Source organism: Cupressus sempervirens, chromosome 10 (assembly GCF_028749045.1).
Source record: "Cupressus sempervirens isolate cs-2001-9-10 chromosome 10, ASM2874904v1, whole genome shotgun sequence".
NCBI lineage: Eukaryota > Viridiplantae > Streptophyta > Pinopsida > Cupressales > Cupressaceae > Cupressus > Cupressus sempervirens.
This window is the reverse complement of record NC_143127.1, coordinates 506072759-506144847: the sequence shown is the minus strand read 5'-3', so window position 1 is coordinate 506144847 and position 72089 is coordinate 506072759. Positions and strand designations below refer to the sequence as shown.

The 72089-nt window shown below is 33.5% G+C and overlaps 1 pseudogene; it reads left to right on the top strand.

The window, feature by feature from the left end:
• The first annotated feature begins 39558 nt into the window (after positions 1–39558).
• LOC149534885 (sm-like protein LSM7 pseudogene) lies at positions 39559–53590 on the top strand (annotated as a pseudogene).
• Positions 53591–72089: the final 18499 nt, after the last annotated feature.

The window sequence follows — 72089 nt, the reverse complement described above, 5'->3', positions numbered from 1 at the left end:
ATAGTTTGCTCGATTGTGGCTATGGCCATGAAGGCTTCCATGGTTGTATGGCAATGGTATTTTTGCTGAATAATACAGGGTGATGAATGCTTTTGGAGGCTGGGTTTTTCCCTCAATGAGGATTTCCCAGGGTATATCTTGTGTCACATTTTATGGGTATGTTGTCTATTCTCTTGCATGTGAATTTCAATTTCGTATTTATTTCAGATCTATTATGGGTTATGTGGAAACAGTGGTTATATTCTTTGTTGCCAAGTTTCCTTACAAGTGGTATCAAAGCTATGGTTTTATTATTGTAACCCTAGATTGAATCCATGGGAATGCATGAGAGGATAAAAAAAAGAAAGGGCAAGATATATGAATGATTTATTGCAGATTTGAGGACTTTGGATTTGCTGTTATGATGGGATGTTAAAAGATTTGGGCATGTAAAATTGTTGGACAAAAATATTTTTTCAGATGTTTCGTTTAAATGAGAGTTTTGGGGGGTAGCTTGCAGAAATGACCTCCTGGGTAAAAAAAGAACTCACCACTGGATCCGAGTCGACATATTCATAAATTTTGATATATAATATGCCCTAACTTGGCCATGTTTAGAGGAAATGAAAGAGTTTTTTGGTTTCAGCCCATGATGGCCGTCAAATTTAATCCCGTCAGAATTTTTGTCACTGAAAAAATAAAAAATAAAAAATAAAAAATCGTACTGAAAATGGTAAAAAGATTGTCTTAGTAAAATGACCATAACTTTCTCTCAGAATATCGAATTTCAGAGTTCTTATAGGCGTTGGAAAGCTAATTTAGAGCACTACAAGATGGTGTAGGTTTCATTCTATGATTTTGAGATTTTATTAGGTTTTAAGAGCCCTAAAGTCAAATTTTATTTATTTTGAGCACGGATTAGGGCATAACTTGGGCATATGGAGTTGGATTTTGGACTTTGAGTAGTCAACGGAAAGCTCTTGGAGAGCTCTACACATTGGTTCAAATTTGGTGTAGGTTTGGCATGATTTATTTGTTGATATATTGATCTGAATAGTTTATAGGTATATTTTGACTATGGTAACATTGTGAGTTTATGGCATTGGAGATTTAAGTTTTGATGTCATTGTATACTCAGTTCATATTCAGATTGGTCTCATGATGATATGGTTATCAGTGTTTGGTTTGGATATGCATGATTACTTGTTGGATCTACAAGTTGTGCAGTGTTGTAAGTGGTCTATACTTACAAGTTGCATTTATAGCTTGGTTATGGATTGTCTTTGCCCATTGATCTTTCATTATTGATGCATATTCAGATTGGTGGCTTGGATTTGAGTTGTATATGCCCTAAGTCACATGATTTTATCTTCATGTAGAAGGGATGAGATGTTGTTACCAGGTACAATCATGGTGGAGGATTGTGGTTGACTATTTTATGCTAACAGGTTGGACATATTAAGAACCAAATGCTTAGTTCATGGATGTGATCATGGTGTCATGGATTTTGGCATGACATGATTGGATATACAGGTACATCTTTGGTGTTCATTAGCTTAGATTTTTTATTCAGTTATGGTGGTATATCTTCTTCGTTAAGGATCATGGTTATTTGGTTTCTTTTGAGGAGCTCATGATGTGCACTTCGAGTTCTTTGATGGTTTGATGCCTTGGTTGATTCTCATGGTTAGAGGATGGTATTTTCATCATTATGTCATGGATAGCTTGGATATATGGTTCAGTGGGAGCTTGTGACAGTGATGGGGTGACAGTGCAGGATTAGTTCTTGGTTTGATTTGGATCTTCATATAGTAGATGGATTTTATGATGCCATAAGTCACTTGGTGCCACGGTTGACTGGGAGTTGTTGGCATTGATATATTTATTGAGTGTTTGCAGATGTTGGAAGTTTTTCTTAGATCCTGTTGCTGTAGAAGCATCTTTGAAATTTGCATGGTGCACTTGTTATCTTCATGGTGTATGAAGATGGTTAGATCTTGAGGAATCATGGAGTTCTTGGTTATCTTCATGGTGTGTGGAGATGGTTCTTCATGGTATGTGGAGATGGTTTTCTTCATGGTGTGTGGAGATGGTTGCATCTTGAGGACTCACAGGGTTCTTGGCAAAGGTGTGGTTTATGCTTTTATTTGGCATGTTATCCTTGGTATGAGGATGGTTTCATTATTATGTCATGGTATACTCTTGATACGCGTTTAGAGTTGTGACATGTTATGGTATGTTCATATGGAGCATGTTATCTCTTTAGTTGAGATGGTAAGATCATGTTGTCATGTTTATGTTCCTGAGGCCATGGTTGGAATTTTGACATTGATCTTGGTTTAGTTTCTTGGTATTGAGTACACTGATCATAAGATGGATACATCATGATATTGCTATGTTGCATTTGGAGTTGGCATGGATTGATTGGTTACAGGTGCTCATGGATACTTAGAGATGGTGGTGACGCTGATTTTTCTTGGATTAGAGAAGTATTTGTTGGGACGGTTGATGGTTTCAGCAGGAAGTTCGAGGGGCAGTCACCTGATATGGACTTGAGAGGAGATTGTTCTTAGATGAGTCTTGGTTGGAGACTTGGGTATCTTGATGAGCATTCTCATTCCCCACTCTTAGTCTACTTGGCGGTTTGCTACTTGAGACGTATAGCCCATTGTTTCTCTCAGTTGCATTATATTTATGCTTGTCTTTCATGGATATGGATCTTGAGCTATGATACATGAGTTAGTTCTGGAGGGTTCATTTGAGAGATGGTTTAGCATTGGTTATCTCCATGTGCATATGTTATTATGTTGGTTGAGTTTGGGAGATGGTTTTATATTGGGCATATTCCTTGGATTAGGAATGGTTATTCCTTGGTTTAGGAATAGTTTATTGATTTTGATCTTATTGTGAGAGGCTTACATCCATGATTAGTTATAGGGTATGGTTTGGGTGTTGTTGAGGCTTCTTGTTGGGGTTTTATGGAGGAGATCATACTTGCACAGTTTACATCTAGAGGTGTGTGTAGAAGGACATGATACAGGTTATGATTTGCATGGTTTCTTTGGTCTTGGTTATTTTCTTGGATGTTCAATTTTGACTACATTGGATTTGAGATTGGTTGGAGATTGTGATCACTGGTTTGTGCTCCTATATGTCACGTGAGAGATGACATGGTTATTTCTTTATCTCTTTCCTTTGTTGGTTGTGGTGAATTTGAGAGACTATTGGAGACTTGTTATGAGAGTTATTCTTGCAGGATATTGGATTATGTATTGTGGATGTCCTTGATACTACATGGATTCACTTCTTTGAGATGTGTTGAGTGGATTGGTTATAGATTTGACATTATCTTTTGCAGTGGGAGCTTCTTGGTATATATGTGGCAGGTATTGCTCTTGAGGTTTGTGATTGCAGGTTATAGATTGGATATGTCGGTGATATAAGATACACTTGTTATACCTTTGAGGTATGGATAGTTGGATGGGTTTGGCACTTACTATGGGTGCTATTTCAGCTATGGATATTTTGACAACTATGGATACATGTGATTACCTTTGGATAAGGTTTTTGTGCTTGGAATTTCAGTTGGTACAAGATTTTATGATCTTCTAATGTGACAGGTTGGGTGGTTTTCTCTTTGGATGGCTTCTATGTATGTCCAGTGGGAGTGGCATAATAGGAGGTGAGATCATTCATGTTTGAGATGCTGGATACTTTGATTTTGTTGTGAGTACCAGGATGGAGCACTTGGTGTATTTTGATCCATGATGGTGGATGTGCTAGGAGGGATTGTTCCCTTGTTTATTTATGTGGCTACGGATTGACCCTATGCAATGTATACAACAAGTGGGAGATTGTTGAGATAATGGGTGTTGCACACATTGCATAATATTGTTATTTTATTATTTTATTTTATTATGTAATGTTGTACCTAGATGGACGTGCAACATGTAAAGATTCTCATAGAATATTCTTGATGAGTTGTATTGTAACATTGTGAAAAATATTTTATGTAATTATTTAATATTGGCGAAAAGAATTAAATGGCCAATATTAAATGTGGGGTCAGTGGGTTAGGTAGCACATGGTTTATGTAATACCACTTAGTGGTTTTGTGGGACTTGCTACTATATAAGCAGCCACAAGGGTAGTTGTTGTATAGAGAGAGAGAGAGTGACAAGGAGAAGAAAAAAGGCAAGAGTCGAGTGGGACAAGGCTTGACAGGTTAGCCAAGGGAGCATTTTTGAAGGTTGAAAGCATGGCATGGGATGTGTGGATTCATGCTTGTTCACATAGTTTGCTCGGTTGTGGCTATGGCCATGAAGGCTTCCATGGTTGTATGGCAATGGTATTTTTGCTGAATAATACAGGGTGATGGATGCTTTTGGAGGCTGGGTTTTTCCCTCAATGAGGGTTTCCCAGGGTATATCTTGTGTCATATTTTATGGGTATGTTGTCTATTCTCTTGCATGTGAATTTTAATTCCGTATTTATTTCAGATCTATTATGGGTTATGTGGAAACGGTGGTTATATTCTTTGTTGCCAAGTTTCCTTACAGAAAGACTTAACTATAATTTGCTAAGTGTGTCACAATTAAATAATTTAGGATGTAAGGTTGAGTTTGAAAACAAGATTGCTAAGATATATGATACTAATGGAAAACTTATTGGAAAAGGTGATCAAATTAGAGGTAATCTATTCTACCTCGATATAGAGGATGCTACTTGTTTAATTTTAAAATTTGATGATGTGTGGCTATGGAAAAAGAGGTTATGTCATGTTAATTTTGATAATTTGTTTAGTATCAGTAACATGAAAAGAGTCAAAGGTTTGCCTAAGTTGAAGAAGCTTGACAATATAATTTGCAAACAATGTCAGTTAGGTAAAATGACAAAGTCAAGTTTTAAGAGTAAGACTCATACCTCTAAAGGAATATTAGAGATTGTTCATACTGACTTGTGTGGACCAATTGAAGTGCAAAGCTACAAAGGAGATAAGTACATTATGTTTCTTGTTGATGATTATTCTAGAATGATGACTGTTATGTTTTTGAAACAAAAATCTGATGCTTTCCAAATGTTTAAGTGGTACTTAGCAAGAGTTGAGAAGGAAATAGGTAAAAGTCTAAAATGTTTGAGATCTAACAAAGGAGGATAATTTACATCAAATAAGTTTGAGATGTTTTGTAATGACAAAGGAATCAAAAGACAAACATCTGCTCCTAGAACCCCTCCACAAAATGGAATTGTTGAAAGGAGGAACTTATCTGTAATGAACTATGCTAGGACACTCATGATGGAGAAAAATGTTTCTTTGAAATACTAAAGAGAATTTGTAAGTACAGCTATCTATACCTTGAATCATGTACAAGTCAAGAAAGGTACTCATTCAACACCTTTTTAACTATGGTATGGATACTAATTTAATGTAAAATATTTTAAAGTATGTAGAAGAAAGTGTTATATTCTCAAAGATTTTAGAAATGGTAAACTAGATGCAAAAAGTGAAGAAGGTATATTTCTTTGTTATTCCAAGAGAAGTAAAGCTTATAAGTGCTTAAATACTAACACTAATAAAGTTGTGGAAAGTACAAATGTGAAATTTGATGAATATACAGAAGTATATGAGGCTAAACTTATGAAGGAACCAGAAGAATATAAATCATTTTTATACGTTTATGAAGGTATCCCTATTGATTAAGATATTGTAAATCAAGTTGCAAACCAACAACAAGTTTTAGTGACTATCAAGTCACATACTATAAATTTTGAGTTGTATTCAGGAACTAAGTTATAGAATGATATTGAGGAACGTTCTAATTCTGAGATTAATGTACATGAAAGAGTTGGTAAACTACCTAATAGAGATGCACATAGTGATTTAGAAGTTAAGAGACCATTTGAAGAAGCCAGAGCTAAAACAAGATTGTCTAAGTATGTCAAGAGACATCACCCTACTACACAAATCATTAGAGATAAAGATGCTAGACCAATGACAAGGAACAAGTTGAGAAATGATACATGTTTGTTGAGCATGCAAGAACCCTAAATAGTGAAACATTTCTTAGAGGATGTGGATTGGATTAAGCCATGAAAGAAGAGATTGAACAAATTAAGAAAAATAAGACATGGACTCTAGTTCCTAGACTAGAAGACAAAAAAGTGATTGGTACCAAGTGGGTATATAGAAACAAGTTAGATGAAAATGGTGAAGTCACAAGGAACAAGGAAAGCTTAGTCTATGAAGGATATGCACAAGAAGAAGGGACTGAATATGGAGAAACATTTTCCCCTGTTACACGATTGGAAGGAGTAAAAACTCTGCTTGCTTACTCTACATACAATGGTTTCAAAATTTATCAAATGGATGTTAAGTCTGCATTTTTAAATTATGTATTCATGAAAGAGGTTTATATAGAACAACTAGAAGGATTTTTTGATGCTGACAACAAAAACATTGTATGTCAAGCAAGCACCAAGAGTGTAGAATAAAAGGCTTCATAATTATCTTGTGAAGATTGGATTTGAGAGGACTAATGATAACAACAATCTATACTTGAAGAAAAAGAAAGGAAAAGGTATTTTGTTATCTAAAATTTTTGTTGATGATATTATATTTAGAGGTCAAGATACTTTATGTAATGCTTTTTAAAATCAAATGAAGAAAGAATTTTAGATGTCTATGTTTGGAGAGATCAAGTTCTTTGTGGGTTTGAAAGTACATTAGTTGAAATATGGTATTTACATCACTCAGTCAAAGTATGTAAAGGAGATATTGAAAACTTTTGGATGGGAGGATTCCAAGCTAGTGAGTAAACCTATGGTGATAGGAAATAAATTGTCACAGAATGATGATTTAGCTGAGGTGAATCAAACACTTTATAGGTCTATTATTGGCACATTACAATATGTAGTACACAATAGACCTGATATTGTATTATCTGTAGGGATAGTTGCAAGATTCTTTACTAATCCTAGGGTGAATCATTTGATGGTCATTAAGAGAATAATGAGATATCTGAAATGAATAGAGGACTATGGTCTATACTATAAGAAAAATGAAATATTTAAATTGAGAGCCTACACTAATGTTGATTGGGCTAGAAATATTGATGAAAGAAAGAGCACCAATGGAGGAGAATTTTTCTTAGGAAAAAGGTTGGTTACATAGACTAGCAAGAAACAAAATTGCATTTCTCAATCTACTATTGAAGCTTAATATGTTGTTGTTACAGTAAATTGTACAAATATTGTATGGATCAAATAGCTACTCAAAGGTATGAATGAGGAAATAACTAAACCTATAATACATTATTGTGATAATACAAGTGCTATAAATATATCAAAGAATCTTGTGATGCATTTAAAGACTAAGCACATTGAAATCAAGTATCATTACTTGAGATAATTAGTTTAGGATAAAGAGGTGAAGATGGAATATGTTAACACAAAAGAACAAATAGCTGATATCTTTAGAAAAACATTACCTAAGGATGCTCATGAGTATCTAAGAGGTAAACTAGGGGTGGTACCCCTATCAAAAGATATCTAAGAAGCATGAAGACTTCCCTACATCAAAAAAGTTGATTGACATATGTTACACATTGATGCAGTGGATCTTCCTTTAGGAGCTACCTAAAGTAATCAAAGAGCTAGAGCTACAAATTAGTCGCAAATAAGGTGATAGAGGGAGAAACTAAAAATACTCATATCTACATATGAATATGGCAAGTCATTGGCATTGTTGTAAAAGAGGGAGATGAAAACTAAGGGAGATAAGTGAGAAACCTTGATCTACCTAATTCTATTGAGGGAGAAATCCTAACTGCTAAGGGAGATAGAGTATTGAGGAAGAAAGACATAAAGAGGGAGAAATCTAGATAAAAGAAACATAGAACAACTATTCAAAGGGAGAAAGTGTACCTACTAATTAAATCTACCTAGTAAGACAGAGATAATGTTGAGGGATATATAAGAAGTAATCAAGAGGAAGTCATAAGAATGAGTTGATTGATTGTTTATTGATCAAAATAGAATTTTGTAACCTATTTAGAAGATGAAAGTTATTAATAGAGGGAGAGATTTCAATACAAGGAATTATTTTCTTTTTGGTATCATGTTGGTCATACTGATTAAATCCTGGTCAATTTGATTATCCATCAATTCCAAATAGGGAGATTCTTGAAAACATATTTATACAAGTATGATAAATGTGTTTCAATCATTGTTTTGTCATAGATGTCAAACTTGCTATTTGTTGGTAAGACAATTGCTTATATAATTTGAGTACTATCATTTGTTTGATTGATGAAAAGGATTTGATCATATGAGATAACAATAGAACCTAGAGGAAAGGTTAAATTATGATATGGAAAACAAGTATAAGGATCAGTTAAGACAGTGATATTATAGTACATTAATAATCTACTTAAGGTTGAAAAGGTTGGTTACACTGATTAAGTTCAAAAGAACAATTAAACAAAGTTTGTCTGCCAAGCTTACCATTCTGTACAATAGGTACCAAGCAAAGTCAATGTAAGCCAAGTAAAAAATCAGGTGTAGCTAAGAAAAGCCAATTTTAGTGTAAGTCGAGTGAAACAGTGTATGTTGAGTAAAGTTTAGCTGATGGCAAGCACCAATAAACTTTAGTTTGTGTCGAGTAGTTTAATAGAGGATGTCGAGAAATATAGTATGTGCCAAGCATTAAAAGCTAGTTAATGTCAAGTTTCATGATGAACCATTTTGAGGAAAATTCAAAGAAGATTGAAGGAGAAGTTTCTAGAAGGGAATAAAATGAAATAAAGGGTAGATTCATTGAATATTGCCTAAGTTGACCTAACCTTAAAATGGATGATGGGGGATAAATGGAAAATGATCTTAATTCTCTATTTCTAGAGATGGTTGTTCAGAAGAAAAGATTGTCATGTGTAAGAACCTAAGGAAGACAAGGAGTTTAGGGTATTGCTTCATTCAATGACCTATATTAGAACCAAGAGCATAAATTGGAATAGAGTAGAGAACACCTAACATATATGTTTCAAAGAATCACCCTCTAGATTAGATCATTAGAAGTGAAAACAAAAGAGTGACAACAATAAACAAAGTGAGTGAAGAATTATTTTTAATATCTCAAGTTAAACCTAAGACTGTTTATGACTCTTATAAAGATGATTTTTACATAAAAGCTATGAAATAGGAATTAGAGAAGATTGAGAAGAACAAGACTTTGGAATTGGCTCATAGGCCTAAAGATAATAATGTTATTGGAACTAGGTGGGTATTCAAAAATAAGATGAATGAGCAAGGAGAAGTGGTAAAAAAAAAAAAATCAACATTAGTATGGAAAGGTTATTCACAACAAGAAGGAATTGACTTTGAGGAAAAAATTTCCCCTATTGCTAGACTTGAAGTAGTAACTATATTTTTGGCATATACAACTAATAAGAAATTTAAGGTTTATCATATGGATGTTATGTCAAATTTTCTTAATTGTGAGATTAAGAAAGAATTTTACATTGAACAACTTGATGGATTTCCTCTAATAGAGATAGAGACATGCTTTGCAGATTAAAGAAAGCATTGTATGGATTGAAGCAAGCACCTAGAGCTTGGTATGAAAGACTAGGTAAAAATTTATAAAATTTAGGATTTAAGATAGGTAATGAAAATAGTAACATGTACTTAAGGAGGAATGAAGATGGTTTATTGATTATTGTTGTATTTCTTGATGACATAATTTTTGAGGAAATAACAAAGCTAGCAAGAATTTTTTAGAGGAAATGAAGAATAACTTTGAGATGAGTATGATTGGAGGGATGAAGTATTTCTTGTATTTGTATATAAATCATAGTAAGGATGGCATATTCAAAGCACAAACTAAATATCTTAAGGGTTTGTTAACAAATTTTGTTTTGGAGAATTGCAAACCAATTGGGACACCTATGGTTACATGATGCAAATCATAAAGTAAGGATGAATCTCCTAGTGCAAAATTAAAAAACTACATATCTATGATAGGAGGATTACAATATTTAACTCATACAAGACCTGATATATCTAATGCGGTTAGAATTGTGACAAGATTCTAAGAAGATCTAAAGAGACAAATTTGGTAGAAATAAAAAGAATTTTCAAATACTTGAAAGGTACACCTAATTATTATCGCTTATGGTATGAAAGATCACATGACCTTACCTTATGTGCATATACATATGTAGATTGGGTGGTAAATTTTGATGAAAAGAAAAAAACTAGTGGTGGAGCATTCTTTTTGGGAGGAAGATTGGTTTCATGGCTAAGAAACAAAATTACATATCATAATCCATAGCAGAAGAAGAGTATATAGCAATAGAAAATGATTATAATCAAATTATGTGGACAAACCAGATGTTACAAGTCATTGGAATTGAATTTTAAAAATATATTATCATTCATTCTGATAGCACAAGCATAATTAATATGTCAAAGAATCTAGTATTACATTCAAATACTAAACACATTACAATAAATTATCATTTCTTGAGGGAAAAGGTATTAGAAAAAAAGATCAAATTGGAGTATGTTAGCACAAAGGAGAAGATGGAAGATATTTTCACAAAATATTTGGCTAAGGATACTTTTGAGTAATTGTGACCTATGCTTGGGTTTGTTCCCCAAACCTCTTCAGAGTACTTGATGCAGGATTGCATTAGTCTAGTATATTTAAAGATTATATTACACCTAGATTGTGTGTTGGTGATGCTTCCTTGGGGGAGTGGTCACTTTTGGGTAGAGTTATTAAGAACTCTTATGCATCATGGTGAGCTTTTTCAGATTGTACAGGAGATTACTAAACTTTGAGAGTTGGCATAATGGAACCTTTGTCATTGATGTCAATGGGGGAGAGATCTATATGAAAATATTATTGATTAATAGGGGATATTAGAACATGAAAAACTCTTTTCAAAATTTCTATATCTACGAGGGAGAGATATGTTTATGAGGAAAGATATACATTCATGAGGAGCAACATGAATGGGGGAGTAAAGGAAGATGGGGAAGAATTAATATATTTTGTATTTTTGGAACTTTGATGTTTTTCATCATGCACTGCCATCAATTCCAAAGGGGGAGATTTTTGGAATGATTTGTTAGAAATAGATAATATTGAGAGGGGGGTGAATTAGTATTTTCAATCTTTTTACCCACAATTGAGTTTTATTAATTACTTTTCCACATGCATAAGAAAGAGAACCAATAGTGCTAAAAAAAAATTAACAACCATAGAAGAAAAGAACTCATAACACCATATTTTGTTAACTAGGTAAACCCTAGCCAAGGGAAAACCCTGGTGGGGATGGAACCCACAAGATGAATCACTATATAAAGAATCTAGTTAAAGATATTGACCCTATTAGGAGTCTATGAAGAATGTATAGTGTCTCAAGTCCCTGTTAGGAGACTAGGCCTTGTTAGAAGCCTTAGCCTTGTTAGGAGTTGCTTCAACCCTATTAAGAGTTGGTAAATCATATATAAATGTGTGCAAGAAGAGCCCACTGCCCTAACATGCAATTATATAATAAGTTCTTCAAGAGAATAAATATACATATAATACTAGATCACTTGTTGTACTTTGCAAATCTTATAATTATCAATTCTGCATACAAAGAGTGATTGTGCACAATCTACATCATATCTTACATAACTTTGCTTCGCATCATAAATCATAACATCGCATTCACTTTTCACTTATATTTCACAACATTTACATCACTTCACAATTACGAGTTACCTATGTATTTCACAACATCACATTGCACACTAACTTTGCAAATGAAGTTCTTTACTTATACCAAACATATTGGTAAATTCTTCCTTAGTTGGATCATCAAGAACTAATAATAAAACAATTATTCAAGTTGTTTAACACATTCTATTGGCATGCTCTATTCTACACTGTAGCATCACTGCATCACTATTTCATTCATAAATTGAACTCAGTTGGTTGTATAGACATGTGCACTAGTATACATCATCAGTATGACATCATGCATCATTGGTTAACTACACAAGAGAATATTCCAAGGGAATATTCTGATATCATCAAATCTATCATGCTATTGTAACACTATCTAATACTTAGACAATTTTCCTTCATGAATAATCATGATTAATCTACAAAATAAATATTTTTCCATAAATGAAAAACCATATAACTTACCTTTTCTGATTGATTGGTCATATTGCCAACAATCTCCCCCTTTGGCATTGATGGAAACATTTTAGGAAAATTGGCTAAGTCCCAAACATGTTGTCATACCAATCAAAATAAATAACCATAACACAGTAAAAACATTTTATTCATGTTTTGAAAGGATTACATCCCTTACAACTCTGATTACAAAGTTAGGTTGAAACAAAACTTACAACTATACTTAAAAATATAACTATCAATTACATTTTTCCTTATTCTCCCCCTTACAATTACAATTTTCCATATTTCTCCCCCTTTGACATCAATGACAAAGGTGCCCAAAAAAAAAAACTATCAAAAACTGGTAGCTACATCAAAACTTGGAAAAATAATCATTGAAGTTATTCTTCAACTACACAAGGTGTTTCTTCCAACTATCTTTCAATGCATCAGATAGATTGATTAGCACACATAAGACATATGTGACTAACTCTGTTGTGTTCAAATCTATAGCCACAAATTTGTCATATGAGGACTTTGCTACCAAGCATTCCTCCAGCTAATTCTCTAGCAATATTACCTATGGGGATAAGTGATCTCTCAAAAGAGTGAATCTCTTTAGAACTTTCTCTTTCTCTTCTTGAGTTTCCCTTATGCTATCATGAAGTGTTTGCATTGTATGCTCAATGGTATCTAACTTCTGATTCTATTTTAGAAAGTTGGCAGTGAGCATCTAAAGCTTAGTTTTCTTTTCTTTTATTTGATCATCAAAAATTTGAAGATGGATGTATGCCAAGTTGCACTTAGCATAAGCATGTTTTCCTTCTTCTATACTCTTTCTTAATTCCTTAATGCATACATTCAAAGTTTCTATATCATTCCTTATATTTGTACACATGGTATTAAGGAGTTTACCATCATGCTCTATTTGTGCTTGAATTGTAGCCACATTATTAAGTGTTGTGAACTCATCATCAAAAGTTTTACACAAAATTGTTATGTGATGTTGAATATCTACAGGTGTGTCAAAAGGGCTTACTATCTTTTCCATTCTATCTAGAATAGAAGTCAAAGTCTTTTCAATGAACTTGACTAATTTCTTCTTCTCAAGAAATTTACTCAAGGAAGATATAAGATTTTGTGCTTCATCTTCTTCATCTGACTGAACTGCTACTACTATGACCATTTTTGCTTGAGTAGGTGGTGTAGAGAGTGTTGTTGCTATAGTTGCTAAGGGCACACTTGAAGTAGCTACTTGTATGATAGATTCAATTTTCTTCGTAGAAGGTTCATCTTCTTCCTTTGGCTCTTGATCTTATTCTTCATCAAATGAGTTGCTATAATCCACAATATTGCCAACAATGCTAGCACCAAAATCTTTGAATGGATCCTCAGTTCTATCAACTATCACATTGGTGTTATCTACTTGCATAGATTCAGTACCAATGTTGATATGTGGTGAATCACTGGAAATTGGTGTTCCAGTTAGTTGCTCAAAATTGTGAGGTGGACAATATATAGTAGGATTTCTTCCTCTATCTACACACACTCCTTCTTAGGCATGGGGATTGCCTTCTCTGGTTGCACACTCTTTTTCTAACATAGGGCTTGCCTTTTCTAGATGCACACTCTTCTTTGGCATAGTAGACATGTATGTGACTATAGCCTTTTGTGTTTCTTCATTTACTTCTTCATAATTTCCTCCCATGAGGAGAATGGATCTCTTTTTATTCCTTAATAGTGGTGTTATTCCTTTCAAAATTTATGTTAATTCTTCCTCTTTATTTATAGTGCATAACTTTTTCACAATATTAATTCTTATTGTCTTGTCTTCCTCTATCACTCTGCTTTTTCTATTTCTCAATCTATTGTATAAGCCTTTAGGTATTTGACCTCTTATACTATCAAACCTTTTATCTTTAAGAATCATATTCCTAACTACAACATTCTCTAGTTGTCTTCTATCCATATTATTGTATAAATCATAGTATTTGTCTAATTGCACAAAATTATTGTCATTAATAATTTGCATGTTGAGATTCTCTACTTTGGGTCTTCATGCCTTTCATTTGGCTGAGTTCTTTGCTTCCTAATTAGCTAGCTCTATTGGTCTATCACTAGTTTCTTCTTTAGATTCAAAAGAACTAATTTGCAAGGTTCTTCTCTTCTTGCTTGGACCACTTGTAGTCCGCTTGACTCTCTTCTTAGGAGGGGTTTTGGTCTTTTCAAGCCTTGTAGACTTCCTAGGTGATTGGACTTCCTTAGTCTTCACAAGATTCTTTGGAGGTTGCTATTGTGTAACTACTACATATGGTATAGTAGGTGCTTGCACACTTGTCTAGGAAACTATGACCTCTTCAGTAGATCCAGCCACTACAATGGGTGTAGGGGTCAATAGCTATGATTAACCATTGGCTTTCATTTCCATGGCTATCCCTTTCACCTCATCAAATTCCTTTCTTGTCATTCCTTATTCCTTCAAAATAGAATCAATCACTTTTTCCGCCTTCTTCTTGGAGTCCTTTATTATCTGACTTGTCTTAACTTCTCTCATTTTTTCAATATATGTCTCCCATCTAGGACATTCAGATTCAACTTCTGAGTGTAGGATTATCTATGTGTATCCTTGAATTAATTCCTCACTCATCTTGTAACCCATAGGTTCAATAAAGTTAACTCAAGAAACTATAGCTTCCATACAAGTGAAATATGTTTCAACCATGAAACACAGTTCATCCTGTTGGTCTAATTTTTCACAATAAAGAAAAAATTTGAAAATTTAGTGAAAAATTATTTAGCGCATTGTTTCATGTAGATTAGGGTTTTTGTTCCTTGTATTTTCAAATGCTTAGGTTGCCCTAGTTTATGTCCTAGTCTCTATGTTGTTGGAATTCTATCAAATTCTCAAGGTTTGTCATCAGAGAAATCAATTAAAAAACCCTAAGTGTGAAAACCCTAATACCTTGTTTTGTTTTACCCTAGTTTTGAAAGCTTTCAAAATAATATTACAAAAATTATTTTAAGGCATGTCACTTTTACCATAAGGTTGGGCTTATGCAAGCATGAACTCATTAAAATCTTGTTTAAACCTTTTTTGGCCTTGCTTTGTTTACAATTTGCTCAATTATTTTATTGAGAAATATCCTATGTAATACAGATTTTGTGTGACCATTGATCTTGTTCAGATCAATGGGTATCGCATTCCCGCAATTTTGAGATGCAAGGTTTTTAAATAATATGAGCATGTGTTTTGATGACATGTGGCTCTTTCCTTTTTAAGGTCTCAATCTGCCGCAAAGATTGTGATTTGTCATAAATTGCCAAAACCTTTTGTAGACTTATTAGTACCTTTCATGTGCATTCTGGAATTCCCACAACGTGATTGGTTGATATATTAATAGTGGTATCACTTTATGACCAACATTCATTGACCATTGATCTTGTTTAGATCAAGGGCTAGTGCTTTCCCACATTAAGAAGATGCATGAGAATTAAATAAAGAAAGGAAGCACAAATTGGATATTTAGAAGGATCTAACATAATGACCCCACCTTTCCACAGGTTGACATTGAAGTATCTTTCGTGGTAGTTGTCAGATGAGTTGGGCTATGCAGTAGTATTTTATTCATCAGTTTGACTGACATGGTATTTTGAGACACATGATTCTATGACCATTAATCTATGAGAAATCAAAGGCTAACACATGCCCACATTTTCAACTTAAACGATAGATAAATAAAATAGGCAAGCAATATTTTGACACATAGCAAGGTGGGGTCAAGAATCTCTAGTGTGTTTTGTGGTGTGCTAGGTTGTAAAGCAATTGTTGATACATATTTCCAATTGTGCCAATGGAGAGGTGTATCTGCCAGATAGGATCGAAGTTTTATCAACCCTAGATTTTTTTAAGATCAAGGGCTTGTGCAAGCCTGCATTAAGAAACTACTCGAGAAATAAGAAATGTAGGTATATTTCTTTGTGCCATGTGTCACAGTGGGGCCAAGATTAGGGGAGAATGCTAATTCATGCCTTGCTATATGCCAGATGTACCTAGTTGGAAGTACTTATGCTATGGGAACAGAAATTCCAACAATTAATGTAGTAATTAGATTTTTCAGAGCACCAGGCTTAAAAAATTTATTATTAAATGCATATTATGACCATAAAGTGTAAATTTTTTTCATACCATTGATCTTGATCAAGATCAACGAAGGGTGCAAGCCTGCATTTTGAAAATGCTCGTTCAATAAGGAAAGCAAGAATGTGCCAGCTTGACACGTGGATAGAATGACATCAAGTACTCATTTGTACAGAAGATGATATGGGACCCACTTGCATGGAGGTTGTTAAGAGGCATAGACTCACATAAAGACTTCCTATTGGTCAGTATAGCTAACTGGGCCTTATTCAATTGTAAACTTGTGTGATCATTGATCTTGTCTTGATCAACAAATAATGCTTACTCGTAATTTTAAGATGCAAGAAGTTTAAGGAATGTGGGTAAGTAGTAATGTGACACATGGCCATGTTTTTGAAGCCATAAAGCTCATTGCTTTTTGAATTAAAGTCATCCGATCTAGTGAAATCTACGGATAAGAATTAAATTTGGATTCAATTTGGAGGTAACAGTTACTGAGAGTAAATATGGTGTAGAATCCATTCATGTGGTTTTAATGCATGAATAAAACTCATGATTTCACCATTAATGAACCACCAAAGCATAGAAAGAATATCAGAGAATACAAAATTTTTAGAGCCAGGGCACAAAAATTTTATCCAGTGATCCAGTGAGTTGTAATGAAAATCATACAGATCAAAAGTGCAAGTTTTAATGGGTAAGTACTCTGTGACTCCTCGAAATCAAGTGTCTATTGTTATATAATTTCTAGGGTTTATTCAAAATGCCTCCCCAAAAATAATTTGTGGGATGGATGAATTATTTGAAATGCCATGTGCATGATGACTTTTTGAAACAATTTTTTTTATTTGTACATGAAATAAATAAGGGGAGGTAGTTGATTCCTAAGCACCCTAGGGTAGCTATAGCAGAAGGTTTCTATGATAAAGCTAATTGGGTAAGAGATGCCCAGGTTTCCATGGGAGGTTTAGAGTTGTTCAAGAAATGATTTTTAGAATGAAAACTTGATACCCCTATGAGCAATGTCTGGGAGTTTGACATTGGGAAATTAATAGTCCCCACAATTTTTTTTGATAGTAATTTATTGATGGATTTGGCCAAGAAGTATGATCCAATTATAGGGTGGGTAAAGAACCATGCTGGAGTGAATCTTTTTAGGGTCTACCCTAAACTAATTAATGAGGTTTTCAACCTCAACCCTAACAATTTTGTGCATGAAATCATTAATATGGATGACCTTCAAGCAAGGTATGATGCACAAAGGATTTACTTAAGGACAAGGCCACTGTAGGAGCATGCTACTGTAATTGGTACTTTATCTGTTATTATTGCCAGCACCCCAGAGCCATTATTGAGAAGAGATTTTAACCTTAGGGCTCAAGCTTTATATTTTTCTCTCTACAAGATTTTGGGAATGGATGAAGTCAAGCAAATCCTAGGCTCAATTATCTTTATTATGGCTCAAACTCTTCAATTTGGGATGAGCACTATTCTAGATTTTTCTACTTTCCTTGCAAAGGAAATTTGCAATGGTTTGGTGGGGATAGCATGGGGAAAAGTGGACAAACCATTTTATTGGTATTCATTGCTTATGTATATATTCTTGTACAAGGGATGTACTTTCTTTTCTAAGGGTATGGAGTTGGAGATAACCAAGGATGGAGAGAGGCATCTGGTTCAATTATGGAGTGTGGATATAACATCAGAGGCTAGAGATGCTAGTTTTGTTAGGTTTGATAGATACTTTGCATCAAAGCTTAAATTTCTTTTGAGAGGGGATAGCCCTAGAATTCCACAAGCACTGCTAGAATTGGTCAGACCTAAGGACCATGCAAAAGGGCTACTGGTTAGTCATAATTGAGGGGGATATAATCCCATACAATTTTTCAACAATAATAAGAGTATATGGCTTCTTGGGAAAGCCTCATGTGTTACCATTCCATGTGCCACTGAAAAAAGGGATAGCAGAATTGTTATGGCAAATAGGCACTATTGATGAAAGAGATTTGTCAAAGAAGGGTACATTCTTTCTAGTTGTTACTATAGTGCATGATTTCATTTTTGCGAGGAAAGGGTGGAAACATCTCAACTTGTTCCTAGATAGATACAACATGGTAGAATCTCATGCCAAATTTATTGACCTTGAAGGATTCTATGACCTCTTAAGAGAGAGGACAAAATTTTCTCACATGGTGCACCAGGTATACTATCATGAGGATGTTATTAGAAATATTTTTTCTCTACAAGAGCAAGAATTAAGAAAAGAGAAATGGTTACTATTTAGTAAAACTTTAGAATTCATTAATGCTTTTGACTCCAACTTTGACCCATTGAAAGATAAAAAATATTGGGGAGCCAAGATGCAAGCATTAATGAATAATTTTGTTGTGATAATCTAAACCATGAATGAGAAGAAGGCCACATATGTTGAGACATACCCAAATAGGGCTGCAGAGGTGCAAAGGAGGATATATAGTAGACATATAGTGGCTCCTGGCCAGTATACCTTGCAGAGAAGGGCAGGTCATGTGATGATTCAAAGTGTGCAATAGGCTCCCCTTCATCAAAGACCAAGGCTAGAAGGTCCATCTATAGCCAGTGCTCCAAAAAGGTAAAGGTTAGAGCAAGGATCTTCTTCTTCTCAAGTAGAAAAGTACTCCCCAAGCCAGTCCCCAATCTAGATAGATGATGAAGCATCTTTAAGGGAACAGCTTAGACAAATTGGTGGGGAGGGGGATGTAATTGTTACTTCCACTAATTTAGAGATTGGAGAACCACAAGAGTCTCCTACACCTTCCTTGGATCTCATTATGGCTGATTACCAAGGTAAGGAAATAGATCGTATAGTTGCTCAAGCCTTTGAGAGGTTTATTAATGATGAAAGTTTTGTCAATTCTAGAGCCTTTGCACAATTTTTGTGGAGATTAAACATAGGCAATTTTGAGAAGACATGTGAAAAAATAAAGGTAGAGCAACCTGACAAATTGGACTCTATTATAAAAGAAGAGGTGAAATCTAAATTTTTGAATGATTTTTCTCATTTTATACCTAAAGCCAGAAGGCAAATAGTTAGACAATCAGGAGTCCTCATTTTTCTAGAATGGGATATAGTGAATGTCATGGTCTTTTATTCAATGAGGAAACAAAAGGATGTCCAATTCAAGACTGAAGAAGAGGTATTATAGGCTCATAGAGTAGTCAAGTTTAGTGATGACCACCAAGCCCTGGTTATTTTGTCTATTGAGAAAAGGGATAAGACCAGGATGCAAGAAATTTCTACTGCAGAGCATACTGGTGTACTAATAGTGTTCAAGGCTAGTGAGGTTGGCCGTAAGAAAATAATTGGAATAGCTTTAGAAATGCTAAAATTTGGCAGTGTGGTGTCTAGCCAGGAAGAAGATAGATTTTCTCAACTCAATGCTAGATTCGAAGAAGTTCTGAAAGCATATGAGGAAAGGGGTATGCAAATACAGTCACTAGAAAACAAAGTATCTCAAATGGAGAAATTAATTGGGAAAAGAAAAGTAGGAGAATCCAGTAGACCAAGGATTGCATACCCCCCACGGCCACCTGTTGAACCCTTCAAATCAACTTCAATTATTGAGATACCAAACACCCTAGAAAGGCCATAGTTCTACATTGTAGAGGATTTTGAAAAAGAGAAGAATAAGTTGTATGCACTGCATAGAACTAAATAATCAATTTGAAGAGAAATTAAGGTAGGGTGTAATGTATCTAGTGGATAGGATAGAATGGCCAACATTTTTTGATCAATTAGCAAGGATTGCAGCTATCAGGGATGAATTGAAGAGAGATGAAGTTGTATTACGAGCCCTTGTGCAGAAGTAGACAAAAAGAAATGAAAATATCACTACTATGTGTATATCTGTCATCCAATTGCCCTATCATCAAATAGAAAAGATCTTTGATTTGTTAAATAAATTGTAAGGTTTTTAAGATAAACAACATTATTTTCAAAGAAAATTAACCATTTATTTTTCCAAGTATTTTGCAAAAAAAAAAAGATTTATTCCCTTGTGCTTTAAAGACAATTGATAAAGTGAAGGAAAGGAAACAATGGAAGAGGGAGCTGGGTGAGATTTTTTGTGAAAGAATGAATAAAGTTATAAATGAAATGGGTCATCTATTATGGGTAATGACAAATGAAGAGCTGGTAAAGATATAGTTGTTCTATAATACCATTAGAAAGGATCTTGTGGATATAGAGGCAGTTGTAAATTCTTTAATAACTGTACAAAGAGAGGTCCTAAGTTTTGATTGGCTGGATGACACTGCCTATAATGAGTGGAAAGATAAATTTATTTCTATAGAGAAGATGGTAGAAGGTGATGAGGCAAAAGATGATGAGGAAGAAGAAGGTGCAAAAGTAAAAGTCACCCTTATAGTTAATGATAAAGACAAGGAGAACCCTTAGGTTGAAGTAAGTTTGCAAGTAATTGAAGATGACTAATTGCTTTCAAGCTCGATAGCCACTTACTCTGAGGAATCAAAATAATCAAAGAATCAGATCATAGTACCCTTGTCTTTCCAACTGGTGTAACAGAAAGGGACCAACAAAAGATTGTTTGATGTATCAATCTTTCTGTAATTCATAGTTTTTTCTTTTTATGATAGGTGTATTTAAGTATATTTTTGTAAAGGACACCTGTCAATCACATTTTCCCTTTGCTTGCTGCAATGCATGCCTATATAAATGAGTTTTCAAGGCAATGTGAGGGTCTAAATTCTGATGTATTTTTTGAAAATTATCAAGAAATAGTACAGTCAGTCTTTGTTTCATGTAGTATTTTTAGATACTCTCAAGTGTACTTTTCTCAAAAAATATGACATAACCAGTTGAATTTTTTGAGCCTCTGTTGAAATTCTTTTGGTTACTGTATTACTCATTTCAAATAGATAATACAAAGGGGTATTTACACCATTATTATGTGTCATCATTTTCTATCTCCATTTCATGAGCTTGTTTATTTTGAGGTCACTTAAATGAGTTTCGTGTGGCTAAATGCAGTCTAGATTGGTTGTGCATTGGTTCTATTGTTGATTTTAATTCAATGAATTATATAAATGCTTCACTAGATCAATAGAATTCATGAGTTTATAGAAAGGATATTTTATAAGAATGGGAATGGGTGATTGTTGTTGATAAATTCATTCACAAGTTATCTGAATTAGATCTCCCACCAATAGTAAGGTTTTGCCCAATGGATAAGGCATTGGTTGTACAAATCAAATGAAAGATGAGAGTAAATCTTGCTTCTACATGCCAAATCAATTTTAAATTCAAGATCATTTTCAGTCAAGGTTTTATTGTTGGTTAGCACTTGTTTATACATTATTTCTGAGCCATAGGTAGCTGCTATTACTAGGGATTCTTATAAAATCAAGGAGAATTGTGACCAAAATCTTCTTTAAAGGGATATATATGAATTAGATAGTATCAATAAAAGAATAAATTGCATATGTGATAGGGTAGAAGATGAAAATCAAAATGAAACTAAATTAAATTTCATACAACAGTATCCTAGTAAATTATCCCTTACATATACCCACCTTGGTTTAGCAGAACCTAAAGAGTAGAAAACCATTCTTGGTTTTGTTGAAGTTGGGCCCAAATGATTTGCACATATAATTGCTAATAGGAATTGGCTATTGCATAGGTTGTATGAGCATTACCATATTGGTATCGAGCATTTTGTTGTTCAGTAGTTTCAAACACAAACACATCCTTATATTTCTCCACTAGCACAAGAGGTATCCTATACCTTTGCTTCATTTTAGCTTGGAAAAATTTCATTATATTGTTAATATCACTATCTCTGACTGTTTTAGGTCTGGCTTTGTATGCATGGTTGATTATTTGCATTGTGAACTCAGTTCCATCCCAATTTATGATACTAGGAAACTTCTTAGTTGTATAGAAGAATATGTGAGTCAGTAGGGATTCAAACCTAAAGACTACACTCCTAGACTTCTTGATTCTTGATATTTTATCCAACACCTATGTTCAAATAATGTCGCATAGATTAACATCTTTTCCTTTTACTACTAAGTAAGCTGCATGAAGAAATCCTAGAGGTATTCAATCTATCCTAGATCCATGATTGAATTTGTATCCCAAAATTTTTCAAATCAATCTTACTCCATCATCCTGAATTTTGTTGACCTTCATGTTTTTGCCATCAAAACATGTGTTGAGATTTGTCTCAGCTATCTTGTGCACATTCTTAATGTTCACTAGATTGCATTCTTCACGTTTTAAACATGTGACCTTGTCAATTAGGTCATTATTAATACATGTGATAGAATCTCCCAACCATAGAAGATCATCATGTACTCTACTTAGAAATATCCTTGTCCATTCATGATTGTCGAAGTCCATGTAGAACATATGTTTAACTAGGTTAAGTTGCTCTAGGTGTCCATGTTCTAGTTTTAGTGAATAATCATTTTTGCATATTTTATCCAATTCCTTATGAATTTCTATATCACCTATACTTTCAATTTTGCAATGAATATAACCTCTCATATCCTTAAAATGAAGAACATTTTCCAAAACTTGCAAAAATGATCCAATAGGGTCATCAAGCAACAAAACAAATGGGTGTTTCTTGAAATTGTATCTAGGTCTATTGCTCACATTAAAACCTGCTTGTCTTTCCATTTCTAAAAAATTATGCTCAACAAATTTAGAAAATACCTTAACTTCATGTATTAGGTTTCCAATGAATTCACGTGTCTAAAAACCTCTTTAACTCTTTAAATCTTTCTTTGATCTTCCACTTAGATTTCACACAAACAAATGATGTTTTCAAATAAATTTGCATCCTTTAAATATTTTGCAATTTTTACTTCACATTAAATGCATATCTGCCACTATAGACTTCTCTTAATGTCTAGTGTATATTGTCAACTGTGCAATCTATAATATTCTCTCTAACATCAGTTAGCAATAACTGACACTCTATTCCACTGAGAGTGCTTAATTTTGGTAGGATGAGTCACAAACAATAAGTGACTTTACTATCTCTTCAGGTACATCTTCTTGAACTATATGAGAAATTTCTGTTTCCTTTGCCTTTACAAATGATTCATTTAACTCTTCTATCTACTCCTTTATTTCTTTCTTTAAATTGTCATCATTTCTTCTATTGTTCCTTTTGTAATTCTGATTCCTATTTAGGTTTCCTCTATCCATTCTATAAAACTTTTTTGTGTGTCCAAAGTTATTACATAATTGGCATATAGGTACATTCATTCTTTGTTCATTCTGTTGGTCATCAGGTACTCTATAATTCCTTGCAATGTGTCCAAGATTGTTGCATCTGTAACAAATAATTTATCTTCTTTCTCCACTTTCATTGTTGTGAGATCTTCTTCTATTTCTTGCATGGTTAGTGATCCTAAACATTCTACTATTTGCATTATTACTATCAAATTTAGGTTTCTTACAATCTACTGCACAATGTCCATATCCATGACAATTATGACAATAAAAATTTGAAATAGGTTTGAAAGACTTACCTTTGCAATCATCTTTAATGTGTTCAAGTTCATCACACTAGGCATGATATTCCTTTCTTTTATTGACTTCATCTTGATTAGATTCTTTAGCTTTCTCAGAGTGAGTAACATTCTCTTTGTCTTTAGATGTATCATCTATTTTTCTTATGTCCTTCTTGACTTTAGGAGTATTAGGTTCTTTTTTCTCAATAGATTTCTTGGAAAATTGTCCAAGAAAGAATCTAAGTCCAGTCTTGTCATAACTTGGTCTTTGTACAAATATTTGTTTTCAATCTTTTCACTACTACTATATAATTTCTTAAGTTGTTTTTTGGTTTGCACCAGCTCACCTTTCACAATAGTGTTGTATTTTCTAATTCTACATGCTCTAACTTGATAGATTCCAATTCAGATGTTACCTTGCTTAACTGGGATCTTAGATCTATACTTTTAGCTTTTATTTTAGAGTCATTCTTTACTCCATTTTTCTTAAGACTTAGCTTGAGTTCACCTATCTTTAACTCATGTTTTAGGATCTCATTTTCTTTCTTTAAATCTTCAATATCATCATCACCGATTTGCTCACTAGGTTTTTTTTGCTTCAGGTCATCCATCTTGTCTTTTAATTCACCAATGTAAGCTTTTGCATCTTTGTATCTATCTTTAAGGCCATCTCTTTCATCAGTAAGGAGATCAATATGTTCAAGTGCTTCTTCAATTGTTCCATATCCATAGGGATCTTATTCAAGCTATTAAGCCTCTTCTGAATAAGTAGGCTCTGATAGCAATTGTTAGAAATAGATAATACTGAGAGGGGGTGTGAATAAGCATTTTCAATCTTTTTACCCACAACTGAATTTTATTAACTACTTTTCCACATGCATAAGAAAGAGAACAAATAGTGCTAAAAAAATAAACAACCATACAAGAAGAGAACTCATAACACCACATTTTGTTAACTAGGGAAACCCTGGCCAAGGGAAAACTCCAGTGGAGATGGAACCCACAAGATGATTCACTATATAAAAAATCTGGTTAAGGATATTGACCCTATTAGGAGTCTATGAAGAATGTATAGTGTCTCAAGTCCTTGTTAGGAGACTAGGCCTTGTTAGAAGCCAACCCTATTAGGATTTAAAAGGAGGACAACTAAACCCACTCTTCAAATAGCCTTAGACTATCTTCACTAAAAAAATTTTAGTATACCATATTCAAGTTCTTGAACTAACTAAATGAAAAATAATTTGTCAATACAACTCCTTTGAAGCTCATAGTACATCAAAAACATCAATCTATGCTTTGATCATACATAATTCACATCTAAAGGTTGCATAACATAATAACCATCCACACTAGATACTCAAACATAAGAAAGTACCATGACTTTATACCAAGTCCTAAAAAAAGTATTGAGTTAGCCTTGAAGCTTTCTTGATTTACAATGAATAATATAGGACTAGAGTAAGATACTACATTACACATTATATTACAAATGATACTTCGCATAATGATATTAACAAAAGTTAGCTTCCTAGGAACAACATGTTAAATAGACTTAATGAACATCTAATTCCACTATGTTAACCATAGAATCTTAGATATTTTCTTCCATAACTTAATATCACTAAATAATCTTTATCCTTACACAAAAGATACAACACAAATACTAGAAATTTTTTATCAAAAACTCGCCCTGAGAGCAGTCTCCACATAATCCTTTGTAACTCATGAAAATATTCATAACTCTTTATATGAGCATAGACACAACATCTAAAATATTCATAACTCTTTATATGAACACAGACATGACATCTGAGCATATTCTTGAATACTCTTCTAAGTGCACATAACATAACTCTCTAACCATGAACCTTGCCAAATGAATCTTCCTTTGTAACTTTGGTTGAATTGCCCAAAAAATTGATATGTTGACATCAATTATTAAAAAAATTATGAATGCAACACATAAGAACTTAATAATCTCTCTAACATACTAAAAAAATTCCCCCCATACAACAACATCAAGAACACATAATAAATTTGAAATGGTCATAGCTCTAGTAGGAGGGAATCTAGAATGTAGAAACTCAGTTGTAGGGACTGACCCTAGAGGGGTAGGAAGTCAAAAAGTGGGGATCTCAATAGGAATTGTAGGATCAGACATAGTTTGTGATGGATCCTTGGAAGAAGAAGACAAACAATCGAGTTCTTGTTCCACAAAATGTGGGGACAGGGATGTTTCCATTCCTCTATCTGACTATCTCACTAACAAAAGGGACCCACTACAGGAAAGGAATTTCTCAGAGGGTGTAGATAAGAATGCAAATGTTTGTAGTGCAAAGGACTAGAAGAAGGAGAAGTTAGAATTTGATCAATGCAAGTGGTCTTCTTTGTTTCAGAGAAGACCTAGAGGGAAGTCTTCTTTTCCTCTGGTTATATCAAAATCCTACTAGGAAAAAGGTGAGTTCCAAATCTTTATACTGGATTTGATTGTAGATTATTCTATCTCGACAATGGATATTACTCTAGTTGGTAAATTTTTGGGGGCTAGGCTTGATATTGATGCATTGAGAAATATGATCAAAACAAAATGGGTTCTCTGTGGTCAAGTGGACATTGCACTTATGATGAATGGTTTTTTTTCCTTTGTTTTTACCTGTAAGGAAGATTTAAACATGTTGGTATGTTATGGACCTTGGTTGTTTGGTAATAGTACTTTAACAATTAAAAAATGGGAATCTAATATGGATATGTCTGATGCCTTCTTCCTAACAACTCCAGTTTGGGTGAGACTACCTAGTTTACCCCTTCAGTTCTAGCATAAAGAAACCTTCAAGGGGATAGCTAGATCTTTTGGTGAACTTGTAGCTATTGACAATGTTACAACCTCAAGATTATGATTTAGAAGAATCCTAGGTTTCCTTGTTATCCTACTCAATTTTTGTTCACTTTGCATGTGGATGTTGAGTAACTCTTCATTCGCCAAGTTACCTAGTGTATGCCAAGTGACTCTTCATTTGCCAAGTTACCCAGTGTATGCCAAGTGACTCTTCATTCGCCAAGTCACCCAGTGTATACCAAGTGACTCTTCGTTTTCCAAGTTACCCAGTGTATGCCAAGTGACTCTTCATTTACCAAGTTACCCAATGTACACCAAGTGACTCTTCATTTGCCAAGTTACCTAGTGTATGCCAAGTGACTCTTCATTCACCAAGTTATCTAATGTATGCCAAGTGACTCTTCATTCACCAAGTTACCTAGTGTATGCCAAGTGACTCTTCATTAAATGAGTTACCTAGTGCATGCCAAGTGACTCTTCATTAACTAAGTTACCTAATGTATGCCAAGTAACTCTTCATTAACTGAGTTAATGCCAAGTGACTCTTCATTCACTGAGTTACCCATTGTATGCCAAATGACTCTTTATTCACTGAGTTACCCAGTGTATGCCAAGTGACTCTTCATTCATCGAGTTACCCAATGTATGCCAAGTGACTCTTCATTCACTAAGTTACCCAGTGTATGCCAAGTGATTCTTCATGTGCCAAGTTACCCAGTGTATGCTGAGTGTCAACATTTGGATGTAAATTCTGCAAGCTGACTTGCAAGATTTATTTTGTTTTCGACATTTATGTTAAGATGTTTTCTTGGGATGTGTTCAGACTATTGTTGGGTTGGCCTTCCTCTTATGTAATGTTCTAGAATAATTTGTAATCCATTTTGGCAAGTATATATAGAGTGTTTAGGCTTAGAGTTAGGTAATTTTTTGGGAAGAAGATTAAAGAGTAGAACTGAAAGTGCAAATTTGTAGTTGGATCTTTAAATGTGAATGTATTTGTAATTGGTCATAACCTAGAAGGCCTTATAGTTGGGCATGTATGAAGATATTTTGATGAATCAATAAAAGTATTTCACTCTTCTTCTTCCTTTGGTTGTTGTTCTTTGTATTTTCTTTTGTTATGTTAACTCTTGCATGGTGGTTTGGATAGCTGGGTGAGCCTTTGGCCCTAGTTATTCACCCTTTTCCTGTATCAGTTGGTATCAAAGATTGAGGTTCATCCTTATGGAGATTAGATTGTGTAGAACCCTGATTTGGATTTGGTTGTAGGGTGGCAGATTTTTAGATTTGACCTATAACTTGTAGAGGGTTACAATCTTGTAGGAACCTGATTTGTAAAGATGGTTCATGGTAGAGGAAATAATGTTGATAATGTTATATTCGATCAGTTGAGACAAATTGCAGCCAAATTAGATGTTGTGGTGACAGCCAAGAGGAGAGGAGCACATCTTGATGATGTAAGTGATGATGAAGCAGCAACACCAAACCATAATCTAGAACTTGAAAAAGATCAAGATGAGGAAAGATTGTTGCAAATATTATCTAGGGAAAATTCAAAGCTTGTTATAGAAGTTGTTCCTTATGATGGAAAACTAGATACCAATGTTGTGTTGAATTGGATATCTGATATGGAGAAGTTCTTTGAGTATGAAAACACTCCTAATAATAGAAAGGTGAAGATTATAGTCATTAGGTTGAAAGGTCATGCATCACTATGGTGGGAGCACTTGCAAACTAATAGACAAAGGAGAGGAAAGGAGAAGATCAAAACTTGGCCAAAGATGGTGAACAAGGTAAAGAACAAATTCCTTCCTATTGATTACCAAGTTAGCTTGTTGAGAAAGATGCAAAATTTGAAACAAAAGGACATGACTGTGAAAGAATATACTAAAGAATTCTATAGATTGGACATCAGATCTAGACATGTGGATGATCATATTGAGAAAATTTCAAGGTACATTAATGGATTGAGATCTAGAATTCAGGATGAAATAAGTTTTTTGAAGTTGGGAAGTGTAGAAGAAGCATATCAATATGCCTTGAAAGTTGAGGAGATCTTGAAAAAGAGGCATGAACAAAGACAAAGAGGTAGAGGTGGTAGATTCTAGAGAGGCAAAGGTAGATCTTATGGAGAAAGTGGCAGATCTTATAGTTCTATGCAGGATAAAGGAAAATCTGAATGGAAGAATGATGACAAAGGCAAGACTGAAAGGAAAAGTAGTAATTCTTATCAAGGAGGCACTAATTCTTATCAAGGAAGAGGTAATTCCTATTCTAGAGGTGGATTTCATGGTAATTGTTTTAGATGTTTTAAAGAGGGACATAGATCTTTTGAATGTAGATCCTCTGAAAGTAGGCAAGGTAACAAAAATGTTGTGATTCAAGACGATGATGAGGGTTCACCAAGTGGACCTGAGGCTGGAGAAAATTTGATGGTGAGAAGCACCTTATGTAATAAGGGAAGTGATGAGGAACCTGTTTTAAGGAGAAGTCTTTTCAAGACTAGATGTAAGATGGATGGAAAATGTTGCAAGGTGATTATTGAAAATGGAAGTTCTACAAATTTGGCATTAAAAGAGTTGGTTACCAAGTTTCAATTGCAAAGGCTGAAACATCCCAAACCTTATCATGTTTCATGGATCAAAGATGAGCATAAGATATTGGTAAGTGAGCAATGCCTTCTGAAGTTCAAAATTGGACATTAATTTGATGAAGCTTTGTGTGATATTATGCCCATGCATTGTTGTCATATTTTGTTGGATAGATCTTGGAAATATGATAGATATGTTGTACATGATGGAAGAAACAAACATTGCTTCCTTTGATTGAAAATCCAGATGAGGTTAATTGTACTACTATGAAAATTTTCATGGTTAATGGGAAACAATTTGAAAAGGAAATGAAAAAGAATCAAGTTTGTTTTTCCATAGTTCCTAGAGGACGAAGTGTTGGTAGTAATGACCAAGCAGCAAAAGCTAGTAATGACCGAGTGATAGCAGGTAGAAATTATCAAATTGTTGAATGAGTATAAAGAAATTATTGCTGATGAAATTCCTGATGGTTTACCTCCACTAAGAAGTATAAGTCATTGTATCGATCTAATCTCTGGAACTAGTTTTCCAAACAAAGCACCATATAGATTGACACCTACAAAGAATGAAGAACTTAATAGACAAGTGCATGAGTTGTTGCAAAAAGGTTTGATCAGATAAATCTTGAGTCTATGTGTTGTACCTACTATATTAGCACATAAAAAGAATGGAGAATGGAGAATGTCTACTAATTCCAGAGCTATTAACAAAATTACAGTGAAATATAGGTTTCCTATGCCAATGATGGATGACATAATGGATTTTTTGAGTGGAGCAAAGTATTTTATCAAGATGTATTTGACGAGTGGCTATCATCATATTAGAATCAGAGAAGGTGATGAATGGAAGATTCATTTCAAGACAAAAGATGGTTTGAAATGGTTGGTTATGCCTTTTGGTTTGACTAATGCACCTAGTACTTTCATGAGGTTGATGAATGAAGTTCTGAAAAGATTTTTGGGTAAGTTTGTGATTGTTTATTTGGATGATATTCTGATATTCAGCAAGACTAAGGACGAACATCTTGAGCATATTAAACAAGTATTGTAGATGTTGAAAGAGGAAAAGTTGTTGATTAATTTGAAAAAGTATTCTTTTATGCATGAGGAGATTGTGTATTTGGGATTTGTGATTTCATCTAATGGATTGAAGATGGATCTTGAGAAGGTTAAAGCAATTTTGGAATGGCCTACACTTGAAATGTGGGTGAGGTAAGATCATTTCATGGTTTGGCTAGTTTTTACAGAAAGTTTATAAAGAATTTTAGTGTTGTTTGGAATGCTATGACTGAAATAATGAGACGAGATAAAAAGGAATTCAAGTGGACACATGGAGTTAATAAGAGTTTTGAGACTTTGAAACAAAAGGTTGTTGAATTACCTATATTAGCTTTTCTTTATTTCAACAAAGTATTTCAAGTTGAATGTGATGTAAGTGGTAATGTAATAGGAGTTGTATTAAGTCAAGAAGGTAAACCTGTTGCCTTCTTCAGTGAAAATTTGAATGATGCTAAAAGGAAATATTCTGTGTATGATCAAAAAAATTATGCTATTGTTCAAGCCTTGAAGAAGTGGAGACATTATTTGATTCCTAAAGAGTTTGTGTTGTATATTGATCATAAAGCTTTACAATACTTGAGAAGTCAACATAAATTGAATCAAAGACATATGAAGTGGGTTGAGTACTTGCAGAGTTTTACATTTGTGATCAAGCATAAGAGTGGAGTTACTAATAGAGTTGTCGATGCATTGAGTAGAAGATGTTCTTTGTTGATTGAAATGAAGGTTGAAGTTCTTGGTTTTGATCAAATGAAAGAATCGTATGATGTTGATCCTGATTTTTCTAAGGCATGGAGAGAGTGCAGAGCACCAAATCTAATAGACCACATAAATAATTATGATGAATATTTTATTCAAGAAGGTATGTTATTCAAAAGTATTTAGTTGTGTATTCTTAGAAGTCCTATGAGGTTGAATCTAATTAAGGAAAAGCATAGTGGTGGATTAGCTAGACATTTTGGAATTGATAAGGCATTGAGTTTGCTGAAAGAGAAGTATTATTGGCAAAAAATGTATAAGGATGTTCAAAAATTTGTAAAGAGTTGTGGAGTTTGTCAAGTTGCAAATGGAGTGAGTCAAAATACTAGTTTGTATACACCTATTACTATTCCTAAGAAACCTTGGACTAACATCAGTATGGATTTTGTTCTTGGATTGCCTAAGACAATAAAGGAGTATGAATCTATATTTTTTGTAGAGGACAAACTTTCTAAAATGGCTCATTTCATACCATGTAAGAAGACATCAGATGCTAAGCATGTTTTTGAACTTTTCTTTAAAGAGATTGTGAGATTGCATGGATTACCAAGAAGTATTATTTCAAATAGAGATAGTAAGTTTGTTGGTTATTTTTGGAAGACTTTGTGGAAGAAGATGGGTACCAAGCTGAAGTTTAGTTCTACATTCCATCCACAAATAGATGGATAGAAAAAAGTTGTGAATAGAAGCTTGGGAAATTTGATTAGATGTTTAATTGGGAATAAGCCAAGTAATTGGGAGATGGTATTGGCACAAGATGATTTTGCATATAATAATCCTTTGAATGGGAGTACAAGGAAGACACCTTTTGAGATTGTTACCAGAATGCATCCTAGAGGTATATTAGATTTGAGAGATGTTGCTGGTGAAGAAAAGAAAAGCGCTACAGAAGAAGAATTTGCTAATTTTATGGAGTCTTTGCATAAGGAAGTGAAGTTGAGGTTGGAACAAAGTAATCAGAAGTATGAGGACAATGTTGATCAGTCTAGAAGATACCATGATTTTTAAGTTGGTGATGAGGTGATGGTTCATCTAAAAAAAGAAATTAGATTCCCAGTTGGAACATATAGTAAGCTGAAGATGAAGAAATTTGGACCTTGTAAGATCTTGAAGAAGTTTGACAGTGGTAATGCTTATGAATTTGAGTTACATGATGACATGGATATATCTCCTATATTCAATATTGCTGATTTGTATAAGTATCATCAGTCAAATGATAAATTTTTTGTATTAGAAGATTATCCTAAGAAGTAGATTAAAGAAGTTGAATAGATATTGGATCACAGAGTTGGCAACAGCACAAGAGGAAAAGATTACTATGAATATTTGGTAAAGTGGAAGAACAGACCTATTGAAGATGCTTCATGGATTTCTTAATTTGAGTTGGATTCAATTCAAATTGTGACATCTCAATGATTCAAGAGAATCATTTCTTTCAACCCCAATTGTCTGATGTAGGAGCATCTTGGGTTGCCTTGTTATCCTGCTTATTTTTTGTTCATTTTGCATGTGGATGTCGAGTGCCTCTTCATTCACCAAGTTACCCAGTGTATGCCAAGTGACTCTTCATTTTCCAAGTTACCTAGTGTATGCCAAGTGACTCTTCATTCATCAAGTTACCTAGTGTATGCTAAGTGACTCTTCATTCGCCAAGTTACCCAGTGTATGCCAAGTGACTCTTCATTCGCCACGTTACCCAGTGTACGCCAAGTGACTCTTTATTCATCAAGTTACCCAGTATACACCAAGTGACTCTTCATTTGCCAAGTTACCCAATGTATGCCAAGTGACTCTTCATTAACCAAGTTACCCAGTGTATGCCAAGTGACTCTTCATTAATCGAGTTACCCAATGTATGCCAAGTGACTCTTCATTAATCAAGTTAATGCCAAGTGACTCTTCATTCACTGAGTTAACCATTGTATGCCAAGTGCCTCTTCATTCATCGAGTTACCTAGTGTATGCCAAGTGACTCTTCATTCATTGAGTTACCCAATGTATGCCAAGTGACTCTTCATTCACCAAGTTACCCAGAGTATGCCAAGTGATTATTCATGTGCCAAGTTACCCGTTGAGTGTTAGCATTTGGATGTGATTTCTATAAGCTGACTTGTGGGATTTATTTTGTTCGCAACATTTATGTTAAGATATTTTCTTGGGATGTGTCTAGATCATTTTTGGGTTGGCCTTCCTCTTATGTAATATTCTAGAATAATTTTTAAGCCATTTTAGCAAGTATATATAGAGTGTTTAGGCTTAGAGTTAGGTAAGTTTTTGGGAAGAAGATTAGAGAGCAGAACTGAAAGTGCAAATTTGCAATTTGATCTTTGAATGTGAATGTATGTTTAATTGGTCGTAACCCTAAAGGCCTTACAGCTAGGCATGTATGAAGATATTTAGATGAATCAATAAAAGTATTTCACTCTTCTTCCTCCTTTGGTTGTTGTTCTTTGTATTTGTTTTCATTGTGTTAACTCTTGCAAGGTGGTTTGGATAGCTGGGTGAGCCTTTGGCCCTAGTTATTCATCCTTTTGCTTGCATCAGATCAAAACTTCAATGTACCAGAATCTATGTGAAAGTTGCTCATTTGAAGAACCTTCTCCAAAAGGTGAAATTGAATTCAAAACTTGGTAAAAGGATGCAAGAGATAATCTTTGAAGATCTTCCAAATGCTTGTTTTGTTTGTAAAAAATAGGTCCCCTGGGTGAAAAGTTGTCCTTTGAAAATTAAGAGTCAACCTAAGTTGGTAAATGTGTAAAAAAAAATTTAAAAAAAACTAAGATCCAATAAAGGGTATGAAAACTAAAGTAATGCTTGAGAAGGTGATTGAAGGTAAAGATATCCTAGATAATCAAGATTTAGGACTATAGAAGGAAGTAGAGGAGACTTCTAGTTTGTAGGAAAAAGAGAAGGATGTAGTTCCTATAAATCAGATGGTCATTTATCAAAAAAAAAAAGAGCTAGAATGGGAATATATAGAAGAATTAAAAGAGACAAAGGAAGGAGAAATTCTTGAGGAAAGGAGTTGTATTCTAGCATTATAGAGTATTTAGGTTGTTGAATCTTAGATTCAAATGCCTCCCCTTTGTCAAGATATTATATCCATTGAGAATGCCCTTGAATCCAAAGGTATGGATGTGATTTCAAATAAGAAAGAACCCAAATAGAAACAAAGTCAAAGAAAGAAAATAGAGAAGAAACGTAACATTTTATCTAAAGAAGTTGAGACTTGAAGTAGTAAATTGGAAATTTTCTTTCCAAAATTGAAATTGAATGTTGGCACTCTAGAGAAACCTAGAAGGAAAACATCTTAAAAAACTAGAGAAAGTGAAAGTTTACAGAGTATTGCTGATGGGAAATAGGAAACTCTTCTGGATTTTACTCTTAAAAAGTTATGATGAATATTATTAATTGAAATATCATAGGGTTGAATAGTATTCATAAGTTAGATATTGTTCATAATTTTGTTAGAGAGTACAAACTGGATATTTTAGTTCTTCAGCAAGCCAAAATAGATAAAGAGAAAGCTAAAAAGCATAAATATTTTAATAACTATTGTATAATGGCTAGTAGCTCAAAAGGAGCCTTAGGAGGAACGATGATAATGTTGAAGCACTCCTCATTTTTAGGTACTTTTCTGAATGCTAATAAACATTTTATGGTGGTCAAGATAAAGAGTATTTCCCTTAATAATGAATGGTATATTGTGAATATGTATGCACCTAACATCAAGAATGCTAGAAAATGGTTGTGGGTTACTTTATCTAACATTAAGAGTAATGACTACTATGGTAGATGGATCTTTTTGGGGGATTTTAATGTTCCACTTTATGAGCATGAAAAAAATAGGGAAATGCTAGTCAGTTGGATGGCATACTAGGTTTTATGGATTTTATAAATAAGGAAGGATTAATGGATTTAGATCTTCTTAGGATTCAATTTAGTTGGAGTAACAAAAGGGTTAGTAATGACTATATCCAAGCTCACCTAGATAGAGTTCTTATATCACTAGATTCGACTAAAGATTTTTTATGTATTCTAAGGGCTATCCAAAAGATTGATTCAGATCATTTTCCTTTGATATTTAGAGCTAAGGCTATTCAAAACAAAATGATTTTTCCATTTAAATTTGAGAAAATGTGGATGCAACATCCATAGTTTGAGGATCAACTAGCTGAATGGTGGAACATAAATATTGAAGGAACGACTCTTTTTCGAGTGACTTTTAAACTCAAAAATATTAAAAAGAAAGTTAAAGTTTGAAACAAAAGATTTTTTGTGAACATTTTTCTAGAAAATCTAAAATAAAAGAGGATTTTCAAACCATCCAAAACAAAATATACTTGGAAGGGTATTCTAAGGATCTGGTGATGGAAGAAAATGAGAAGATGATGGAGTATCATGATATTCTCACCAAAGAAGAGATTTACTGGAGGGAGAGATCTAGATCTACTTGGCTAGATGAAGGTGATATAAATATGAATTTTTTTCATTTTTAAACTTTAAAACATAGAGCCTAAACTCAAATTTAAAGTTTTAATAAAGGAGGGACTAAGTTAACTGATGAAAAGGAAATTTTGGATGAAATGGTTTTCTTTTTTTCTTCTTTGATAAACTCAGATCATAGAATTGATTTGACTCATCAGGCTGACTTGTTGGATGTTATTCTTTCTTTAGTTTCTAAAGATTTGAATAGATTATTGTGTGTTATTCCTAAGGAAGAGGAAATTTATAAAGTTGTTTGCTCACTAGGAGGGGACAAGTCACTAGGAGTGGATGGTTTTCCCATGTTGTTTGTTTAGAAAGTATGTATTCTAGTTGGTAAAGATGTGTGTGATGTTCTTAAAGAATTCTATGGGGCTAAAAGAATGGTGAAGGAAATTAAGTCTACTTTCCTATGTCTGATTCCTAAGAAAATTGGTGTTGATTCCCTAGATCAATTCATGCCTATCAGTCTTTGCAATTTGATTTACAAATTATTTCTAAAGTCCTAACTTTGAGATTGTTGCATATGCTTCCTTCTCTTATTTTTGAGCAACAAAATGGTTTTATTCTTGATAGACAAATCCTTAACTCTATTATCTCTATGCATGAGAATATATATTCTTTATCTCACTCAAATAATCAGGGGTTTATTATGAAAGTTGATATTGCTAAAGCCTAAGATAGAGTAGAATGGTCCTTTCTTCATAAGATCAATTTATCTTTTGGTTTTAGTTTCAATTTGATTAAGCTTATTATGCATATGATCTCTATTACTATAGTTGTTGTTCTATTTAATGAGTGTTCTTCTACTTTCTTTAAATTGACAAGGGGGTTGAGACAAGGAGATTCTTTATCCCTAATCATCTTCACAATTATGGTTGATTGTCTGGGCAGATATATTGGGAAATTAGTCTCTTTAGGGGAAATTAAAGGCTTGAGACCTTCTTCTCATCCTCTTATTTTTCCTCATGAACAATTTGTTGATGATACTATTTTTTTAGGTAAAGTTGAGGTTAGGGAGGTGAGGAATCTCAAAAAGGCTCTTAATCTTTATTCTTCTACTTTTTGTCAATTGATTAATTGGAATAAGAGCTCCGTGTATTTTATTAATACCCCTATTTCTAGACAAGGCAAGATTTCTAATATCCTTGGTTTCTCTATAGGGTATTTTCCTTGCATTTACCAAGGTCTCCTTTTGGGACCTAATCCTTCGTATTCTTTTTGGGAGGATCTTGTTAAGAAATTCAACAAGAAATTGGCAGGTTGGAAAGGTAATTTTCTAAGTCAAGTTGGTAAAGTTACCCTTCTTAAGTCTTGCCTCAAAAGTGTCCCTACTTATGCTTTAACTCTCTTCAAGATTCCAACTAAATATGCTAATACTATTAACAAAATCCAAAGGAATTTCCTTTAGTCTGGATCTAAGGAGAAGAAGAGAATGACTTTAATTTCTTGGGAGAAAATTTGTAAACCTAAATTGGATGGGGATTAGGCATCAGGTCTATCAGGAGTATGAATAAAGCTTTACTTGCTAAGTGGGGTTGGAGAGTTTAACATGACAATAAGGAGTGGAGCTCAATCTATAAACATAAATACCTCTTTGTTCCTCCTTCTTTGCCTAATTTTCTATCGTATCTAAATATTTAGTCCTCTTCTACTATTTGGGGTGTTGTTCAGGGAGCTAAAAATATCTTAATCAAAGGATGCATCTAGCAAGTGGGCAATGGGCATAAGATCAGGTTTTGGGATGATGTGTGGCTTCTAGATCATACTCTGATTGAGGATTTTCAGGATAGAACACTAGTGGACAGATGTAAATAGAGATTTGGTATATTAGTAGAGAATTATTGGATTAATTATGAATGGGTCAATCTTGCTGAAATTAATATGGTTTTTACCAATATCTAGTTAATCTTGAATGCTTTTAGTCTTTATCCTCATATTGAAGATAAAATGGTTTGGGGGATTGAACCAAGAGATTGTTTTAAAGTCTCTTCTATTTTTAGAACTAAGGAAAAGGGAATTAGACGTTTATGGGCTAAAGCTTGGATTAAAGGGCTCACTCCTAAAATTAATTTATTTTTTTTGGATCTTGCTTCAAAACAAAATCTTAACTTTGGACAATCTACAAAAAAGAGGGGTTTATGTGGTTAACAAATGTTGTCTATGCAAAAGGGAATCTAAAGATAGGAATCACCTTTTCTTAAATTGTAGGTTCACTCAAAAATTTTGGAGTTATATCCTTCTCTACTAGAACTTAGACCGGGTTCAACATAATAATATTGATCAATGCTTCCAGAGTTGGACTTGTCCTTCAAAGGATGCTAATATTGATTTTCTGTGGAAAATTTCTCTACCCCATCTCTGGTGGGGAATCTAGAAAGAAAGAAATAATAGAATTTTTAGAGACAAAGAAATTCCTAAGTGGGTTCTTAGTCATAATATTATCAGAGCTATCAAGGAAAATTTCAAGTCTCATAGAAAACTAAGTGATGAAACTCAAATTAATAATCCTATGAAGACTAAAAGCTATAAAACCAAAATTGATGATCAAAGATAGAATGTTAAAAGAGATTCTCCACCTATGGGCTAGGTTAAAGGTAATTTGAATGGTACTGCAAGAGGTAATCCAAGAAAAGTTGGTTATGGAGGGGTTTTGAGGGACCATACTAGTAGAATTGGTGATTTTATTACCATTGCTATAGGGATATCTACTAGCCATAAAGTAGAGCCTATGACTGCTTTGTATACTATGAGGTTGGCAGTAGATTCTAGTTATTAGAATCTTTGGTTGGAAGGAGATTCGCTCAACATTATTATTATGCTTAATAATAAGATCTCGGTTACTTGGACTATTGAGGTAAGTATAATGGAAATTAAAAACCTTATTAGTAAATTTGATAATGTTTTATTTTCTCATTTTTTTGGGAGGGGAATTCAATTGCAAATTGGATTTCCAACCAATCTATCTATAGGGAAAGTAAGTTGAGTTGGCAAGATGACCTATGCAAGGAAGTGGAGCTAACGTTGATAGCTAATTATGACAAGACACATGCTTGAAAAGGAAAGATTTTCTAAGATTGAAAAATTTATTAAGGGGAGTGATGGGTTTATGGAGGATAGCTTGAGTTTCCCTAGGAAGTACTTTGGTGCTATTATGACTTGCATTCGGCACATATGCAAGGTTAATAGCTCCTCAATCATTATGAGAACTTTATTCTTTTTTTGGTTTTCATTTCTCAAGTGAATTGCAAGGGAAAACAAGATTTCTAGATGAGAGGGGAACCTAGAAAGCAACAACTGAGAAATTGCAATGAATGGAAGGATAATGATTCTATATGGGAGATTTTGCAGAGAGTAAAAGTGACAACTTACATTGAGAGACTCCATGGGTATAAACCTCACATTACATAGACCTTTTTCAAAATTTGGTTTAAAGAAAGGGTGATTTTGCATGGGGTCACAATGAACTTGATTGAAGAGTTTATTTCTAAGTTTACGAGGCTCCCCATGGAAGGGATAAAATTCAGTAAGGAGACTAGTATCTCAAATGTGGCATTTAAGAAATTCCCAAAGACAAAAGTTGAAGATAAAATCTGGAGAAAAATGGAGACTTCTATGACCTAAAACAAATTAAGGTCATCTAGAGGGGCATGTTGTCATGTATCTATTGGCATTTTATTCTTGATGGTAGGGCAAAGATATTCCATAAATTTCACTTTGTTTTTCTAAATCATTTTAGGAAAAAAGATAGGATTTCCTTTCTATTTTATCTGAAGTATTCTTTGCTTCAAATCGTCTATGCTCCTAGGAAAAAAGATTCTCATCATGTGCTTCATTGAGGTTTAATTTTACTTATTGAAAAATTATGTAAAAGTACGGTCATTAAGCCCTCTCCTATTTTGGAGAAGAGGAAAGGGTCTGGTAATGATCCTTACTCAAAGAGAATTAAGGTTAAAAGAAAGGAGGGTACTAGTGATAGCAAGAAGGTTTTCAAATGGGAGAGAAAAAATAAAAACATGGAGGAAATTATTGAATCTAAGAATTATGACAATGATGACAAGATAGAAATGGAGGAGCTTAGTTCCAATCTAGATGGATATTCTGGGAGCAAAGGGGTGTCAACTAGTAAAGATAATGTGGAAGGTAGCAAGGATAGAATTACTGACTCAAATGTTGGGTTGGAAGCCCTAAATGAGGATGAAGAGAAATAGAGTGCTCACCCTACCCACCTAAAGAGGAATTTCAGTGAGGAGAAAATGGAGGAGGAAATTGGTAGGATATTGAGGATAAAGACCTTGCTACTAAGGACAACATCTTGAGTAAAGAGGAAAAAGAGGAGGATGGAGAAGTAGGATATCAATTATAATATCCAAATCAATACAATTACTACTGCCATTGATTCTGAGATTAGGGTTTTTGTTGATGGTAGGGAAGATTCTAATGAGGCTAAATTATCCTTTCTTCACTCCACTAAGCTTAAAGCAAAGGCTTCCCTTTAGGGTGATTCTTGGCTTTACAATGAAATTATAGTTCTTAAGAAGAAAATGGGGGTAATGCAAAAAGAGTTGGATTACGAATGCACTATGAGAGCTCAAATGGAAATACAAATTGGTAATGTCCTTGAAAAGCTCAAAGATTATGAGCAGGAGCTTCGTTAATTAAGGAAAGTGGTCAAAGAATGGAACAGGTCACTACTAGTCTGTGTGCTATGATGGCCAATCTGGGTAAGAAGAGTAATGAGGAGATAATGTCTCCACGTAATGTGGGGTTTAGGAGTCTAGGTGGACCTAGTAAGAGAACTAGGTAGAGCACAAGGAAAAAGGCCACTAAGGCTCTTGAGGCTCTAGTTTTAGCTTTAGCATACATTATCCAAAGTATTGCAGAAGAAGGTAAAGAGGTGGAAAATATCATCAAAGAGCTGTTGTAGGCATTGGTTTCAAAGCAGGTGTGTTGGGTGCTAGTCCAGGTAGTTTTACTAGTTTTTACTTTTTTTTTTCTAGCTTGTTTAAAACTTTTGGTTCCAGGTCCTTGTAAAACTTGGTTGCTTTTTATGGTTTAAAATTTTGGTTTTAGGTCCCTATAAAACCTAGTTTCTTTGTTTAAAACTTTAGGTTTCAAGTCCTTGTAAAACCTACTAGTGCTTAATGCTTATCTTTAGTTTTTGTAAAGGGTTGTAGGTCCCTCCAAAACTTTTTTTAACCTTAATCTAAAATAACATCAAAAGCATGTGATTAATAAGATGTTTTCTAAGATGGTATAAGTGTGAAAATGTGTCATAAGTATTGTATGTGAGTTTTGGATGTGAATTCACCAAGGTCAGAGCAATGTTTGATGCTAAGGATAAGTTGTGGACTTCAAAGGAATTGGAATGGCAAGATAAGTTGTTGTTTTAGTTAGTTCATTTTTATTGGATAGGTTATCTTGAATTATTTGGTGAGAACAATTATGAAGAAATTTAGATAGTGACTTCAATTGTCTTCCTATCAACTCCTAATAGGGTTGGAATAGCTCCTAATAAGGTTGAAATATTTTGACAGAGATTCAAAGTCTCCTAATAAGGACTCATATGTATTAATTGTTTTCATTTGACTCTTGATAGGGTCACACCCTTTCACAAGAAACATTTATATTAGTACATCATCTTATGGGCATCATTCCCACTGAGTTTTTCCCTTTGATCAAGAGTTTTCGTAGTTAACATATCTTGTGTCACATTATATGGTTATTATCTTGTGGTTGATATATCTTTTGATAACACATTTCAAATTTGTTAAAGTTGATAAAAGTTATTTAAAGCATTTAATTGATTCACCTCCCCCCCCCCCCCCCCCCAATAATATTGGTGGGCTTTATTTTCTAACATCTTCTACATCCATTCCTCATTCCTCTTGATCCAATTCAATTGGTAAGGTGAGCCATCAAATTTAATTAGAAAAATCCTATGATTGTAAAGTGAATTCATGCATTTACTTTACATTTGAGCATTTCAATTATTTCAATTCAAGGTCAATTTATAATTCAAGGTTTGACCATGGCAAATCCCACATCAACAAACAAAAACCATTTTTCTTGCAAGTTGCATATCTTAGAAAGGAAAATAGGTTGCAAATTTTGATACCCTTTTTGTGAAACTTTGGATGTGAAAAATCAAATTTAGGTTTCGACACTGTTGATCAAGGTTTTAGTTATTTCCTTCTCAAGGAAAAGTCATTCCTACTAATAAAGGTTGACTCTACCAAATAGTTGAATGATTTTTGAGTTTAAGAGATTTCACAATTTCAAGTTTGGATCTCGGATTATTCATCAATTAGAGTTGTGTAGACATCATAAAATAAACTTCAAAGTTCCTCATTCCTAGGGTAAGTCTTCTAGTTTCCTTCATTACTTGAGCACATTTATTTTCTATATCTAGCATTTTAATTTCATAGCTCTTGTTGCATCTAGGGTTTTAAGGATTGTATCCCTTCTCTAATTTTGTCACAACTAGATCTTGGCTTGCATTAGTGCTCCTTTATCATTTGGTTAGTGTTAATCTTCCTAGATCTATTTACCTTAGAAATAGGATTAAAATGATCAACTTCCTTGACTTCCTTCTTGAGTGTTCAGGCTAATGTTATGAACTTAGGTTTACTTTACTTGATTCATATTTTTCACATAACACAAGTAAAGATTGGTGTACAAGGGATATTCAAATATTAAAGGGCTTGAGTTTGAGGAAACATTTGTTTTATTAGCTAGGGTGGAGGAAATATAAATATTTCTTTCTTTTTTTTCACAAAAGGACTTTAAATTATATTATATGGATGCAAAATCAACCTTCCTAGAGAGTGATATAAATGGAGAGGTTTATATAGAACATCTAAGTGGATTCCAATTGTCAAAGGATCAATCCATAGTTTTTACACTTGAAAGGGATTTGTATGATTTTGAAGAAGCCCCCATGGTTGAGGATATAATATTGGAAAAACAATTACTTCAACAAGGTTTTGAAAAAGCTATTGTAAATAAAAAACTTTACAAATATTGAGGAAGAGAAACATGTTGATAGTTGTTTGTGTTTATGTTCACGAGATCATCTAAGCTAGAAGTAATGCTAAATAATAAAAACATTGTAGATGAGATGCTAAAATAAATTTATTTCTATGATTGGTGAGTTATTTATATTTTTAAAATTTATAATACATGCAATATGTTTGGTTTTAAGATATCAATCCAATCCTAATAAATCACATGAACGGGTTGTTGAGAAAATATTCTGATATTTGAAGGAGGCTCCAATTAGGATTTATGGTACATAAAAGATGTTAATTTCTCAGTAAATCTCATACTTCACAAAGGAAGTAACATAAAAAAAAGTGTTTTTCTTAGGAAGTGAATTATTTTCTTGGTTAACTAGAAAGGATAATTTAGTATACTTAATCACATCATAATTTGAATATATTAATACATCTTCATGTTGCACTCATTTTTTACAGATAAAACATCCTTTATAGGACATCAAATAGTGTACGTCAAGCCCATTCCAATTATGTGTTTTAATAATGTACTATAAACATCTCAAAGAGCCCAATATTATAACACTTCTAGTCAGCAATACAACAACAACATCTTTGAGTGAGAATAGGTGTGTCTATTATTTGTAGTTAATTATGGAAAAATAAATATAATAGTATGGAAAAAATCACTACTAGTGTATTAGAAAAGAACATCCCCTTATAAAATATGTATGATTTCTTTCTATAGAGATAGAAAAAATATGAGTTTATAATGAAGATCAAAACCCTAACTAGGGTTTACTTACAAGGAAGGACAAATTAGATCATCTCTACAAGTTGATCTTCGAAGAAATCTTTGTTTCCCCAAATCAGTACTAAGAAGGGGTTGAATCAGTACTAGCTTTCATATTAGTTAACTTAATTACTTTAAGGATAATTTTGAGTATTCTTTACTGATTATATGAAACTGTTGTTTCACCTATTTTATGTACATATATTTTGTGTAAATCCTATCTCTTACTTATATATTTGTATGTATTTCATTATCTAAGGTCTTTTGTGTTATGTGATCTATGGTTGATTCAATCTTGTTTAGTGAATGAATGCATTCCTTGACAGGTTAAATTTAGTTTATTTATTACATGTTAGATTGAGTATGATTAGTACTTTGATAGTATAATGATATGTTATTATTTAATTTAAGTAAAATCATAGGGAAGCAGTAACAAAAATAATCAATCCAGTGCATTAAGTTGTCCTTCTTCAGAGACTCCATCTCACTAATCAAGTCCTACACTTGGGAGATTCCATGTTTCACAAGATCACTTATCACCACCTAATAATAGGTGCACACTTTTGTGACAATAGTTACCTTAGTGTGAACTCTAATCATCAACAATCATTATTGTAACACTTATAGTTAGCAATACAACAACAACATTTTTGAGTGAGAATAGATGTGTCTATTATTTGTAGTTCTCAATAACAGAGCAATAATATATCTATTATATATCACTCATCAATGCATACATATATTAGAAAACAACTAATAACGAAATCATCAAACTCTTATTGACAAATCACCACCACACATCTTAAGATCTTGCAACTACAACAAGCAAAGGGTCAACATTAATTACAACACCAACTGGTAACAATTTATCTTACTTTAGCTTAACTACTAAGGATATTTTCATTAGATACTACTTAGATAAGAAGCATGTAGAATGAGAAGTCAATTTGGAGCATGTTTTCACCAAATATTATATTACAAATATATATTCACAGGGGAAGTTTTTAAGGATAATTTTGAGTATTTTTGTGATAAGCTAGGGATTATTAGAACTCTTACTGACTATATACATATAAGATGGTGCATCTATTTAGGAGGAGAGGCTCATGGTATATTATTTGTCTCTTGGAATGATGTGATCTACTTCTTGGGGAGAGTAGGAGATTTTAATGGTTATTTTTGATATTGGAAAAGGACATGGTACAAAGAGAATAAATGACAAGTTTTGATCTTAAGATAGTCTTGACCCTATGTCCTTAATGTCAAAGGGGGAGAGATTGTGTAATCTTAGTTTGTAAGATAAATTTTGGATAATGGGGGAGAGATTGTACTAATTTTTTGTAATATGAATAATGAGATATTATAAACATGTTGTGTGTTTCCATCAACAAAAAAGTGAGAAATTGTTACTAGTTTTTTTTGTAATTAATGTTGACCCTCTACTTGTTGTAGTTATGAGATCTTAAGATGTGTGGTGGTGATTTGTTAATAAGAGTTTGATGATTTCATTATTAGTTGTTTTCTAACATATGTATGGTTGATGAGTGATATATAATAGATATATTATTGCTCTATTATTGAGAACTACAAATAATAGACACATACATATATTCTCACTCAAAGATGTTGTTGTCGTATTGCTGACTAGAAGTGTTACAATAATGATTGTTGATGATTAGAGTTCACACTAAGGTAACTATTGTCACAAAAGTGTGCACCTATTATTAGGTGGTGATAAGTGATCTTGTGAAACATGGAATCTCCCAAGTGTAGGACTTGATTAGTGAGATGAAGTCTCTGAAGAAGGACAACTTAATGCACAAGATTGATTATTTTGGTTACTCTTTCCCTATGATTTTACTTAAATTAAATAATACCATATCATTATACTATCAAATTACTAATAATACTCAATCTAACATGTAATAAATAAACTAAATTCAACCTATCAAGGAATGCATTCATTCACTAAACAAGATTGAATCAACCATAGATCACATAACACAAAAGACCTTAGATAATGAAATACATGCAAATATATAAGTAAGAGATAGGATTTACACAAAATATATATACATAAAATAGGTGAAACAACAATTTCATATGATTAGGGAAAAATAAATATAATAGTAGGGAAAAAATCACTACTAATGTATTAGAAAAGAATATCCCTTTATAAAATATGTATGATTTATTTCTATAGAGATAGAAAAAAAATATGAGTTTATAATGAAGATCAAAACCCTAACTAGGGTTTACTTACAAGGAAGGACAAATTAGATCATCTCTACAAGTTGATCTTCAAAGAAATCTTTGTTTCCCCAAATTGGCACTAAGAGGGGGTTGAATCAACACTAGCTTTCATACTAGTTAACTTAATTACTTTAACTACTAGTTGCTTAAATAGTAAAAAAACAATGAAGGAAATAAAATAGAACCATATAAACTCACACAAAAATTTGTACATCAATGGTACATGAGTTTTTGTACATGGAAACCCTATGTGAGGGGATGAAAACCACAATGGGAGTAATATAACCACTAGCCCTTTACTGCAAATAAATTGTGGCCTAGTTAGAGGCTACAATTGTTCTTTCTGAGAACACATCCAATTATATTTAATGCTAACAATATGTGAGGATTAAAAGATCCTATCAAGCCTACCTCGTGATAGTATTTACAACACTCCTTTGAGGAAGTACCTTTTTAGAGGATTTATAAGTTTTGCTAATGAAGTATACCAATTTAAGAGCTTACAAATAGTTGTAATGGTAAGAAAAAAATGGAAGTGATTGAAGATACCTTGTAGATCTACTACATATACCTTGAAGATCCCTTGATCTCCTATTCCTTCTTTAGCTTTCCTTATGAACACTCTTGTGTCACCTTTCTCTCTTTCCTATTTGTTTGTGTCTCTAGTCACCAATCTATTATTTGGCTCTCTTCTCTAGAACTTTGTTATCCTTCTCTTTTGCTTTTAAAAAAAAAACAACTTATTTTCAAAATATGACATGTAAAATCCTATTTACACTTCCTAATACCTAGGCACCAAACTACATTTGAAAATCTTGCTCAAACTAGTAGATTTAAAATTTGAATATCATATACAGAATAGTCACACAATACTTGTGACTACCTACAAGTAGGGGTCTAGATTAGTAGGCCTAGTAGTCTACTTGTAAGCATATATGTAGCTTATGTCCTTTACATATTCAAATTTCAGTCACATCATGATGCTTACACATTCCTCTACTATTTCACATCAATGGTTACTCACCCTTCTTGTTTACTATCTATGATTGTTCACTTCACCTTTATGTCCATGTGACCTATCATTAACTATTTTCCTTGATCTAACAAGTGTAAGAGTCTATGGGTTGATGTTCTTACTCCACATATTCATCTCCCTTTTTCTATCAGTTTCCAATCAATGACAACACTATGAGACACTAAGAATTTATCGTCACTAGTCTCCAGTCTTCATGCTAATGTCACTAATAAGTCCAAGAATCAAATCCTTGTAAATATCTCATGACATATAAGTGAGTGGAAAATATTATAAATATTGGTCACAAAAAATCATGGCAATGAAGATGAAGATCATAACTAAGATGCAAAGTATGTGTGAAACATTCATATCAATTATCAGTCATTATATTGTCATTGATGTCAAGCCTACTATAATGAAGGATATGAATTGGTAAAATTAATCAAGCAAGACATATTACTTATTTATGTGAGCTACAATCATTTGAAGGATGTGATGTAGGATAAAGAAGTTGAAGACAAAGTATGAAGATTTGAATGAAGAAGAGATGCTAAGTATGTGAACTTAAAAGGGAAACTGATAAACTGGTCTATGATAGTATAATGTTGGTTTGATTATGTTACATGATTTCATGAAGTGCTAAGATCATGTATAAGATAGTTAGTTTGGTTGGTGTTGGTCTATTTTCAAGAAACTCTGTTCCTTTTGTCATTAGTGGAGTTCTTTCAAAATTTTAGGCCCCTATTGATGCCCTAGCATAAGGAAAGCCCTAATAGTGGAGGGTTTTTAGGTGAAACCCTAAGTGAGACAAAAAGGATGCCCTAATTTTTTATATCATCATTACCTTTTCCTTTTATTTAAAGAGATTTCATTTCCATGAATGTGTTTTAGGAGTGGCTAGTTGTTATCACTTTATAGTTTTCACCGCATTCACTTTTAAGTGTAAAAATTATGCCTATATCTTATATCACTTAACTAAGGGTTGTTCTATGTGAAAAGGGGCCTAAATTTTATGTTCCTTGGTCTCCCTTGCTCCATTTATTTTAATCAATTATTAAATATTTATTTTAATGATTTGGGAACTTTTCATTTTTAAGCACATGAAAATGATGTCTCTCTTAATCAATGGCACGCGTATCAGTGATGGATATGATCCCCATGATAGCAAGGTTGTGTGATCATGCCACATATAATTGTTGGGGCCATGTATCTCTTATTTTAAGCCATCATTTTCATGCTAAGTGTCCTCTCCTATATGGCATCACAACACGATGGTGACATGCATCCAACCTGTGACCCTTATGTTAGGAAACATAACAATATAGAACTCTAGCCTATGTTAACCCACTATTTTTGGCTTCTCATATAGAGATAACATGAGATGATAACACATAGAGCTGGCTTCATATCTAAATGTTTTCAATGGGGCCAATGCCAATTAGGATAGGGTTTTTGTCCAATTGGTCCACATTTATTTGTGTTAACGAAGGAAACTAAAGAAAGGGTATGAGGTGTGAAATTATAGAACTGAGATGCTACCACATGGATTAGATGATGTTTTCATTTCTTATATCATAGTGGGTCCTTTTCTTATGACTGTGTAGTGTCATGGCATCTCAAAATTTGACAAGGGTTATGGCAAGAATGCAAGATGACGACATGTGTCTCATTCTCAAACCAAATTTCCTTAGCAAGACCTGATGAATCAACTAGGACTTGATAGTTCATTGGGCCACATAGATCACATTAGCATGCTTAGTTATGAGGTGCCCACGTCCATTTTAAAAAGTTGATAATCAATGATCCTCGCATCTTCACTAAATACTTATCATCTCACAGCAATACAATGTGATCCCTCCACATGTCCCACCCATGGTAAGATGAATGTATCACCACTTAAAGAGGGAATAACACACAAACTGTGAATTGATGGTTGGGACTAAATCACTTGATTAAGATCAATCATCGATCTATTTGAATAAGAGTTGGTAAATTGATGGCATGTATCTTCTCAAGAGGCAATGGTAGTTGTATGGCGATGTTTCCATGTGTCCCTCCCACCCAGAAAGTATTGAATTTTCAAAAGAGCTTATGTAATCACATTGCTAGCTTTCTATTGGTTGTCGATGGATTCCAAGAATTGAATAGGATAATCGTTGGGAGTCAAAGGTTTTTTTAGTCGTCTGCTATAGAGTTAAAATTTGATCAACAGATGATTTTCAAATTTGAAGTATAGAGCCAAAGAGAGGAGTTTTTTAGCATGGAAAATAGATAGTTAATTTACATGATTTCTTAATAAATGATGATAAAACAAATTTAAAGGTTGTCATCTCATCGTATTTGTCACAAAATAAAACTAAATTACAAAGATAAAGTTGCAGAGCTTGAGGTTATATAGAATTGAAGTCAAATTACTTGGCAAGACTACAAATTAAACAAGTGCTATAAAATCCACTATATTTACAAATTTGACAATTTGGTTTCCTGAGGTTTATTTTTGTTGCATAGTAAGCTCTAGTTAGTATAACTCAAACCCTAGAAAAACCCTACTTGGGTAAAATCATATTCTCTAAGAAAATGTCTCCAAAGAAATATTCTAGAAAATTCAATTATGAAGATAGGAGGCTCCAGGATGACTTCATTAAACAATTACCTATGTCGAGGGAGGGCAAAGAATTTGTCGAAGGTTGGAAAATGTTGAAAAATGAAGTACAACTAGGTTTGAAAGATAATTTTTGAAATGTATGCAACACAAACATGCCCAAGAAACTAGAAATCATTAGATGGTTGTATGGCTAGGCTAATGCAGGAGCCCACTTAGCAATGTATGGAAGTACAACTTAGGAAAATTGGTGATGCTTATTGTTTTCCCATATGTTGACCTATTCTTGGAATTGGTAGATAGATATGATCCTCCACCACATGAGATCAAGGACATAGATGGAGGTGTTTTATTGAAGATTGTTAGAAATGGAAAAAGAAATATGTAAATAAGCAATACTAGGAAAGAATCTAAGCGAGTTAATGCATGAAAAGATATTACCATAAGATAGGAGAGAGAAGGCTTCAAGATCCAACACCATGAGACAAGATATTTGGAAAGGGGAAAACAAAGAAAACCCCTCGTGACATTATGAATGAGGCATGAAAAGCCTAAGAAGAGAGCGAGAGAGAGAGAGAGAGAGAGAGAGAGAGAGAGATAGAGAGCAATCGCTCATACAATAATTGAAAAGAGGAAGAAACCTCATTAGAAATGAGAGAGGAGGGACATCTCTTAAATAGAGATGAGAGAGAGGAGTTAGAATGTAACTCCCATGTCTAGGAATGCCACCATTCATAAGTGTGTGAGGCCAAGTGTGAGATTCCTCTTAAGGAGAAATAATCTAAATTACAAATTACAATAAATATTTGTCCTCACATATTCCACTAGAGGACAAAATAAGATGAAGTGGAAAAAGGACAAAAAAGAAATATATTAGGATACCTTGGCTTATATCCTAATATATTATAACAATAAAGAAAGGAGGTCTAACCTTGGTTTATAAACACACCAAGGAAAGATTACAACTTCTAACACCCCCCTTTAATCTTTACTTGGGGAAATTACATCAAAGGGTATTAAACCCATATTTTTACAATGAAATTCTAAATAGCAGCAACTTGATCTTTGAGAATGTCTTCAATTATGCAAAAGGTCTCTGTGAGTGTAGGTAGATCTTCGTAGATCCAAGAGAGAAGTGGATAGGTCATGAAACGTACACCAAATAATATTGTCTTGTATGTGACTGGATAGATTACCTGAAAAACATAGAGACAAGAAATGAGACAACTATCCACAAGAAGTATTTCATCTTATATGAAAATTAGAAATCCTTTGAATAAGGATAATAAAACTCTCATAGAGAAACAATGAGGAAAATAAAACATGTTACCACAAAGCAATGGAGATAACCTGATATCAAAAAATGAAGTATATGCTCAACAATTATCAATAAGTACAAAAAAGTTTGATCAATGTTCTCATGAAAAGTATATTATACTAATGTACTAATGACCATAGACAAGGCCAACTAATGATACTTGCATCAACATTGCATCAATCATGTGGATATAGACAATCCACTTAATGAATCATCTCACTACAAGTTAATGGGCTGCAGCACCATAACTTACATGACTCATGATCTAAGCAATAAAGTATGCAAATCATTATCACATTAATATATGAAGATAAAGTAAAAGGAGAGACATGTTGATCAAATTAGTATTATCCTGATTTTTGTTAGGATGCTAAAAGGAATGGATTATGAGGATTTAACAACATATTGCCTTCAAAATTGGATCAAATCATCTGAATTTGGAGGGAAAACTCCAACAATAGTATACTCTTCATTGAGGAACAAAATGGAACAACATGGAGGGAAACTCCATAAATATCAACCTTTCAAAGTGGAACCAATAGAACCAAATGGAGGGAAACTCCATATAAATATCAATCCTTTCAAAGTAGAACAAATAGGATCAAATGGAGGAAAATTCCATATAAAATGAGTGCACACCAATATAGGATGGAGGGATACTCCATGGGCCAGATAAGGAAACTATGTATCAGTTATACTGAAGGGACCTACATAGTTAACCTTGAAGAAATTGGCTCCCTATGCAACTCAAAGAAAATATCATATAAATCATGTAAATCAATGGTATAAAACCATAAAATGCCAACATGGGCATGGAACGATGCTATAAAAGCATAAAAGTGCAACTATGTGCACATCAAAATATCACAATAAGGTTGAAGGCAAATGTGTAAGATAACTCATAATCCAAACAAAATTTAGGTAAATGCAGAGATCCAAGGAAGATCAATGAGAAATAAACAGTATATGGATATTAGGTAGAAAACTCCATTCAGGGTAAACATGAGTACTTAAGTGATTTTATGTATTGGAGTCTTGAGCAGATGAATTATAGAGAAGAAAAAGAATAGACTTCATAAATTAATAAAATCACAATAGCTTGTATATTTATCTGGGCATATATGTGGGGCCCCATATATACTTGAATAAATATACCTAAAATATGAAATCCTACAATGAAACAAGGTCATATCTAGCTCACATGGAAGCCAAATTATTGATGGAACATAAATACGTGTTCTAAAAGAAATAGAGTTGAGGTACTTACCTTCATGCTTGATCAAAATTAAAATGAAAAAATAATATAAGTACCTAAATTCACAAAAAAAATGATAAAATTTCTATCATTTTCTCTACAAATTCAAATTTATTAAAATGCATTATAAGATTTTAAGAACGTAAACTTGTCAAATAAGATCAAAAACTTTAGTAGGCATCAATATAGGAGATGTGAAAGGCTAAACAAATTGTGGACAAGATCAATGTGAGAAATCATTAAAACTCAATTGTTTAAGAAATATTAATAAAAATTAAATTGGCAAGAGAATATGATTATGAAAACTTCTTAATCATATAATATGTATTTATAAAATTTAGAAAGAATTTTTTAATAATATATCTCTTAAAATAAAAAATGGTTTTGGAAAGAAACTTCATTACAAAAATTTATGATAGCAAAAGCCAAAACAAATATCCTTCTTTTATAAATAATATTTTAAAACAAATAATGTACTTACTCAAACTAAATGCATTTTATATTAAAATTTGTTATTGGTGTGAAAAGCTATAATTCAGAGAAACTATCCAAAATCCTTCTCCCAATCCTTCTCTGCAGAAACAGATTGATAGAACGCTTGACGCCATCTGCGAGTATATATTTATTGGAATCTTGTCACTATTCAAATAGCATAGCATTTATTTATTCAAATCCATCTCTATTCAAATAGTGTACTCTCTCTTCATTTCTGTGGAAAAACATGAAACGCAGTTGGTGGGCATTTTTCTTCCTAATGTTCCTCATGATATTCAAGATTTCACCTCCCATTACACAAGCTCGAAAACCACCTTCACCTTGTTTAGCTTGCTCAGGTAAGGATGTATAATTATAATAGTGAAATATGTATGATAAAAAATTGGAATGAATATGAATATATGTTGTTTTGTTATAAAACAAAACAAAACTCAATAGCAGTTCCCTTGAAACACATTTGCAATACATTTAAAACACAAACAAAAACTCATAGATTATGAAATTTTGAAATGCATGCAGACTTCCTCCCATACATGTACCAATCAATATGCAACAAAAAAAATGGTGAACCCAAAACAAAAGTACTTTAAAAGAGAAAAGCACACTGACCCACACTCTGAAAAAGTAAAGACATTATTTTTGACAAATGCTAACATATTACCTGAAGAACAGGATGATCAATAATATCTATGCCGATTGAAGAGATATGGAAGAAAGAGCTATAGACTTTAAGAATAGCAATATAATGAGGACAGAAGAAGATGACCCATTATTTATACCAGATGAAAATAGGAGAAAAGTTCTCTCTTAGCTCATGATGTAAGATATTAAGGTTGTATTGCAATAATTTCCAAAAAAAAGCAATTGGGTATGAGATAAAGCGAAAGATTAAAATGAATGTAAGTGCCATTTTCTAGATTTGGAAAAGTTTATTGAAAAAGGAGTTCAAGTAAAGCTCACTGGTGGCAGCCAAGTAACAGGTACCTTGAAAGGCTATGATCAACTATTAAATCTTGTGCTTGACGAAGCAGTGGAATTTCTTAGAGATCAAGATGATCCTCTCAAGACTACCGATCAGACGAGGCCCCTTGGTCTTATTGTTTGTAGAGGGACTACTTTTATGCTTGTTGCACCAATAGATGGAACTAATGAGATTGCAAATCCATTTGTTCAGACTGATGTTGTTTAATTGAATGAACATATATATATATCTTGATAAATATGGCAAATAGAAACTTGTATTCCTTGCATTTTTGTATAAGGCAAAACATTTTTGTTTTCAAAATGCTATGCAATGGCAAACTTGGCAACCATTTTGTGGATGTACTGTTCCAATGGATTGAAAGGCAACATCTATGGATTGGAAAGCTTTTCCCTAGCAAAGTTTGATTAAGAATGGAAAACAGACAATACATATGACTGCAATTTACCTCTAAGCATTGTTTGAAAAACTTTCTTCACATGAATTGGTACTTCTGAACTTAGAAGATATATCTTTGTAGTTGATGGTTTGTTTTTGAGGAAAAATTTCACTAGTACAGTGCTAGGAACTAATCTGAACGCCAACAACTGCATCAATCTACAATGTGCTGCCACTCAAAAAGATTCTATAATATCATGCTATATATATATCTGTCAAAAAATGGATGCTTTCATGAGTAAAGGCAAGTAACCACAATTGCATAATACGAAGAGGAAAAAGGTATACTAGCAGTTGTAGCCATATCAAATGATAATGGATTCCATATATACAAAATATGAGAGTAGACTAATGAATAAAAACCCATCATAGCACGATACATGGCAAAGGTAGTAGATTCTAAATTGAGGTGATAGTAACGGCTCTGAGAATGCCTGATACGCAAAATAGCACAAAATTTTTTTTTTGAAAACTCTATATACTCGATAAATTCCCTGTGCATGCCAAATAGGATAGAGCTACAATGAATACTACCATTTCTGGGAACAAATTTCAAATAAAAGTTTAAGAAAAGTGTTACCGAACAGCAAAAAAATAATGGCAAACAAACAAAAAAATTACAGTGCTAGCCTATAATAGAAATGGTGCAGGATAGCCAGAGAACTAAACAACATGCGTTGGGTGTTTATACTAGATTGGAATGATGATAAAGATTGTAGATTGTTGTGAACTAGAATAAGAAGCAATCAAAGGCGACATTCAACCCAAGAATTGAAAGATGTGACAAGATAGATGTCTAGCTGAAGATAAGAGGTTTGAATAATGCAAATAAAGCAATACTTCTCTTTGTTTTGGCGGTAAACCATCCAAAGCAAGAGAGAGGAAAAAATGATAGATAATAAGAAAGAGCATAAAGAAACCTACAAAAGGATTAAAAAAACTAAAAAAAACTTAACTAACAAAGTAAGGGGAGGTACTACATTTTTCTACTAAATTAAATTAGTTTTAAAAAATGAAATATATATATTAGAATAAACTCTCTCAACAATATACTATATTAGGAATGAGATATCTTTAAATTTATATTATTTTCTTTATCAACAATATATCAAAACCTACACAAATTAGAGCAAATAGGAGTTAATTGGGTTTGGTGGTAAACCAACCAAACCCAAAAAAAATTCAATTTCTTCCAACTTAAGAAGATTAAAAAAGAATTAGTGAAATCTCTCTCAAGAGTCTCCTTCGAATCGTACCTTCATGCAAACACTCAAAACAAAGATTAAACTGCTCTGATACCATGTTAGAAATGGAAAAAGAAATATGTAAATAAGCAATACCAGGAAAGAATCTAAGCGAGTTAATGCATGAAAAGATATTACCATAAGATAGGAGAGAGAAGGCTTCAAGATCCAACACCATGAGACAAGATATTTGGAAAGGGGAAAGCAAAGAAAACCCCTTGTGAAATTATGAATGAGGCATGAAAAGCCTAAGAAGAGAGCGAGAGAGAGAGAGAGAGAGAGAGAGAGAGAGAGAGAGAGAGAGAGAGAGAGCAATCGCTCATACAATAATTGAAAAGAGGAAGAAACCTCATTAGAAATGAGAGAGGAGGGACATCTCTTAAATAGATATGAGAGAGAGGAGTTAGAATTGAACTCCCATGTCTATGAATGCCACCATTCATAAGTGTGTGAGGCCAAGTGTGAGATTCATCTTAAGGAGGAATAATCTAAATTACAAATTACAATAAATATTTGTCCTCACATATTCCACTAGAGGGCAAAATAAGATGAAGTGGAAAAAGGACAAAAAAGAAATATATTAGGATACCTTGGCTTATATCCTAATATATTATAACAATAAAGAAAGGAGGTCTAACCTTGGTTTATAAACACACCAAGGAAAGATTACAACTTCTAACAAAGATAAATGTTGACTCAATCAGGGAAGCTTTTTGTCTTCACCCTACTAAAGAGGCAACTGATGTTATAGATTTTTAGATTTCTGAGGAAGCTTTTCAGAGGGTAGGAAAGGACGTGCAACAAAATATGATAATATCCTTCCTCAAAGAAGTAGATGGAGTGAAATCAACTCTCCTGTCTATTTCATACACAATAGGAAATTGTGAACACTATAATGATGTTTTGGAAACACCCACATTACTCTATACCAAGTCTTAGGCTTAGCAAATAGGAGAAAATTTAGCAAGACAACAATATGGATCTCCATAGGTATTTAGAAGTATGGGAAGCTTGTGATTTATGGATTCCCAAGATATTTGAAGATTAATATTAATTAAGGATTGACAATTTTGAAAGGGAGAGTCTACTAATTTTAAATGGTATTCATTATTGATGCATATGCTTCTCTTCCATAATAATGATTACTTTGCAAAAGAGATGGATCTTGAATTCCAAAGAGATGGGGAGAAATTATTTTTCCAATTATGGTCCACTATTATGTCAATGGATTGGGAGGGCTCAAGTTTTTTATTGTTTGAAAACCTTTTTGGGATTTCCCTAAGGAGAAAAATTCTACATAAGGTTGATAACTTTCCCTGGTCTTTAAAGATTTTCTTAAGACCTATTGATTTTAAATTAGTACCAAAGATATGTCTTCAGTGGGGGGGTATCTATTTTTATGCTCTACAATAGTTATCAGAGTAAATGGTTTTCCAGGAAGACCTTTTATGCTTCTAAAGTATGTTTCATTGATAATTGGTTTCTTGGAAGTCATGAGACAAATTTCCATGTTACAAGATACTGACTTCCCCCCAGAGACGGCCAAGAATGGGATTTTCTTTCTAGAGTTGATGATCTTTCATCATTTTTCTATCATCAAAGATGGGAGAAATAATCTGATTCAATTACTTAGATCCTACAATAAGAATGTGAGTTCAAAGAGGATGAATGACATTGAGGGATTTTATGAAAGGTTGATGTGCAAGATAATCAAGGCTCCAAGGGGTAAATATGAATTTTATTACCCTGAGGACATTATCAAAAATGAACAGGATCTAATGGTTAAGAAAAGGAAGAAAGCATACTCATGCATATATGAAGAGACCTTATAAGAGATAAGGGAAAAAGAACCCAAGTATGATCCACTTGTAGATTACAAAATTTTAGAGTAGAGATTGAGGATACTTTTGGAAAATTTCAAAAGTATATATGACACCTTGACTAAGAAGTTGGGGAGGGGAAGAAAAACAAACGTAACTATTGTTGATAATGAAGAAAGTTTGAACATGTTGACATTGTAGTCCACTAATATAATCCCAAAAGAAATAAAGGGACAAAAGAGGGCCAGAAGGGAAACGCAAGCCCATATTATTGAACCAGATAAAGATCTTGAAAATATAGAAGATTTGAAGATGTATTAGAGAAGAAGAATGGGAGAAAATCTTGTTGATCCCAAAATGGTTGAAATTCCAAATATGGAGGCTATAGTACCAAATAATCTAGTAAGAAGATCTTTGTCCCCTAGATCCCCAGACCACCTCCTATAGTTTCTCCACATGAAAAGTATAGGGAAGATATACATGAAGAGAATGAGGGGGGGTGACAAGGGAGATATTTTGGTAGAGATAGAGCATACTCAAGGAACAAAACAATTTGGAGAATTAAATTTTCCTTATGGGGATAATGATGATGAGGAAGAGGAATACATATATATTCTTGAGAAAGGTGCCACTAATGAAGAGCTCCAAGTACCTAAAGCACCAATTTTAGACATTACTATTCAAGAGATAAAGGGATTATTTTTAAGAAATCTTAGAATAGAGTCTTGTAAAGTGGATGTCTCTAATGATGAATTTTGCCAAATCAGTCCCTTTCAAGCAACTATTATGGAACTATTTCAAAGAAGATTGTTACATGATAATATGTGAAGAGAGGAGAAAAAACCTAGATGATGATACTAATGGCATTAGGAAAGAGGTGGAGCAAGAAATTATGATCAAGTTTGATGCCCTCAGCCCAAAGGAAGGGAGGAGGATAGTGAAGGAATCACAAGAGTCCAATTGCTGCCAAACCTAAATATTGTAGCTGTGATTTCTTTTGATTCTATCATGAAGGATATGAGGTTCAAGAAACCCAAAAGAGAGGCAGAAACATCCACTTATGGGATGTACTATAGTGAATGCTTAGTTTTCTTAGCCACTTGGTCTATTTCTCCCTCCCATTTAGGTCAAACAACTAGTGAAGATAGTGGAGTTAAGGATAATGTAGTCTTACATAGAGTTGAAGATGCTAAGCTTGCCTATTCCACTAGGAAGCCAGAAGAACATGTGGTTCGTAATGTAGTAGAAGGAATGGAGAAAAACATGAATAATTGTAAGAAAACTTGGTTATCCTAATCCCATTTCAAATGAGCTAAGAGATAAGGTTACAAAATTCTCTAGAAATAATTCTATTAGTGGTGAGGAACATCTTAGGAATTTTTTTGACATGTTGAATGATTATGAGGTATAACATGAGGATTTGGTCATGAATTTATTTGTGCATTCACTCACAAAAGATGTTAGGGAATGGTTTAGAAGGCTCCCTAACAATAGCATTAGCTCATGGGATGATCTTGAAAAGTGTTTGAAAGAGTAATATGGAGACAACACTAATGTTGGTTTTGTGTTGAATAAATTTAACAACATCAAGAAAAACCTGAATGAATCTATATTTGATTTTTATGTTAGGTTCCAAAAGGGGATGTACAAGTTATTTCATGTTATGAGATTGCATGAGAATGTATGCTTGACTACTTGTTTTAATTCTTTTGGCAAAAAAATGGCCTATATACTAAGGGATAAGGATCCTAAAATGTTCAGAGATGATTTTAGAGTAGCTATTAACATTGAAAATAATAGAAGAGTTTTGGGCAAGTTAGGGAGGAGAGATGATCAAAAATTGTTTAATCCTCGAAGTAATAAGAAGGAAGGTGACAAGTTTTCTACTAATAAGAAAACCGAGGAGGAAAAAATGGATCAAATGTTAAATCTATTAAAGAATATGAAGCCATTAGCTAGAGTTTCCAATTTGACTCATACTGGAGACAAACCTCAATTTAATAATGATTTCAATAGACAGAATAGATTGCAAAGCTTTCCTTATAACACATAATGGAGTGATGGAAAACCTAATAATAACCATGCAAAAGATACTAATGAAAAAAAATACACTAGATCCATTGTAAAGGGGTTTTTTAAATGTTTTAGAAGAGGTGCCTTGGGTATGGCTTGTTAATCTCCCCATTCTCCTAATCATTTTTTAGTGGCTCAGTCAATCTCAATGTCCTGGCAATTAGAACCAAGAGAGACTATTAATGAAGAAATTCATGATGATGTGGCTTAAAATTTGGTAACTTCTTGTTATGATTATGGAAGTGAGTCAAATTTGGAAGAATCGGAATGGAATGTAAATAATTAGAGAAATATGTATGGAAGTTACTATAATCACCTAAAAATGGTCACTTCAACTGTTAGCCCCCTTCTCTACATTTTGGCTAAATTATTTAATCATTTGCTAGATCAAATCATCAACAATCAATTTATTCAAAAATAATCTATAGGCTATCTATAATATACTAAGTCCATATTTGATTAAAAGAACATGTCCCAATAAAACCCCATTCCCACATATTCCTAAGTTGCACACATAAGTCTTTTCTCCTATTTTCAAATTAAAATAAAAGGACTTTGTCTCATATGAAAAATTCAACTCATTTCTATTGGAGGAGACAAATGTGCACATGGATCATGCTAAAATTCAACCCCCACCCTTGATCATTCACCTCTTGATCTTGATCTCAATCATCTATACACCCTTAAAAGGAAGAGTTATCTCCTTCTCTAAGGATCCCATTTTTGAGCTAATATTATGCTCCAAGTTTTTTCATAGGCTTTCTTGGAGAATTTTATGGAGAACTTCTATCTTTTATCTTCATATTATTACATACTCATACTAATTTAGTTCATGTGCATTAGCTTAGTTTTCCTTTTACAATAGCATAGCTCACTTAGATTAATTAAATGGTTATAACACTCTCATGTTGTTAGTATAGTTGCATCTTTGCATTTCATGCTAGCATAGTTCAATTTGCATTGCATCCTTGAGAGTTCATTGAAACTATGATTTTGGCCCTTGTCTAAAGAATATTCTATTTCATGGTTCACTAGCAAGGGTTGCATTTCTAAAGCTCAACTCAGAGCTATTTTCATTCTTGTTTGTATGCCTTTGCACTCTATGAATAGCGAGCTCTAATTTGCAATTCAAGCCTTCCAATCTATGAAACACCTTGGATAGAAGGCTTTAGAGGAGTGCACATTCTTATTGTACATTTGTGGCACCCATCGTGGGGTAGAACATTGTTGTTTTGCCTCTCTAATTGCATTTAGTTGAGCATTTTTACTTGTTGTTTTGTACCTTTTTATTATTCAATTGGGATTATTGTGAGATATTTTCTCAATATCGTATGATAGTTCTTTCTATTGTGGTGCCATGCTTTACTAGTTAAACAATCACACTCTCTTTTGAGAACTATCGCAATATTTTTGTAAAGTCTATCACACTGGCATTAAACAGAGTATCGCATAGAGCAAAAATATTGCCTATGTATACAAATAATTATCTTACAATACTCTGTCAACAAAAAGTATCATCGTGTCTAGAACTAATTTTTGTTTGGATTATTTGATCAAATTTTGAGCCTTTAGCATTTTTTTTTTTTGGATTTCTTAGAATTATTTGTTGTCTAACAAAGGTATTTTGCAGGTTTATTGTATTTTTTGATTAACCCCTTGATGGACTAACGCATTTGTTTTTTAGGGTTGCCTAAAAAATTTCTTGCAAATTGTTATAAAAGAATGCATGTCAAAGACCTTGCATTAAAGGGGCTACTAACTCTTGTTTGTAGGTATGCCCAAAGCAAAAACAAAAAATCAAGCATGCTTGTGTTTATTTCATTTTTGTGTGTGATAATATACTAGTTTTTTATTTTCCATAGGCACATAAAACTTTCTAGTAGGGTCTTTTGATGGTAGGAAAGTGTGTTCTTTACCCTTGAGGTGAATTAGAAATCTTGACTCACCCTTAAGTCTTAAAAGTGAGTGGTATACTACACTTTTTTTCAGCTTTAATTAAGCTTCTTGGTGTCTTTTGGGGAAATGCTTGGAATAAGAGAGTATGCTCTTAAACCTTTGGGTGAATTAGAAATCTTGACCTCCAAGAGTGGATACATTTTTGTTCCTATCTCCTACAAAGGTATTACCTTTAGAGGGCATTCTATTGGTGGAAAGATACCAATAGGACTGACCCAAAGTTAGAATGAGCAAAACCCAGCTAACCCAATCAACTATAATCACAAACCCCTTGAAAAAGGCCAAAGCCTTGATGGTATAGCACTTATCTTCACTTAGTAGAAGTACTTGTGGGATTGGGACCATGAGGAAAATACAAAGAAATAATTCTTAAGGTACTCTTGTGGCCATGAGGTTTTTTACCTACCACAAGGTAGGGTGTCCTATTCATCAGTGTAAGAGGAGTGTTACGAATGAGACCCTTACTAAACATCATAGGAATAGAAGCTACCTTATTTATCTACTCAACATCTTGGTGCAAGGACCAATCCTAGTGAACCACATTGATCACTCCAAGATTTAGCACTCACCATTTGTGTCCCTCTATTTGTGCCAATGACACCTCCATAACAAAGCCAACATCTATTCTGGGAAACCACTTTGTGTGAGGTGAAAGGGCATCAAGCATGGGCCAATTTTTTGAGTAATGAGTTGTGAACTTAGGTAGTTCTTCTTGGAATGTGTTCTTGAATTTGATAAGACTTGTGTAAATGTTCTCAAACATCAAATATGGTGTTAGCATTCGTAGGATTTTTATTTTGATATTCCAATTGCTTGTATTGACAAGGTTGCTTTGTCCCTTGTTCAATTGTTTGAGATATGCTCATTTCCTCTATTTTTTTAAAACCATGGTGTTTACTATTACACACTAAATTTCTATTTTTTCACTACTACATTCTGTTCTGACACATCCAAAAAGTTGAACTAAAGGTATTTTATGCATTAAATTGCATTTTACACAATTCAGTGGCCCTCTATTGCACGGCCTCTTGAGAAATATTGTGTGATACTTCACACCTAAGAAAGTATTTTTTGGCTTCCCAATTAGATCAATAACCTAGTTTACAAACACAACTCATGGATTGGACATCCAAAATGAGCAATTATCTTTCTAATAAAGAAGGTTAATTTAAATTATCAACATGAGGACATATACTTGAAACAAGTTTGCAAAGTATATGCACTATAAACAGCTCTAAGATATTCTATCATTTTAAAATGAAAATGCTAGAAATAAATCTAAATACAAAATAATGGCTATAGGAAATTGCAAGAAACTGCACAGTAATGGTTGCAGGAAACTGCAAGAAACTGCACAGTAATGGCTACAGGAACTGTATATTATCTAATCTATTTATATCTCTATTTATGTCTGAATCTATCTCAAATGCTTGATTAAAATTTCAAATATATAATATTTTACTCTCTAACAACCATCTAACAAGTGTCTCACCATTCCTTTAAACAAGAAAGAGACTTATTACAAAACTAATGACTAAGTGTGCTGATTTTCTACTCCACATTTTCAGCAGTCCACTCAAACGCATGGTTCTCATTTATTATTATGAATTAGATAAAAACCATTTACCATGTTATTCTCCTCATTCTTATATTTCTATATCATTTTGAAAATCTAAATTTCATTAAGAAATGTGGAAGTTATGACCATTTTACTGAAAGTGGTTTTATGTTGTCTGAAAACGTATCACCTTTTCCTCAATCAACTTCTAATCCATGGTGCTCATTAACTATTCTAAACCAACTCAAACACTCTAAATATTTTGTGCACATTTTTTCCAATCTTTCCAAATCCATAAGTAATTCTTAATTTCATTAAGAATTGAGTGATGTATGCCTATTTTTCTGAAACTGACTTTTGACTTTTTATACATTTCCTACAATTGTTGAATGTTGACAAGTGTCAACTTGCTTCTCCTTCTTCCTAGCTACATGAATGAATCAAATACCTCACAAAAAAAATGTTAATAACCTCAAGTAATTATAATTTAATAATAACCAATTATCATAATAAATCATCAGTATTTAGTATTAACTAACTACACATACAAATGTTAATCAATAAATCATTTATCATAGTTAATGCTTTATAAATCAAGTTAATGTATGGAAATGGCTTGGGAATATATTGAAATAATGAGATAAAGTGTTATAGTAGATGAATATAAATATTACATTTTATAGGCTCATCATTCCCCCCAGCTGAAATCTTGCTTGTCCTCAAGCAAGGGATAAGCATTAGATAGTCATGAAAGCAATTATCATTCCATACTTTTTTCCCCCTCTTATCTACATATTGCATGTTTTTCACCAAGAATATAGGAGGTAACCTAAAAAAATTCATGAAATGTCATCATTGAATGGTCTATGACAATCATGCAAGGAATGTATGTGCTCCCCCCAACTAAAAGGTTGTTTGTACTCAAACGATAATGTATGTATGAGGGTAGCATCAAATCACTCATGAAGAATATGATTACAATAATGATAATTGAAAAACAAAATGCAAGGCATAGATAATCAGTTACTAAAAATGATAACTATAATTAACAAATGGAAATCATAAACATAGTAATATTTGTGTTGTGAGAAACTTCAAACTTTGCAAATAGCTAAAAGTACAAGTCCCTTTATTGTTGAAATTCAGGTCCCTCCAAGAGTATTGCATATTTAATATGAGTAATGTCTTCATACTTTCTAAAAGTTATCTTTTGGATCACATAGTAGTTGTTGCAGGATTGTTTATTACAACATGAAACGTACCGATAATACCAACTAGACATCATCATTGAATAGAACATTCTTGACATTATGAAGACCCAACTACTCAATGAAACCTTTGGAAATATATGAAAAGTGTTGAAATATTCAAAATGGGAAGAGTACTTAGGCGGGGGGGGGGGGGCGGGTGAATCAGAAGTATCCCACTTTTAACCTTTTTCCAATCCTTTAAAATATATAACTGGAAAATGAGATGCATGCATGTAAATATATTAAGTTAACATAAAGTAAACACATGCAATAACACACATAACACTAGATTTGGTAACCCAAAAACCCTCCAGGAATAGGAAGGTAAAATTAGGGTGGGGATGATACCCACAAAAATCACTGTAGCAATAAATGTTTGACCACTTCTGATGGTCTACCCTATGAAAGGCCTACCCTATTAAAGGCTTTACACTGTGTCAATAATGACCTAGTTAGAAGATTTGCAAACACTTTACATGAAGTGTCACCCTGTTAAAGAATTTAGTCACCTCTTCAAAGGATCTACAAAGTAGTTGTTAAGCTAACCCATCAACATAGGATTTTCACTATCTAACACAATGACTAAAAAATATTAGGAATCTTTGACTTGATTGCTTACAATCTTAAATTGCTGATTTTAGGCACTTGATCTACTCTTTCTAATCTTGATCCTCTGAGATCTAATATCTAATCGTATCCCTTGTCCCTTATACTATTCTAATCAACTGTATATGTAATTGCTACTCTGTTCCTCTAAGTCTTTCTCATTTTCACAATGAATTTTGCTATAGTTTTCCCATACTTTGTTCTTCTCCACACTTTCAATGAGGTTTTTGACCTCCTTTTAAATATTGTCAAGACATAGGGTTAGGTATGGATCTATGATCCATATTAAATCTTAAGTTCTTGCTCATTTCTTGCATTTTTTATCATTGGTTGCATGCCTTCTCCATTTTCTAATTAGCTGCATGATGATTGCTTAGGAAATATAAAGATTCATTCTTATCCTTTTTCTCCTTCAAAATCCTTCTATGTCAGCTCCAAAAATGGTTTACATCTAAGTTTGTGAGGGCACAAACTCATATGTTGATTATGTGTTACTCAGCACATACTGGACTATTGGTGCTCAGAACATATACTATCCTAGTTTACTTGGCACCTATTGCTTTCTATCTTGCTCAGCATCATCTATGACTCGGCACCTATACATCACTTAGCACTTTATATAATGCTCGGCACCTATTAGAATTCTAACTCGGCACGCACTGTGGCTCAGCATACATAGTGTACTTGGCTTTAATGTAGAAAGTGGTTAAGTGTGTTGACACTCAAATGTCAAAACCATCTAAGACTAACAATATCCCCCTTTGACATGAGTGTCAAAAATGCTTAACTAAAAATTACTAATCTGTCCTTATGAGTACCTTATCCTCAAAATTTCAAAATTTGTTCAAAATACCATGTAACTCCCCTTGAGCTGATTGTGCCTTGTCATTCTTTGCAACCAAAATTTTGTGTGCCTTTTCCCTATTTTTGTAATCTATACCTGTGTGTTTTTTCATTCATCTCCCCCAAAACATTATTTCTCCCCATGAAAGAATGTAATCAAAATTTATAGTATTCTCCCCCTTAGTTATATCAAACTATTATATCTCTCTTATATCTCCCCTTGAAACATATATCTCCCCCTTTTTTACACTAATGTCAAAGGGTTCTAAGGAGTAATACCATACTTAGCCAAAAAGTTACTATTTACCTCCATTATTGTTTTCAGAGCTACATCTCACTTCTCCAAAGCAATGTCAAGTGACTTGTGTTGGATAACGATCTCTGCAGCAAAGTGTACAAGTCCATCAAGTGTAGAAAGATTAGGATCTTTCTTTAGAATTATTTTTGCATATATTTTCTCCTTGTGGAGGACTTCCAAATGTGGGGTGATAGAGGATTGAATTTGCATCAATTTAGCCTTTATATTGGCTTCCTCTTATGTGAGTACAGCTAACTCCCTTTGAGTGTGAAGTGATTGTGTAAAATGCTTCTCACTTTGAGTTGGATCCTTTAGCAGTTGCATGTTAGAAATTTCAAATTTCTGTCCAAGCTCATTATTCTCTAACTTGTTTCTTGCATGAAATTGGAAAAATCACACAACTTTCTGTACAATGAGAAAATGTTCTCAAGTATAGCTTTGACCTTGTCTATTTTCTTAGCCAACTCAACCTATTCAAGTGCTATACCATTTGATATCTTTTCATTTACTTTCCCTTAAAATTTTCTTTCTGACCATTCCATGAGTTTAGCATTAGTATCCTAGTCTTTATAGATCAGTTGGACTACTATATTAGATCATTTTTCCATTATGGGCTTTGACTCATCTGGAGACTACAAGATGAAGGCATCCATAAAGGTGGCCTTAATCTCATGTAGTGTTTGCTTGTGTTTGAACTCTTTCCTCAATATTTCCTACCTTATCCTTCTGTCTAATGCATTTTTCATTTCATTGATTTGCACCAATGTGATGGTCTTGGAATCATAGGAGGGTATTACAACATCTTCATCTAATTCAGGGTCTCATAAGTGAAGTACCCTTGCCACTCTAGTTGAACTTGAGCTTGGAGTTGAGAATTACAAAGGAATGGCTTCAATGCTCAACTTCTGAGGAGTCTTTGTGGGAGTACCAATTTTTGGTAGTTCTACCAATGTCTGTATGGAAGCCTGCTCCTTTTCCTTTGATGTATCCTCCTTCTCATTTGATTTCCCTTCTTCTATACTTGGCTTCTATGTGTTATCACCTGTTGTTATAGGTGGTGGAAGCATCAAAATTTTAGTATAAGTAGTTGTATAAGTGAAAGGTGGTTCTTGTGATTTCACCTTTTCTCTTTGTGGTTCCTTTACTGGCTTTTGTAGCTCATCTACACTCACCAATATAGGGCTTGTGCATAACTGTGCCTATAGATGGATTGGTGAAGGATCTTGGAGAGATCCTCTATAGTTAGGGGATTGATGTTCTGAGCTAACTTGTTAGGAACATCCTTAATGATTATTGTGTATGTAGGTATAAAGGTTGTATGAGGTGGACTAGGAGGTGGAATTTGTGTGTCTTGCACACTCTATTCTTCTTCTTCTTCTTGTTCAGTTGTTGCCATATCTTCTTTTTATGTTTCTTCCTCCTCGCCCTTTTCTTTATCCTCCTCAATTTTCTCATCTTCCTCTTCTTTCTTCTTTTCTTCTTTAGCTCTTGTTGTTGCTTCCTTCTCCTCCTCTTGCTTCTCTTCCTCTCCTTTATTCTCCTCTATTTTCTTTTCCTCTATCTTTTCCTTAGCACTGATTTCTGCCTTATTTGCTTCCTCTACCTTTTCATCAGTTATCTTATTAATTTTTTTCCAAAATTGTGTGGATTTATTCACTACATCTTCAATCTTGTTTTAAAGGATGTTGAAGGCTCTATACTTAGGTGCAAATTTTCCACCATGTTTCTTGTTAGCCTTTTTTATTTGACCCTTTGTCATGTCAAGCTTTACTTGAGCTAAGGTAGATTCTCTAATCTCCCTTTCCATTTTTAGACAATAATGCCATTTATTCTCAATTATCTCATATAGTTCCTTGGGTATGGTATTGTCAAGTTCTAGAGGTGTGTTTTTGAATTCTATCATCATGGCATACACTAATTCCTCTATTTTATCTTGCTCTTCTCTACTTAGCTTGTTGAGATCAAGATTTTTCAAGTCATTCAAATCTAAATTCTTAATATTCTCACAAATCTTATCTATGGCAGATTTGGGAAGATGGCTTACAACTCTAAATTGGTTGATATCCTCTAATTTTGTTCTCTCCTCATCATCAGTGTCTTGTTGTGCCATATACCTTCTTCTTTTATTTGGCATTTCATTAGTCAATTTAGTGGCCTTTTTCTTCTCTCTTACTTGCTCCTTGGCCTTTTGTGTGGATGCCCTTGTGTTGGCTCTTGTCACTAGTGTTGGCTTGGCTTGTGCAGGCTTGGTTGCCTTCTTGGGTTTGGGATGAGATGGAGATTGATTTTTAGCCTTTCTCTTCTTTATCTCAGCTTCTACCTCTTCTGTACCTTTCTCCTTGTCTCCTTCTGAGTCTTGAGTTAACTCCATTAGATCTTTCCCTTGCTCTTCTTCTTCATTTTGTCTTTCTACTTCTTCTTCTTCTTCACCACCTGCTTCTTCTTCAATGCTTGCTCCAAATTTCTTCTTTATCTTCTTTCCTAATTTATCTTTCTTCTTGATAATAGTGGCTATCTTTAATTCAATCTCAACTTTGGATTTGACAACATCATATGTTCCAAAGTGAGGAGCTGCCTTATCAATTTCTTCTACAAGCAATGTTGTGATTTTTGTTGAGGCTTCATCTACATCAAGTTCATAACCCAATGGCCTTAGTCATCTTACTCTTAGAATTGCTACCTGGATATAGGTATAGTCAATGTCAACCAAAAAGCCTATTTCATTGATATGTTTTTCCTCTAGAGAAACTATTATTCTTACTCTTTGTTTCATGGATTTCTTGAAATCCTCAAAGTAGCTTGTCATTTGGGCCTCAAAATTATCACCCATCTGATCAATGAACTCACTAATTTGTGTGGTTGTAGTTTTTTTTGGATTCTAATTCACCTTTCCTATAGAAGGAAACTCTTCCATAACATAAAAGAATATACACATAAGAATTGAACCAAACTTGAATTGAGCACCTTTTGATATTCTTATTGCTCCTAGATTTTCATTTATTTTTTGCAACATTAGTTCTAATAGATCATATGTGTGATCTCTCTTTACAAGCTTATAGGCTACATCCAAAGCAATACATGGTACATTATTTAATCTGCTTGACTGGTAGAACTTGTGAGAAATGATTCTCACAGCAAAGTCCAAAAGAGGATCTATGATCATGTCAATTGGCATGCCTCTTTTATTCAATTTAGCCCCTGTGTTCTTTTCAATTACCTCTTTGGAGTCACTTTGCAAGTTTTTGGGCCAATCTAGGGTCGAGAAACTCATAACCCTATGTACTATCTTTTTTGTAATTTTTACAGGTCCTATCCCCAGTCACAAACATCCATTGTGAATTCTACTTAAAATAATATGTATCCATTCTGTTTTGAATCCTGTAGGGTAAACTAGGGCATTTCTTAAACCCTTCTTCTCAATTATCTAAAATTCATCCTTCAGAATTTTGTTTTCACACAGTTTTTCATAGGCTTGAAATATTTCAAGATCACCTACTACTCCTATCTTGCAGTTATAACACTTTCTTACATCTTTTACCATAACAACCTTTGGTGGGATAATGGACAGTGCACCAGTAGGGTCGTTTCTATAGGCGACTTCGGGGATTGGCCTAAACTTGGGTTGTTTTACCTCATTACTAACTAACTAGACCTCATGACTTTCCTTTTCTTTGGGGTTCCTTGAACTAGAAGCTGTTATACCAAACTAGGGTTTTAATATATTAAAAACTTTAACACTGCATAGCTTGACACTTGATAAATACCTTAGATCATCAAAATGTATGCTGAATTATTGTTGAGATTGTTGCAAATAGCTTCAAGATTTTTGTATGACCACTCCTACACTCTTCTTGTTTTGCTCTTATGTTTGAATGACATGAAAATGAGAAAAATTTGACTTTATACCTTTCCAAACCTAGTATTGAATGCTTAGCACGAATAGTTGTACATTTGGCACTTGAAAGTGTCAACATAACTTGGCTCCCATTGTATTTAATTTACTCAGCCTCCACTAGTTCTCCACTTCACTCGGCTTCTATTTGCAACTCGGCATCCATTGGAGCTTTACTTGGCATCTGTGGGCAGTTCAGCAGTATTGGCAAAAACTTCAAATTTTGACTTGGCATCTTTGCTCATGCAGATTTCTTCTTTGCAGTATTCCTTTGTTCTTTGAGATTAATGTATAATATTACTTTTTTTATTAGTCCCATACACTCTTCTTTTTCTTTGTTGGATGATGTGTGATCACTTGACCTTTTGGGTGAAGTGATCCCTCCATCTGATGTGTTGCACTCATCTTTCTTTTTCCAAGTCTTGTTCATTTGCCCTCTTATTTGTTCAACATCAACCTTCTCTTTTCCTTTTTTTACTTCTATATTGGGTGTTTTTGACTTTGTTGGGTAGTTTTTGCTAATATGTCCAGTCTTCAAGCAACTAAAACATGTAGTTTGACTCAACCATCTACTATAATTTCCTCTGAATGGTGTTCTTATGCAATTTTCAGGAATGTGTCCATACTCCTCACAATAGTGACAGCTATACTTGGTGTTGTAATCCCAGTTATAGTGATGACCATGGTTGTTTCCTCTTGCAGGCTGATTAGGTGTCCACATAGGCTTTGATCTGCATTCAATTTCTCTATGTCCATTTTTTTGCAGTTGTAGTAGTGACCTTCAAATCTTGGTGTCCTCATGGTCTTGGTTCTGCATTCATGTGCTTGATGTCCTTGTTTTTTGCACTTGTGACAAAAGCTTACATTTGTAGGCTTATCATGCTAATGACCATTCTTGCTCCTACATACATTAGAGGTATGTCCCTTTTTACCATAGAAATGATAAATAGGTTTAGTATTCTTACCTTTGTTACTTCTTTCTTCTACAGTCTTGGATGATTCTCCTTGCTTAGTGCTAGTGTAACCAAGTCCTGAAGTATCATTACTAGCCCTTGGTGATTTCAGTAGTTGCTCAAAGTATTTGATAGCCTCATTGGGTTTGTTGAAGTTTTCTACTACTCCTTCTCTCTTTTCAATTCATTTTGCAATTGCTCATTTTTCATTCTCAAGGTAGAAATCTCAATGTCCTTCATGTTTTGCTTATGATGGGCATTCATCATCTAGCTTAAGATGTCAAGCTTCATGATTGAGATTCTTTCAAACTCAATTGTCTTCTCCTCCACCCTTTTGGTAAGATTTCTCTTGTCATCTTCTATTATGACCTTGTCTTCAATGGCTCTCTTCTTTTGTTCAGTCACTTCACAAAGCATTATAGCTTGTGATTCTTGTTCAAGCTTGAGTAATTTGATTTCTTCAGCTTGTGCTCTATTTTTCTCCATCAGTTCTACTATTACTACATCAAATTCCTTGGAATCTCCTTTGGAAAACACTTGTGTAGTATCAATCTCCTTCTAGTGTATGTCATTTTCAGCTATGGCTATATCCTTCCTTCTTTTTAAGGACTTTCTCAATTCTTCTCTGGCTTCTTCCACTTTGTGTAGAGTGAGGTACACATAAATCACTTGATTGTCTATGATCTTCCCAAGTTTGAAGACTTTCATCTTCTAACCTTTTCTCTAAGTTGTTAGGCTTCTCCTTGTGAGAACCTAAGCTCTGATACCGATTATTGAAATATTCAAAATGGGAAGAATACTTCTGAGAGGGGGGGTGAATTAGAAGTATCCCACTTTTAACTTTTTTCTAATCCTTTAAAATATATAACTTAAAAATGAGATGCATGCATGTAAACATATTAAGTTAACATAAAGTAAACACATGCAATAACACACATAACACCACATTTGGTAACCTAGAAATCCTCCAGGAATAAGAAGGTAAAACTGGGGTGGGGATGATACCCACAAAAATCACTGTAGCAATAAATGTTTGACCACTTTTGATGGTCTGCCCTGTGAAAGGCCTGCCTTGTTAAAGGCTTTATACTATGTTAATAGTGACCTAGTTAGAGGATTTACAAACACTTTACATGAAGTGTCACCCTGTTAAAGGATTTAGTCACCTCTTCAAAGGATCTACAAAGTAGTTGTTAAGCTAACCTATCAACATAGGATTTTCACTGTCTAATAGAATGACTAAAAAATATTAGGAATCTTTGACCTAATTGCTTACAATATTTAATTTTTGATTTCAAGCACTTGATTTTATCCTTCTAATCTTGATCCTTTGAGATCTAATATCTAATCATATCCCTTGTCCCTTATACTGTTCTGATCAACTGGATATGTAATTGTTGCTCTATTCCTGTAAGTCTTTCTCATTTTCACACTAAATTTTTCTATAGTTTTCTCATACTCTATTCTTCTCCACACTTTCAATAGGGTTTTTGACCTCCTTTTAAATATTGTGAAGACTTAGGGTTAGGTATGGATCTACGATCCATATTGAATCTTAAGTTCTCGCTCATTTTTTGCATTTTTTATCATTGGTTGCATGCCTTCTCCATTTTTCTGATTGGCTGCATGATGATTGCATAGAAAATATAAAAGATTCATTCTTATCCTTTTTCTCCTTCAAAATCCTTCTATGTTGGCTCCAAAAATGGTTTACATTTGAGTTTGTGAGGGCACAAACTCATATGTTGATTATATGTTACTCGGCACATACTGGACTACTAGTGCTTGCTACATACACTATCCTGGTTTGCTTTGCACCTATTGATTTCTATCTTGCTCAGAAACATCTATGACTCAACACCTATATATCACTCAACACTTTATATAATGCTCGACATCTGTTGGAAT